Raw genomic sequence first — 60,948 nt, 5'->3', positions numbered from 1 at the left:
AAGGCTCGGTTAAAAGGTGAAAACTCGAAACTACCCCTATAGACCCCTTCCTTTGTTCAAGTCGTTGCACTTCCCCGCTTTCGAACCCACGCAAATCCGCCACACCTCCTCCACATCCCCTCCCCTCTTCTCACTCAACTGTCGTGCTCCCATATAGCTTCGAAATTCAACAAGTTCAAGCGCTCAATCGCCATCGCCGCCATCCAAATCCGGATTCCGCTACTCAATTGTTGTTAAATTTCTGAACGATCTACCAAATCAAACAAATTCCAGTCCAAGTTTGCAAAACAGAGCTTATAGATATTTGAGATTGCGAAGGAAGCTCCGCCGACACTTGCCGCCTAACAAACCAGATACAATTCATAAGGTATCGGTTTCTTTCTAAATATTGATTTTTTTTTTCAGTTAATATCGATTGTTTAATTTTGTTATTGCTGATTAGGGTTTTTCAGTTTTCATTTGTTCATGTAAAAATCGTATTCTGTTTATTTTTCGCAATTAAGTGAAATTGTCACAATTTGATGCTTTTTCCTTCGTTATGTTATCACTTTGCCAAACACACCGGATATTTTGAACTTAATACTTTACAATGTACTTGGGTTTTTGGAAAGTTATATCGCTTGTTTATGTGGTTTGATTTCTTTGATTTTCGATATTCCAGTGGTGGAGTTTCGCAGTTTAGTGTGTTGCAAATGGAAGTGGAGTACGATCGGGATGACTCTCCAATGAGGGAGCACCGGGATGAGGGAACAAATGATGATTTAGACGGGGCTGACAAATCAAGCAGGCACCGGAGCAAGGATAGGAAGAAGAGTAGCCGAGGGGAAGAGAAGGATGCCAGAAGTAAAGACCGAGAGCAGTCGAGGAGTGATGTTGTGAAGGAAAGAGAGAAAGAATCTAAAGATTTGGAAAAGGATCGAGTATATGGCAGGGAAAAGAGGAAGGATGATAGAGATGACCGGTATAAGGATAAGAGTAGAGATAATAAGGTGAAGGAGAAAGATTATGATCGAGAGAGTCATAGAGAAAAGGAGCATGATAGGGGGAAAGATAGAAAGGACAGAGGGAAGGAAAAAGAGCGGGAGAAGGAGAGAGAGGCAGAGAAGGATAGTGATCGAGGACGAGAGAAAGAGAGGGGGAATAGGGATAAGGACAGGGAAAGGGAAAAGGAAAGGGACCGGGCAAAAGAAAAGGAAAGAGAAAAAGAGAGAGAAAAACATAAAGATCGAGAGAAAGGGAGGGAAAGCTATAAAGATACCGATAGGGAGAGGGTGAAAGACAAGTACAGGGAAAAAGAGAGGGAGGTGGATCAAGATAAGGATAAATCAAGAGACAGAGGAAGCAGGAGAAGCGTTGAAAGAGATGATAAGTTGAAGCTAAATGGTGATGATAACAGGGATAAAGACATTCTTAAGCAAGGGAAGGTTTCCCATAATGCTGAGGATGAACGGCATGCTGATGGCTTATCAAGTGGAACACATCTATCATCATCGGAGCTTGAGGAACGCATCTTGAAGTAAGTACAGCTTCATTTATGTTCTCTTTATGCCTATTTGATTTATGTTATCAAACTATTTTATCTTTTTCCGCTTCATATCCCATTTTGCATTAAGCATTATTGCATCTCATTGTTCTTTATTGGGAACTGAAGAAGTTGGATTTTGGTGTATTCAAAGGAATCATATAAAGTCATCTTATGGGCAACCTGAACTTGTCTGTGATATACAATATGCAAAAGCATACTGGGTGTTTAAAAAAAAGAAAAGAAAAGAAGTTGAATCAACATCTCCCAAAGGATGACGTATAGATTATGAAGTATTAGAACATATTGTATTGGGATACATAAGTTGCAAAATAGAATGACGTATAGATTATGAAGTATTAGAACATATTGAAAACATGGTAAGAAGCATATAATGAGTGTTTATCCAAGTATTCAACAGGTTTCTTACAATTTATTGAAAAAAAATAAAATGCAAAATGAAAGTTATCTACTTTTTGTCTAAGTGAGAGTCGCGACTTAGGCGGGCTAGGCGTCCATTTTTAATTTTCAAACACCTAGTGGTTAATCGGGACGGTGGTCAGCCCCCTAGAGTGGGTATTGTTCTTTCAGAAATTTTCAACGTTCAATTACATGGGGTCTACTTAAATCTAATTTGAACACTCAAATATCATAACATTCTAGCAGATGGTGGCAATACAACTGTATTGAGTTGTATACATAGATGTACGTAAACACTTATTTTAAGGACATTGCCATGTGTAACATGTCTATATTTCTTTGCATTGTGCTACAAATTTGTTATATTGGGTTTGCTTTTTTCTCAGGACGAAGGAAGAGAGATTAAAGAAGAAAACAGAAGATGTTCCTGAGGTTTTAGCATGGGTTAGTAGGAGTCGTAAGATCGAGGAGAAAAGGAATGCAGAAAAGCAGAAAGCTTTCCAGCTTTCTAAGATTTTCGAGGAACAGGTCAGTTTGATAGTGTTCCTTTTGTATTGTGTTCACAGCTTCTTGATTTTATAACTGCCATTCATATAATTTTAATTTCTCAGGACAATATTGGTCAAGGAGAAAGTGAAGATGAGGAGACAGCCCAGGATCCCACTCGTAAGATTCCTTCTCACTGCAGATATTTTTTTTTAATATTTCGTAATAGAAGCTAAGGGTCCTAGGGACGTCAACAGGAATTTGAATTTAGTTATCGTTTCATTTTATATTTGAGAACATACCGTATGTGGCGCTATGGTTAAGGTAGAATGCATATTTTATGTTAGAACTTGTAGAGTTACGGAATTTATTTTACACCTGAGCACAAAATAAAAAGTACATCAACCTTGAGGACTTGTGTCTGTATGCCTCATTGCCTCTAGAGGCTTGATTCGGTATTCTGACAATATGCACCTGCTCTTGATATATGGTTTCTATATCTTTAACTGTGACCCAACAGTTGCAAGTTGTGGGGTCTAATATTGTTGATAGTACTTGTAGAATTGGGTTCACATTTTCAGTTGACGTGTCAATACTGTCTGAATGACTTAGTTACAATCTATGACGCTTTTTTTCTGGGTTTATTGGTTTTTTGATGTCACCTTACTCTGAATACCTGTTTACAGATGATCTAGCTGGTGTTAAAGTTCTTCATGGCCTTGACAAAGTAATGGAAGGCGGGGCAGTTGTTTTAACACTCAAAGATCAGAATATTCTAGCTGATGGTGACATTAATGAAGGTAAAGAAGTTTTGAGTTAGTTTGTTTTTCTCACGGCCCAGAGCCTCTCTTAGGCATGCCATGGATGTTTTAATTTTATACTGTTTAATAGAGGTTTTTGTTTCAATGTAACAGACATTGATATGCTTGAGAATGTGGAAATTGGAGAGCAGAAGCAGCGAGACGATGCTTACAAGGCAGCAAAGAAGAAAAGGGGGGTTTATGTCGATAAGTATGTTAACCATAATTATAAAGTGTAATAAAAATTTGATTTGCCAAAAGCAACTTAATTATTGGGTGACATTGTCTATTCTAACCATCTTCTATAATCTGGAATTTTTTCACATCTCATTGCCAACATTGGTTGGTATTAACTATATGCATGTGTTATGGTGCATCAGGTTTAATGACGACCCTGGCGCTGAGAAGAAAATGCTTCCACAGTATGATGATCCAACCCCAGATGAGGTGCACATATTATTATCTCCCCTACGTTTTACCTTACAACCCAGTGTTTTCCCTTGTTCATGTACATTTGTTTGAAACATTGAGCAGGGAACATGGTTTTAATATGTTAATTTATGTCTATTTTCAGGGGTTAACTTTAGATGAAAGAGGACGCTTTACTGGCGAAGCAGAAAAGAAACTTGAAGAGGTACTATTTTCTTTCTCATCATAATTTGTGAGCGGTAATAAAAAGGAGGATAGGACTTCAGGGTATTTGCTGCAGTGAATTGAAATGGTGTTCTAATAGGTGTTGCTTTCATTGCTTTCTGTCTTTCTTTTCTTTTTGTTCCTTATCTTTTGAGTTGTGATCATTTGAAGTTTGTAGTGCAATCTTAGTGCTTTTAGATAAAGGCAAAGAAATACAAAAGAAATTGAAAAGACTAACGGTGGCTTTACTTCTTTCTGCTAGCTACGTAAGAGGATACAGGGTGTTCCCACAAAGGACCGCTTTGAAGATCTCAACATGTCTGGGAAGATCTCATCTGATTTCTATACTCAAGATGAAATGCTTCAGTTTAAAAAACCTAAGAAAAAGAAATCCTTGCGGAAGAGGGAGAAGCTAGACTTAGATGCCCTTGAAGCAGAAGCAGTATCTGCAGGGTTGGGTGTTGAAGACCTTGGTTCTAGGAATGATGCAAAGAGGCAGGCCAATAAAGAGGAGCAAGAAAGATTGGATGCTGAAAGGAGAAATAGTGCATACCAGCTGGCTTATGCTAGAGCAGACGAGGCATCTAAATCATTGCGACTGGAACAAACTCTTTCTGTTAAACGAGAGGAAAATGAAAATCCTGTCTTTGCAGATGATGACGATGATCTGTATAAATCCTTAGAGAAAGCAAGGAAATTGGCTCTTAAAAAGAAAGAGGAGGAAAAAACTGTATCTGGTCCACAAGCGATTGCTCTCCTTGCCACCACCACTGGCAGTAGTCAGACTGCAGATGATCAAATCCCCTCAACTGGAGAGTCACAGGATAACAAGGTTGTCTTCACTGAGATGGAAGAGTTTGTCTGGGGCCTCCAGCTTGATGAAGGTATCTTCTATCTTTGTGTTTTTGCTTTTATTAATCAACCTTAGGGTATTGTTTAATTGATTTTCTATTGGCTGAGGGTGGGAGTGCCTCTCTTTCCCAGCTTAGACATCATGTTATAATGGTCATCATCTTATAGTTAGCTGGTGACCATCTTCCTATCCCACCAAATTCTGGTTCGTTAATTATCAATGTCCCATGGAGGGGTATAATATTGCTCCTGCTGCTTTTTACATGCCAATTAGATCTTTGTTTTTCTGCTTTAAATTTGTGTAATGGTGTGTTAAATTATGAGCCTTCTGCAAGCTTTACAATGTTATTCTCAAGGAGGTTTTGATTATAACCTTCTAAACTTGTGGAAAATTTTTAATGTTCTGCCGCTACATCACAGTTTCATCTATAATTAGAAAATGACTTTTATCCTTTTTTGTACTTTTTCAGAATCCCAAAAGCCTGAAAGTGAAGATGTTTTTATGCAAGAAGATGAACCCGAAGTTCCCCATGAAGAAAAAATGGATGAACCTGGTGGATGGACTGAAGTTAATGATATGGATGAAGACAAACAGCCTGATAATGAGGATAAGGAGGAGGTAGTTCCTGATGAAACAATTCATGAAGTTGCGGTCGGGAAGGGCTTATCAGGTGTACTGAAGCTGCTTAAAGATCGAGGAACCCTTAAAGAAGGTATTGACTGGGGTGGCAGAAACATGGACAAGAAAAAGAGCAAACTTTTTGGTATTGTAGATGATGATGAGGAGGAGCAGCCAAAGGAGACCCATACATCACGTCAAAAGAAGGATGAACCAAGGGATACTCGTTCATCCTCTTCCAGCCATCAAAAGGATACTCGTGCACCTAAAGTCTATCAGGAAAAGGATATTCGCATTGAGAGAACCGATGAATTTGGCAGAACTGTAAGTACTTCTGTTCAGTTCCTTTACAGTTAATTGTTTTTATGGTTTGGCATGGTTACACTGCGGTGAATCTGGTCATAGAGTTATATTAGCCTTGGTCATTGATAATCTTCTTATGCCTTTTACGCGGGCTCAATTTTAGGTTTGGATGTGTAGTTTTTAAAAGCTGTGTAGTAGGTTAGCGACATTCAATTTAAATATTCCTGTGCTTATAATACAAAGAAGTTTTGTGTTTGGAAAGCTGTGGTGCATGTATTATTTTGTATGTTTTTATCTTTGCTTCATCAGTGATCAAGTAGTTTTATTATTATGTGCTGCTAACATATTTCCTCATTTTCACCAGTTGACGCCCAAGGAAGCCTTTAGGATACTTTCTCACAAGTTCCATGGGAAGGGGCCTGGAAAGATGAAGCAAGAAAAGCGCATGAAGCAATACCAGGAAGAACTAAAGTTGAAGCAGATGAAGAGTTCAGATACACCATCACTGTCTGCGGAGAGGATGAGGGACACTCAAGCTCGCTTGCAGACACCATATCTTGTCCTCAGTGGCCATGTTAAACCAGGGTATGCTTTTCAATCATTTCATTCAACTCAGATTTTTGTTTTTGGTTTTGGATCAATTTTTGCTAGTTTCAGTAGGATTTGACCAAGGCAGCTTCAAACAAGAAAATCAGTATTGTGACTAGGCTTGGAGTTGGTATATGTGAGATATTCATACATAAAAACGGTGCTTTACAACTTTAAGAAATGATTCAATTAATTCTCTAAATTTTTGAACACTTTTCTGAATGTCTTAATTTAAAGAATTGAATAAGAAATATGAGCTGTGGTATATGCTTCCCTGCTTAATCCTTTCTGTATTCAACATTAGAATTCCCAATTGATTTATCCTTTTCCCCCTTTGTTCTTATGTTTCCAGGCAAACTAGCGATCCCAGAAGTGGTTTTGCAACGGTTGAGAGGGATCTCCCCGGGGGCTTGACACCCATGCTTGGTGACAGAAAGGTGAGTGAACTCGTACAGTTCTTTGCCCTCGTTTCTTGACCTTGATCTATATAAAATGCTTCTAGGTGATATATTACTTGCTGTATTGTCTTGCGTGCAGCAGTTACTGATAGTTTGTAGTAAATATCGATTCATTCATTTGTGACGTTCTGTTTTCTCCCCTTTTATCCATTCATTTCCATGGAAAGAATAATTCTCTAGTTTATTTTTTTTCAGGTTGAACATTTCCTAGGGATAAAGCGCAAAGCTGAGCCTGAAAGTTCAGACACACCAAAGAGGCCTAAAACTTGAAGTTCACTTTGGTTGGATTCTGGAGTTGACCTTCAACATTTTCAATTTCTTCCACTATTTGTTCGCTACTACTGACCGTACATGAAACTTATTTTTGACAGCCGTGGAGAGAATTTTCGAGGTAGGCTCTGAAGGTTTCGAACTTTCAACAGTATTAAAAGAGATGTTATTTTCTGTTCTGAGAATATACGCAAAACTATTTTTTCCTTGAACAGGGTGTTGTATTTGCCGTCCGAGGATTTCATTTGATCTGAAGGTGTGACTGCACCTTTGGAGTTTAGACGAGAATATAATCGTGGGTTGGAGGTTTTTCAACTGTGCATCAATGTATGCGATAAATTGTTCAATTGGACGCCTAGATTTAGTTATCTTAGACGATAAATTATCGTATTTTGCAGAAGATAAATTAAGACTCGAGTCCTCCACAATCCTTCAAGTACTTGATCTTGATTTTTTTGAGTGCGGCGTGAGCATCTCGCATGTTAATCCTCTCTTCCGGCAATGCTGCAGAACACGCTAGAGCTAATCTCATGACGGATGATACGCAATCTCTCCTGCTCCCAAAACCACCATCTTCCTCCGTCCCAAGTAAATCGGCATCCGTGATTTCAACGAATGCATCGTTTGAAAGTAATGAACCTGCATTCCATTGCTTTAAACTCATTTCCCCAACAAACATCTCATCCGTTGGCTTCCGTTTTGTGAACGTCTCCGTAAGTACAATGCCAAAACTATACACATCACCTCCTGTTGAAACAATTCCTTCCATCCCGAACTCTGCATAATTTAATTTACGTGAATTTGGCGATCAATAATACTATTTGTAAACAGTTGACACTCTCTAATATAAATGGATCTCACATATATTGGTATCGAATAACCGTGATGAAGGTATTCCAACGCCGATGCTGCGTCCATCATTGTGTTCAACCTGTGCAGAATACTCAACGGAGAGCCATCCAATTCTCAAGGCTCCCATTAGGCATGTATTGTATGAGGGCTTTGAAATCAACTTGACTGCAGCAACTGATGATTTTGACGAGATTTCGGTGAAGAATTTGGCTCAGCACTTCACATTCACTGTCGAAACTCCTAAAAGCCCCTTCAAGCTGTAAATTGAAAACCTTTACAGCAACATTTCTCCCATCAGAAATTGTACCTTCATATACTGAGCCAAAACCCCCCGTGCCAAGTAAGTTACTTTCGTTGAATCCGTTTGTCGCCCTCACAAGTTCTGCGCGTGAAAATCTTTGCCAAAGAAGTTGAGGTAGCAAGGAAGTCTCTGTTGCAACTTCCGCTTTCCTTTTTCTGCGTTGTATCAACATTGCTGATACGATCCCTGGAATAATCTATTTCAAGTTGGATGTACTAGCTTTCTTTGAGTTCCGGTTAAGCGTGTTGTTTTTGCATTGTGGAACATGGAGTCGGGCTTCACCACAGAGCGCACCATTTGAGACATATGACAGCACAGAGAAGTTTTCCGATATCCGTTCAGAAAATTGAATGACAAGTTTCGGTACAAGATATACTCAAGTCCCCAGACCCTAACGATAGACGTCTTAGAGCTCGGGCGAGTCTACTTAAGCAAGAAGGTATCGAACCAGGGAGTTGATTACCATCCAAGACTAATTCAGCTAGGTTTTCTAGTTGACAGAGATCAAATGGGATACCTCCTTCAAACTTGTTGCCACTCAAAAACAAACCTTGGAGACTCCCTAGTTTTCCCACAGAAGTTGGAATCAACCCACCCAATTTATTGTTTCTCAAATCTAGGACTAAGAAGCTGCTCAAGTAGCCGATATCATTGGGATTTGGGAATGTTACCCCTCACGTTGCAGTTGCTTAAAGCAAGATAATGAATCGATGCAGAGAAATTCCGAAAGGAAACAGGATGTGGCATTCAATGGATTACCGCCCTTTTTTTTTCCCTCTTTTTTTCCCTCCCCTTCCCTCCCCTTCCCTCCCCTCTTATTTAAACGGTTACGGTTAAGCCATGTCAACATCTTATATTAATTTTTTATAGAAAGAGAAAGACAAAATAGAGAATGTAAGAGGAGAGGATGGAAATCCGTAAGATTGAACAATCGAAGAAAACATTAAGAGCCAAAACTCAAAAAGGTATATAGAAATTATTTTCCCATTAAAGGACCATTCTTCAACCGAAAGAATTAAACCTAAACATAGCCCCATCCAAAATTTTAGCCTTATAAAAAATTTTTTTGAACAAACGATATTATCTACACTAAGGGGAGATGATGGACTTAGTCTCACAATGGGCTAACAATAATGTGCTTCAAATTCGCCTTTGGCGAGAATAAAACTAAAGACCTTTCATCTACAAGTAAAGAGGAATACCACTATACTATAGTACTAAGTGGCATAAAAAAATATTTTTAAATAAACAATGTTAGGCCATAGTCATCCATCTTCAACCGAAGGGGCTAAACATAGCTCCTCAATAATTTATTAGTTTTAAATTTATACTACAAATTTATTAGTTCATTTAATTAAACTACCGTTGCATGTTTTCAAGTCTAACTATTGAATTTGAATTAATTATTGCAATTGAGGAATTAGGCCCTAAAAAAATAAAAATAAAAACTAAAGGGGGAGCTACATTTGGTTAGCCTAAAGCCCCTTTAATGGCCTGATGGACTCTATAAAATTATAGCCTAACCATTAGTTGGAGACGAATTTTTGAACAAATCTACTCATTTTTTGGCTTTGGACCTTTAGCCATCTCCTTTGAAGATGACCTTGCTGGTCAAAGTGAAGTGGAGAGGTTGCAAAGGAAGCGTTGGCAGTGCCCCGACAATTTCATAGAGAAATTGCCTTCCTCAAATGGGAGAAATTTTTTCATGTGACTAGAACACACACCTCAGCATTACAGGTAGTGTTCCCCACTAATAACCTGTTGACACCTGTATTCTTATAACATAAATACAATTAATTAAAAAAATTAAATTAAATCCACTCCCTGTTTCCTAGTCTCTAAATCACCTCCCACAACCTTCACCGCCCATGCCTCCCCAAGTGGAAAACTCCTTGCCGGTGACCTGCATCATCCACCCCACCCCCACTCATCCCTCCCTTCCCCACACATTTCTCTCTCCCTTTCTTTTTCATCTCAATATTTTGTCCTCCTTGTGCTCTTTCTGAGATGGACACAATGGATGCCGAAAGACAGATCCTAAGTTGAAGGTCGGAGACGACAAATTTGGGTCGATGGAGGTGGGTGGTTTCTGATAGGGTGTGGGAGAACGAGAGAGAAGGGGGAGGGGGAAGAAAAAGAGGAAGAGAGAATATATGGAGTGTCGCCGATGGAATCACAGAGAGGCGATAGAGGTGGGTGGTTTCTGATAGAGTGGGTGGTCAGCGTGGAAAATGTAGTCGGAGATTTTTCTGACTTCTTTCTCTTTGAACTGTAAGGGTATATAGGAGTTTTGTTTATTAATACCTATCATAAATATCAAAACGTGGCAATCTTTAATGAAATAGGCACGTGTTAAAGTTGTATTGGTTGGGAACTGCAAGTAAGCTAATGTGCCGGTCATCTGGAAAAATTTCCCCTCAAATGGTGCCCCGTCAATTTCATATGAGAAATTTTGCCTTTCTCCAAATCAAACTAGGCAATTGCTTCGTTCGATTCGTGGTGCCGATCTTCGATGTGCTTTTTAGAGGTTGTTGAAGTCTTCTTTTTATTCATTTTGGGGCTCGATTTGGCTTGATTTCAGGCCACCATTTCGAGTTTGGTGGTCCTTCTGATGGCAGCAGCGGCAGAGGATGCAGGCTCTTAGGATATTTTTTTTTTCCTGTTTTCTGTTGGGCTTGGTTTTGTTGTACATTGAAGGTCCATACTTTGTTGTTGTGTTTGATTTGTATGTGAGCTTCTCTCTTGTAAATATATGTTGTTGGCAATAAAACAAGCAGCCCATTGCCCAAAAAAAAAATAATAATAATAATAAAATAATAAAACTAGGCAACTGATGGTGTTTGACGCGGCAAAATCTGGGCCGATTAGTCTCCAAAATGGAGATCGAACGGTGCGTAGGTTTTCTACTTTTAAAATTAAAATAAAATAAAAAACAAACGTTTAAAAATATATTTAGAAAAAAAAAAAATCAACAATTTTTTTAGGGTAAATTATTTAATTATGCATTAAAAAAATTAATGTGAATAGTAATAGTCTGGAAAACTCTTAAACGGGTGAAGTTGCACTTCAGAATTGTATAGAGAACCAGCCAAAACCCCGACAACATAAGTAAAACACTACCGGATTATGTTAGTTTTAACTTAAGAAGCGAGACAATTCGGTTCCACCGGTTAAAACTTGAAGCAGCCAGAAACCGAGGAATCAGCTCAGGGCTCGAAAGTCATGCTTTCGGCTTCCCGTCTCACGGACTCAAACAAGACAGAGGAGAGATACCTCTCCCCAAAGCTTGGAAATATCACCTACATTGCGTAGATGTGTATTAGCAGTTGAGCAGAACGCTGATACATGGTCTATGTAACTGAATGGGAGTGATCCAACTTACAACAATGAGCTTTCCAGCATTTTCTGGTCTCTTTGCAATTTTAATTGCAGCGGCGGCAGCAGCTCCAGATGATATTCCCACCTAGAACAGATAATCAGACACTTGTAATTCAATACAGAGGCTGCAATACGGTGATTCATTCTAGATATGGCACAAATTCGAATGTGATGGCTCAATATCAAGGATATTAACTCACTACTAGTTGTTTGTAGGTTAAGAACTTACAAGCAAACCCTCCTTATGTGCGAGAAGCTTCGCTGTTTCAATTGCTTCATCACTTGATATCTGCAACACATCACAGATTTAGTACACGGGCAGCAGTAATAGGCTAATAGCTGTTAGAAACAAACTAACAAGCTGTGTCTTTTCCTAAGTTCTTTGCAGAGAGTTAAAGGAATTCCAAATGAAAAATCAATGGCTGTGTTTACACCAGCTCACAGAAATTGTTGGCCATTCATACACTCGACCATTAAAACACTATGAAAGACAATATATCCGGCTTGACTGCTGTTTCCATAAATGATTGTATTGCTATAACGATTTATGAAAAATGTCATGCACTTGAGTGACTATGATCGATTAAGTAAAAAACCTTTGAGCCTTACTTGAACAACTTCATCGATGATATTGACTTCCAAAACACCCGGGATAAAACCAGCTCCTATTCCTTGGATCTTGTGGGGACCTTTACATTAGAAGGAGCACAATAATTAACTTCAATAACGTGCAAGCAAAAACTAGAATTGACAGTCATGTATAAAGTTATAAATATATAAGCTAAGTATGTATCAGATTGAGGGATAATTTACACCATGTATGGTAGAATTGGGGTTTAGGAAGAATTTTCACTCCAACAGACTTTTGAGTTAATAAATCAGAAGCCAACTAAAGTTGAAAGCCAGAAGCTACAGAAAATAAGAGTAACACATTCTCAGTCATAGAAGAAAGAGACTCATTCCACAGAAGTAGTAACTGAGTGTCCCTCAATGAAACTCCTCCCTATGCTACCAGTCACATCTGAGATCAGTACTCTCCAACTGTTTATTACAGCCCTATCTCCATCAGAAACCAAATTACATTCGCAAGGCCAAAAATCTCACAGAAATTACAAACAAAATTGTCTCTAAACTAGTGAAAAGGCCAGTAAATAGATTGCAGAGGCCAGATTATGCAAGGAATACAAATATTCTCAGAGCAGCAATGCAGTATAACTCACCAGGCTTTCCTCCAGTTAGGACTGGACTTTCAGCTGGTTCCACACCATACAGCTAACATTAAGAAAGAAAAAGCAACACAATAAGACAAAGTAAAAGAGCATAAAAAACACGAAGAAAGTACAGGCTATTGTTCAGATCTTCTTCAAAAGAAGCTCATAAACAAATTTACCAAAGAACTTTTTAGATTAACCTTTAAAATGTGCTAACCTTTATGTCAGGGTTCTTCTCCTTTAGAAACTTCCCTGCACCTGTTATAGTTCCACCTGTGCCTATCCCAGAAACAAAAGCATCTACTTTCCCTCCCGAACCTTCCCATATCTCTGGTCCAGTCGTTTCATAATGTATCTACAGTAACAAAAATCAAATAACTTTTTCCAAGCACAATATACCCTTTGTTTTTCTGCGAGTTGCGCCAGCTTCATAACCTGTAGAATTGATTGAGTAGATACCTTAGGGTTGGCAGGATTTTCAAACTGCTGAAGAATGTAGGCGTTAGGTGTCTTTGCCAATATCTCTTCAGCCTTCTGAACAGCCCCTTTCATGCCCTTTGCAGGATCTGTGAGAACCAACTCAGCTCCAAAGGCCCGGAGGATGATTCTTCTTTCAAGACTCATTGAAGCAGGCATTGTAATGATAAGCCTGTAATGCTTAGCTGCTGCCATGAAGGCTAATCCTATCCCAGTATTACCACTTGTTGGCTCGATGAGGACACTCTTCAGAAAACACCATCCAACCAAATGTCAGATTCAATGAAGATCAGAAGCTCACAATAACTGTGAAACCAATATTTTTAGTAGTTTTATGAAATGTAGACTATTATTACATGTTTGAAATTTTTGCTTAACACTTCTAATGCAAAAAATCCTCTCTAATTACACAGTCCACTCATGTTTTCAGCCAAAAACATCCCATGAGAAAAGCATGGTTGCATCTTTTTCATCATTTGAAATTGAAATAAAACGCCAGCTAGGGGAGAAATCAAGAATAGTATAGGGGGAAGGCGGTTGCATCCTCTCTTTCATGCACAAATTCTTCAAAATACAACAGTCCTAGCCAGCAAGTTTCCTTATCAAATAACTAACCTGTCCAGGTGTGATAAGGCCCTTCGCCTCAGCATCTGCAATCATGCTATAACCAATCCTGCATTGTTTTTCAATAATCAGTAAACAATAACAGAAATCAGAGCAAAAGCACAACACATTCAGGTATTGCTGCCGCGAAACCAGCAAGCATAACAAGAAAATGACCAAACTGAAAGCCTAAATACCTGTCTTTTACACTGGAGCAGGGCTCCATCATTTCCAATTTGGCAGCAATACGAGCAACACAACCTTCCATGACATGGTTCAGATACACCAACGGGGTTTTTCCAATTAACTATACACAACGAAACAGATATTTTCAGCATCATAAACATAAACAAACCATTCAAAACACAATAATCTAGTGCACATAAAACTCGGATATTCGACAGCTTACTTCAGTGACATCTTTGGCGATGCCGGCCTTCTCAACGGCCATTTTGCTTCTTTTGCAGATTACTGCAACCGAAAACACACCTGGTACCTAAAATTTATTCCTTAACCATAATTACAATAAATTTACCATAATTACAATACATTTTAATCTTCATGGAATAAAAATAATTAAATTAAAAAATTAATAAGGCAGAAAAGTCTAACACAATCATTTAGCAAAAATAAGGAAACGACCGACTGCTAAGTTATCAATTGGCAATAAAGTTTAAGAATTGAATACAAGATTAAAGAGTATTTTCTTGAATATGTTTCAATTAACTTTCATTAATGATTTCATAATCTGGTTATGACAAAGATTAGTGGGTTTATCGCTATTTTTCAAAACCCCAGAATTTTTAATGAGTTTAATTTGCAGAACGATAGGGTAACTCATCTGTGGATGTGATCAGCGAAGCAAAAACAGTTCTTAATCTGTGAATGTGATTAACACTTAATTAAGACATAAAGACCGAGAATTTCACCTTTTGAGACCGTAAGATGATCACCACCACACAGCTGATGAGCACGCCTTGTGAAGAAGAAGATCAAAAATCAACGAAGCTACCAGAAATCATATATATTTAGTTCATAAATATGACGTCAAAAATACGATTATGTTTCATTGGGTTTTATGGAAAAGAACATTTTCTTAAGTATCTTGTGATCGTGACTGTACATCGTACATCGTAAGATTTGAAATTATTTTAAATTTTAAAATTAAATATAAATAGTATCTAATTAAAACTGATCGCACGATGTACGATGAACAATCACGATCACGAGATCCCTAGAATCCAAAGAAAATGATTCTCACCAGAATCATTTTCCGGGTTTTATATTGAATGTAGCTTACTTTTATGTCTTCCTACTTTTAGGGTAAACCTGGCGTGCGAATAAATATGACGCCATGTATTGATTTGTGCAAAGTATTACAATGTATGGAGGGTTATATAAAGCCTTGTTTTGGTAGAATTTTATTATAATTAAATAGAAAATTACTTTCATATAATACATGATACTTGTGGAGATAACTTCGGATTAATTGCCTATTTTAACATTCCGCAAATTGTACGAGCCTAATTAAACAACCTTGAAACAAAAGAGCTTATAACGAGGCTAATGAAGAGTCTTGGTGTGAACAATAAAGGCAATTTAGCAAACACGATGACTACCAAGACAACTTTTTCATGAACAAAAAATGATAATCCAGTTCAATGTGAAATGTGCGAGCATTATGAACTTGGTTAGCACTCAATTTAATGCAGTAAATAGGAGTAGACAAGTGAACACCACGCTCACCAAGAAGAAAGAAAATCCAAGTGGTCTCAGTGCATGCACGAGCATGGGAGTGATACCCAAACTTTGCATAGGAGCGGGAAATTGTCGGCTGCTTTTTAAAGCATCAGGAGATGAGATTAGAACCAGATAATAGTAGTAAAGTACCGAGTATTCGGACAACCCGCACAATCAACATTAATGTCACAAAAAAAAAAAGACATAATCAGAGGGCAAAGTTAAACAAACAAATATCTAAGACAAAATAAAAGATAAAAAATAAAAAGTGAAAACTCCTCTATTCACCAAAAAAAAAAAAAAGAGTGGAAGTCGTCTCTCATATAAATTAGAAACCATTCGATAATTAGTTCCTTTTCAATTTTTTTTAAGCTAAAAACTTGTTTGTTAATTACTTTCAATTTTAAAAAAAAATGAAAAACTAAAAATTAAAAGCTAGTTTGCTTTGTTACAAATTTTGACTTTTGATTTTTTGTTTTAAAAAATTAAAAAATAGTTATTAAACAGTGCTAAATCAAAGCGATTTTCCTAAGCATTAGGTATTTAAGTAGTACTCCGCATGACATACTACAAGTAGATGAAATAATATATTTTTTTCAGATCACTCCACTTACTAATAACACATAGAATACACTTTTGAATACCGGTCACTTGCAAAAATTTGTCCCTAAACCACATTAGAACTTTGGTTTGGAAACCAAATAAAAACTTTGATTTGCTTGCAAACCCATATTAGCCCATGCCTCATAAATAAACCAAAAAACAGCCAAAACCTTATCTTTTTCCACACCATAAACAATACAACACTTCGCATTGCCACAGAAACTTCCCCTCATTTCCCACCTCAGAACCCAACACACCATGGCTACTCTCCACTTCACTCCTAAACCCTCCCCTTCTCTCACCCTCCCAAAACAAGTACACACAACCACCAATCTCTCCGCTTCATTCCAGCTCAATCTCCGGCCGCGCCACCGCTCACGGCGGTCCTACTCCTGCACCGTCCGATCCTATAAGGTGGTGGTGGAACACGAGGGTCAGTCTACCGAGCTGGAGGTGGAGCCTGATGAGACCATACTGGAAAAGGCATTGGACTCCGGCCTCTCTGTGCCGCATGACTGCAAGCTCGGCGTGTGCATGACTTGCCCTGCCAAGCTTCTCACCGGCACCGTCGATCAGAGTGAAGGAATGCTGAGTGATGATGTGGTGGAAGGCGGGTACACATTGTTGTGCGTGTCGTACCCGAAGTCGGATTGTCATATTAGCACAATCCCGGAGGATGAGCTGCTCTCACTGCAATTAGCAACTGCTAATGACTGAAATTTTCGGATTTTGGCAACTGGGGAGTTGACCCATGTTTGTATTGAGTTGTGGGTTGTTGAATACAAGTAATTTCTGCTTTGTTTTATCACTTAAATCGTTTGATATCTTATGCTACCAGTTGATGATTGTTCAAAGCTTATGAATGAGTACGCCGTTCATTTTTGGCAAGGCGATATTCTAAACTACTTTAACCTACCAGGAGGGACTCAAACACTAATGCAAAGGGTGGGCACCCTGCCGTGACCGATTGACTGGCCTAACTGATGGGAGCAAAAAAGCTAATCAACTTAGGCATATACATGAAGGGATCCTAGAAGTAATGGGATTTAACGTAATCACAGAATTCAGACCGCTGTTAGGGATCGAATCAGTTAGGTTAAACAGATGATAAATGCACTAATTTCTCCAGCTCCATTCAAAAAAATTTCAATATGGCATGGTGCATGTACAATGCAGAAAGAGAGAGAACTGATCATTATTTATACATTACAAAGAAGAAAAATTTACGCTAATAGTTCCACAAGAGTAAATTTGTTTAAACAATGCTAGGGGATTAAGGGACTGCAGTCCACTCGATGAATTCCTCTCGTGCCGTGGTTGGCTGTGCAAATAAAAGAGGGGTGAATACCTAGTACCTTAAATAGTTACACCATCATGGTGGTTGTTGCAAGTCCTCATCTCTCAGAAAGGGAGGGCAGGGCAGTCCCCTCTCCTAGCTCGAACGAAAGTAGTTTCCAACACGAGGAGTTTTTTGTTGTTGAAATTGTCTAAACCAGCTTCCTAAGTTGCATACGAGGAACTACGTTTCTTCCTGTTTATTTGCTTTAACTTCACCTTCACATTAATCCCACTATCAATGACAGACTGAAGCACAATTTGAAGCTTACCCTCCAATTTATCCCCCTTCCTAGGTGTGTAAATCACATCATGGATATCATCATCCAATGCCCTCTGCGCGAGAATTTCCCCCACAGCAGCACAAGCAGCTGCATTCCTAGTCGAACAAAGGTCAAACTTCATGTCCTTCGATATGGAATGTGCCACAACAACAACCTTACTGGTCACTCGGTGAATGATGCACGCACGAACAGAAGCCTTTGATATGAAAATGTCTAGGCAAAATGGCTCATGGAAAGGACCCGTTAGCTGATTATAGGTCGGACTCCTCAGTTTCTTCTTCCCAACAGAAATAGTGCCCAATTCATCAAGTGGAGAATCGTTCACAATTCTAGATTGTTTCTCGCTTCTGGAGGGCAAGTCAAGACTTAGGTAGTCTCTTTTGCTGTCCTTTAACTCATTATCCTTCCTTTTACTTTCCTTTGGATCATCCTTTTGCTTAGAAGACTTCTTCCTGCGATGGAAGTTAAAATTATACTCCTCAAACTCTTTGGAATCGCGGTCGAGTTTAAAGAACAGATGGCCACGAATTCTCATGTTGTCAATGTCATCACAGTCCGGGTCACCTTCAACAGGTACTGAGCAAGTATCAATTGGCTCATCAACCACTTCATCAGATAACGAACTTGAGTCCAATGCAGACCCCTGCATTCCTCCCCCTGCCAATGCCAAACCGGATGAAACTTGCCATGCCACATGATCAACAAGCTCAGTATCGTAACTGTCTGAATGAGGTTTAGAATCGTCGGAGGGGAACAAAGGAGAAAGATGAAAGCTACTAGAGTAATTGGCAACTTTCCCGGAATGATCTGCTATGGGAATGATGGTTGTGGTGGTTGGCTTGCAGCAAAAGTTACGAGCAGCCCTTGAAAGGAAATGCGGAGACAGTGCCGAAGCAAATGCGATTCCTCTCTTTGAGAACATTATAGTAAAGAGTAATACTGCTGTATCTCGATTTGAGCAAGAAAGTTCTCTAAGGAGCAAATCATCAAACAGTTGGTAGGCGATTACTGCTATACCTCGTTTGGCGCCCGCCCCACGCTAGTTTTCCCCACAGCTCGTCCTACCCAGCTGCCATGAAGCTCTCTCTCTCTCTCTCTCTCTCTCTGTGAAAGCTGGTCACTCTGTTGGTTGGTCAATACTAGGGGCTAGGACGCAGGTCTTATGGAGGGATACGCCATTAGATGTATCGTGTTCAAACCTAGACAAATGCAATTTACAAGGAAAGGCGGCATTGATCTTATCTGATCAAACCGGCCAATTTGAATTGTAGGGCCGGTTTTTGTTTGGTTTTAACGCTCTATTGAACTAAATTGTAATGAATTATTTGGTTACAATTTTGGCCTTTTGCAAACCCACTTAAATTAAATTGAACCGCCCACTCTTGTATTTTATATTAACCTTTTGTCACATGCGTACAATTATTTGATTATGATTTTTAGTTTTGCAAACTCACCTAAATTAAATTGAACTGGTCACTGTTATATTATATACTAACATGTTGTCACGCGCATGTTCGTGTTGCAATTGGCCTTTTAGCTTTTTTTTTGTTTTAAATTTTATAACTGAATTCTATTTTGTTTCAAAAAAGATTCAAAGAAAAAGGAGCCCACCATAACCACCCACCATGTGGTGGGTTTTGTTTTTGCTGTTTTTATTGTATAATTTTCATTCGGAATCCAAATGGTCTTGAATTATTATTCTCTCTTATTAATTAAATTGTCTTTCAAAAGCTTTAATAAGGGAGAGGCATAGACAGAGGGAGCAAGAGAGCGCCATACAGAACCATATAATCAAATCCGGGTCCTCGCCAGATCCTCTTTGTGAGGATCCGTGCGGTCTGAAAGCATTTTAAATATTTTTATTTAAAATTAAACATAAACAATACCTGATAAAAACTAACAACACAATGTAATATGAACAGACACGATTCACAAATCCTCATGATCCTCACCAGCAAGATCCACAGAGGATCCTGTCGGCATAAAATCCCCTGTTATGTGCGGTCACAACAGATATAGGCCCTCGAAAACTGAAGATTTGAGAGCGCCACAGAGAACCATAGACAGGGAGGAGAGACAGAACCATAGAGAATAACGTAGAGAAGCATTAAATAGTCTTTCTACAACTAAACTGAAGAAGAGTTGGTGGTGCCGTGGGTCGATGTTTTAAGTCATCCTAACAACTTTTTCACAATGACCTACTACTACTACAGCTTGATCAACATTAGAAATACAACTTCTCACCGTGACGAAGCAAGAAGCATGACGAAATATCATGATTAATACACACATCGCTACCATGAAAACGGTTAGTGATTACAAACAAGCCCATTATAAAAGCGGATGAGATCTCAGGTCATCGTATCAGTGCTTACCGTCTTCATATGAGGTTTGTCATGTCTATCGGTAGTAAGCCGGCTGATAAGCTGGTACCATACCATTGCCATAAGCCCCATATGCAGGATAGTTCATCGGAGGTCCAGGGTATGATCCAGCATGAGGAGGGGGTGCTGCTTCCGGTGAGTATGCATAAGGGGTTGGTGGGCTTCTGCTACCATACATGGTGGGTGGGGAATGGTACGGTGAGAACCCAGCAGGATACTGGCCATGGGAAGGAGACCTGACAAATGTAGGAGGTGTAGGGAAAGAAGACACATATGCATTCGTCAAGCGTCCAGCCTTGGCCGGAGGCATGGGACCGCCATTGTTAGCTCGTACTCGTTTGTTGGCTGGGACTACAACTGGCCTTCTCTTCTCTGGTTTCACCTTCTCTAGCTGTTCAAGGCGCTTCTTGAGGTCTTCTGGAGGAAATTCTGCCTCAAGGTTATAATCTTCAATGCACTTGATGACAGCCCGGAGCGCTGACAGCTCTTTGCGTCCAGCTAGGTTCTGCATACGAAGAGTTAAGTGATCAAAGAATGTGCAGTTTTTTCTGTAGGTTTAGTTTCTCCTACAAATGAGGGCAGCAAACTTAAGTTCATGCACTTTTAGGGGCATCTTTCTGAAGAAATCAGAACGCAAACAAGGATGTCTATGACTGCACAATGCCTCATCATGAAGACATCCATCGGAAATACCATTATGCCTCATTTGCAAAACTACCAACAATTTGAAGATAAGGCCACACCAAATACTCGAGCGAACTTACGTTCATTTCTATATGAACTGCCTGCAATTATTGGTGAGAAAACAAAAATTCTAATTGCATCTTGACTACTTAATTGATGCATAAACTGGAAATCATATTCCACCCATATAGAAGAGTTTATTGTCCCAAAAACTTGTCAAACTACATACATGTTCCCACAATAAGATGAAACTGGCATGAATAAACACTATGAGAGCAAAACTGATGCAATAAAATAGTAAGAACTGTGGGAAAAAAATATGATCATGTTCACATCTAATAATTAGTAAAGGGTAAGATGCTAATATCATGCATATCTTGTAGATGGCTGTCATTCTCTCCATTAGAGGAAAGTTTTTTGCGAGGGCGGGGTGGTTCCCTCTTCTACTTTATACACAAACAAAAAAGGCATAAGTTCCCTTCCCTTTTCTTTCTTCTCTCTCTCTCTCTCTCTTCCCAATCATTTGAGAAAGGGGGAGTGGGAAAAAGGAAATTTTAAGGAAATGATGGGGAGTTATGGGAACCAGAAGGTGACACACACACACACACACACATACATTTGGAGATGCATATTCAGGACTGAAAACCATGACATATGAGATCAAGAACAAGAATAGATGCAATGATTAAAATAATACCACAGCTCGCCCAGCGTTATTGGGATCTTCCAAAATAGAAGCCGCAGCTTTCTTAGCATCCTTCAGAAAAGCTTTCAGTAGAGGAACAGGAGGAAACTTGTGCACAAGTCCAACCTCATAGGTGAAATGCACCGCATCAAGCTGCTGTCCCCTGCTGATCAATTCTTCAATCATACCTGCACACATAGTAACAACCTCCAAACATTAAAAATTGGAGAATGGTGCCCTCTTTATTGTACATATAAAGAACCATATCAAAACATTCCCAACTAACACAGATGGATGGAAAAAGCAAATCTTTACGAAACTACTACAAGGTCCATGAGATACCATCGCAATGTTAAACATTGAAGTTCTACCATCCACAATTTCTTTACAATACATTGGGAATAGCTGAAGAGTAATGCCGATCATATGAATCACTATCAAACAATTCTACAATTTATCATTGGAAAGAGTAGACATTTCGACATAGAAGCCGCTGTCGGGGATATAACATGACCTATAAATTACACGTCTCACTCAAAATTTTCTAACCACACAGAAAAATCACCACTTCCTCATCCTACATATATAGAGCTTATAAAGTAACACATTTTCCATGAACTATAAGCAACACCAAGCAATGGCAAAAGAACTGCATCGAAAATATTACAATTACAAATAACAACAATAAAAGAAAGGAACAAGTTAGCATTAGGGAACGCACCCGGCATTTGCTTGGCGAGGCCAAGCGAAACTGCGAGCTTCGGCATCTGCTTGCGCCAGGCTGAGTTAACCACAAGCTTCCTGTACAACTCAACATCCTCCTCCTTCACAATCCCGAAAGTCACCAAATGCTGCAGGAACGTGTGCACATCAGGAGTCTTCACGTTCTCTATGCCGCCTCTCTCCTCCAAGCTGGCCTTCCAGGTCTCGGATATCTCGGTGGCGCGTTGCTTCACGCTCCGCGTCACCAGAAGCCTCTTTCTCCCGATCTTCGGGTCCATCATCACCGGAATCAGTGACTCCAGCAACAGAACGCAGGCCCAGCCCAAATCGTTTCCCCTATCACTCCTCTCTACTCTCTTGTCCACCGGAAACACCTCCGATATCGCCTCCAGCACGAAATTCGCCGGATCGACACAATCACCCAAAGCCAGAGGCATCTGCGACCTCAGAGCCTCCAATTCCTTCTTCCTCGCCGTCACGAACCTCCAGAACCCTCCAGAATCCATCTTCAAGCACAACGACTTGAGATTCATCAGCAACCCCTCGCCGTCGTCCACCTCCCCGTACTCGTCATCGCTGCGGGCTCTCTTCAACACCTTGAGCGCCGCCTCCTTGCTCTTCTCGACCTTGCCAAGCGCGACTTCGAAGATGTCCCTGATCGAGCCCTCGCGCTGCTCGAGCTCGTCGAGCGAGGCCTTGGTCTCGTGCTCCAGGGTCTGGATTTTGAGCTTGATGGCCTCGGATTTCTTCAGGAGGTTCTGCTCTAGGGACGAGAAGTGGTCGGAGAGCTCCTTCCAGAGGAGAGTGCAGCTGGTCATGAGAGAGGTCTGCCGCTGGAACTCGTCGAAGCTCGGCGGAGTCAACTCAGTCACCTCGCCGGGATCGGGGATCGACCCCATTATCGTCGTACGGTGCAATCAGCGGCCAAAGGGGAACAAGATATGGTAGAGAGAGAAAGGAGAAACCCTAGAATTCGGAGGTAGAGAGAGAGAGAAAAAGCAAAAGCTTGAGCAGTGAGCTTAAGCTAAAGCAAAGACAGCCGGTGGACAGGAGAAAGAAGATGACATTGCGCTGACGTGGGTGGAGGAAGGGTTGACACGTGTGGAGGCGTCTCGAAAGGGTGGCTAGAATGCGCTGGTGGCGGGAGGGTAGGGTGCGCAGGATAAGGGAAATGGTAATGTGAGAGTAGGAGAGGAGGATGACGTAGGATAAGGGGGTGTTTGGAAAAGGGTATAGTGCTTTCCCGGAAATCGAAGCTGGATGGAGGGAGAAAAAGCCGGGAGAGGCGGTGTGGGGGTGGGTGGGGCAGGCCCACTGAGAGCACCACATAGGAATAGGAATGGGATTGGATGGTCAGATAAAGTGCCGGATTACGTAGTCATGTATGTACGTGAACAAACAATGACCGCGTGCGCATTGTGATGAGTCAGCCGTCAGTCACACATTCATTATCTACGCGTCAAATTTTTTCGTGTGCTTCGAGTATTCGGTTCTTTGCATTTAAACGAAAATCCAATGCTTAAAACGTATTTAGAGTCTTCCGTACTTCCATCTTCACCTGTAAACAAAAGGAAGTTCGAATTTAGAGTTAGTCTTTGTATTTCCAACAAAACGTGCTCTGCGGCCTCTTCTAATTCCTCCATAAAACTTGTCGTTAATTTGATTATATGAAATGACATAAGACGTGTAACTTGATTCGTAAAATTCAAACCATAGTTTAGCTTTGATGCATAAACTAGTTTTGATTTTTTCTGATTTCATGAACGTATATTCAAAATTAGATATGAAAGACCCATGAGTGTGCCACATTGTTGTACTAACAAAAAAAAATTTATGGAAGTAAACAGTAGAAACTAAAGTGAATGTTCAATAACAAGTTCTAAAATATTTTTTTTCTATCAATATACTTTAAGTTGAACAATGAAAATTCTAGAGTACCTCAATTTACGATATACTTTATCAACTTCAACAAATAAATGTGCGATGAAGGATTAAAAATATATTAAAACACTCAATCAAAGTCACTTCAAACGCAATGTATACGTTAACGTAGAGTAGAATTAGTTGAACCAAACCATCCAAACTGGTCATGCACATACATACAAAATAGAAAATAGGAAATTTTGCATTATTCGTCCCTTGCTGTGTCGGGCATTTCATTTTCGTCCTTATAATGCAATTTTTATCTTTTCCAAATTCGTCTTTATGCTCAGCACCGTTGGTAGATAGGGTTCACAGCTATTAAGATTGACATATGAACCTTGGAAAGGTTGCCATAGCAGGCGATGGTGGGAAAGAACCCCAAACAAACATCTACATAAAGTTACAAATGTTTTATCCTGCGCACCGGGTCGTGTGCATGGGTTACACATAACTCGGTTCAATCTAATAACGTTATAACGATATTCCAACAATTCAACAACTGTGATGACGCTGACACGGACTGTAAATGATCTAATTTTATTGTTGTTGTTATAGTGATATTATGGGGTCAAATACTTATTGTTATGACATCAAATTATTGTTGTTGACAAGGTTGTTATGGGATCATTAAATTAAGCGCATGTAGCCTTGTGACATCTTTTATTACTAACGTTGCATCAAACATTACAATAGCGTATGCTTGTGTTATTTAAGTTGATTTGGCCTAATATCATTACATAATGTTACTACTTTACGAGTTTATATTTTAGAAGGTCCTTTATAAGTAGTCCTTGAAAAATTTCTATAATATCAAAACAGTCGCTAAAATTAACTAATAGTATCAAGATAGTCTCTAAAAATAAAAATTATTTAATATAGCACTTGGACATGAGTGCCGCAAATTAACGTGATGCGTTTGTTAAAATTCCGTCAAAATTTTTGTTTGTAAGTTTAACGTGCCACACATTCTCATTAAGCAGTGTAACGTAGTGAAAAATAAAAGAATTAATATGAAAATAATAACAAAAAAGAACTATAAAATAAAAAAGAAAAAAAAAAAAAAGACCATCATTGATTCGACTGCAGAACCATCATACCATCGTTTTTGTCAATCCTTCCCCCTCCCCTCCTCACCATGACCGCACCAACCAACCCCGACTCGCCTCCCTTCAACCCAACAGCCAACTCAGCCCAATCTCCGGTTGACAGTGACACCAAGCCAGTCCCCCATCGCAAGCCCTGATCCCAACTTTGAGACAGCGAGGCAATCTATGAACGAAAAAGTTTTGAGACAAGCTTGGATCACGTCTTCGGCTCGATCATTGCAGCAATGGCCTTTGGTGGACGATGATCTCCCTTTGCCTCGGCTCTCTCTCCTTGGTACCAATTGAGTCTTCCACATCGTGAAAGTAAATGCGGCTTTTAATATTTTTATTTTTTTAATCATTTTGAATTAATGATTTTAAAAACTAAATCGTTAGCCAAAAAAAAAAAAAAAAAAAACCAGACTCAACCATCAACCGTTAGATTATGTGATTTCTAAAAGATGGCTAAAAATTAACTCTCAGTGTTATTTCTTTAGTTTTTTTTATAATAATTTTCAATAATTTATTCATGGCAATACTTACGTATTTATGAGTTTAATATGTGTCACATCAACACATTAATAAATTTTTTGTAAAATTATAATAGAATGGCCACCGCATTAATTTGCGATTTTCATATTCAAAATCTACATTGACCGATTCTCATTTTTAAGAACCATCTTAATAATATGAGATAATTTCAAGATAAAAACCCTATTTTAGAATAAATAAAGTGTGAATAGAGTGCGTGTCAATTAGTTGCATAACTAACACAAAGACAAAGGCTTCAATGAATCGGGCTTTTGCGGGTGGGTGGGGCAGAGGAACTTCAACCCTTTTTGTGTCACGTGATTAATTGATTATTGGGTGCATTAAGCACGTGACACTGAAGCCCATGGCAAATGTTGAGCAATTATCCAACCAACATCTTGCCATTAAACACTTACCATTCACCAAAAAAACGTTACTAAGCAATTATTGGCTGTCATACAAGTTGTTCATCTCAGAAACCGTACAAATACAAGCGCTCGTAATAAATCCTTTTGCTACACTGAATTATCTTGTTTTATATCACCAAGAGCTGTAGCAGGAAAAAACTCCGTCCAAGAATGATCGTCAGGCATCCGAAGGGGCTTCACGCCTCGGCCTTGCGACATTAGAGAATGCTGCTCGAATATTACGTAGAGCTTCCATCACCTACGATGCCATGAGACGGGATGGCTGAACCCAAACAAAGAAACGAAAAGGCCTTGAGGTTGATGATCATATGGTGTTAAAAAGTAATAAATGGCATATATTAAAACGTACATCGATACCTTGAATGTTACCACGAATCTACTTGGATGACTTGTATTCCCTAAGGCTTTCGATCACGGCCTTCTTTCTTGTGTCGAAATCAACTTTGTCAAGATCATAAGCTGTTCCGAGATAGCCATATAGGATCCTCTTCTTCTCCCGCGTCTTTTCATCAAACCTGACAAGGTTTGGATTGTTATCATCACCCCTACTGCCCAGTGTTGGCGGCTGTACACGAGCCCAGCCCCTGCGCCCATGATTTTCCATCTCAAAGAACTCTGCCATTCGAATGGCATCCTTAAGGCCTGCTTCGTCACCGGAAAACTTAACCAGAGTCATACCCAAATGACCATCTCTACCGTATAAGGATTTCGACTTCCCACTTCCAAATCCAAGATCTGTTTACCAGAAATTCCATGAGAAAACATGCAACTTGTCAAAAGGACCTAATCAATCCACATGAAATGTCATGACAATGGCTGCCAACAGCCATAAAAGTGCTTAAAGTACCCCCTATGTCCCTATCGTTAAGAACCATTAAGAAAACGGCTTTGTTGATGACCACCAGACCAATGTCAAAATGTTCCAACATGGTCCAATGTTAACATACCATATATACTTGTGACTTGATGAACCCGAGTTGCCAAACATATATCAGACTAACAACAATGACAGACTGCAAATATCGATTGTAACATACATAAGCATAAAAGATCCAGTCAACGAATGATAAACTATCAAAAACCCAACAAAATAGAAAGTATTATATGTTAACGGCAACACCACCTTTTCACCCAGCCTTTCCTGGACTTGGTTCCAAACCCAGATGTATCACCTCAAATTCTCCTAATATAATGTAGTATGCAACAACGTAACTTCTTCATATCCACTGAAAAGTAAACTATAAATACAAACTTGTGTGCATGTATCACAAGGAACTAACTCTCCGCCCAGGCTAAGGTCACCATCCTAATCCTACACAACTGGCATCATGTTGCATTTGACTAAAAAGGCTAGGACAAACTGAAATCTTATGTTATGCTGCAGAAGTTAAGAGAGTTGGTAAGGAACTGCCTAACTAGCAACCAAGCCTATTAAACAAGCAAAAGCCATTTATCAAAAGGTTAAAATCTAACATTAGAGTTATCCTCTCGAGTTTATCTAGGTTCTATGTATGAAAGATCTGCAAGAACATTGCTCGTTCTGCCAGACAGTGCCCCTTGTTGGTTGTCTCAGTTCAGTAAGAGATCTATCCAATTTGCCACTTTTGGCTGAACTGGGTTGATGTTCAAGTGCATGGACTTGGGAGGATCCGAAGTTTATTACGTAGGATAAAAAATTTGGCAAAAAGATGGGCGAAAGGCTGTGATAAGAGGTCCAAACCCACTTAAAACCTCTGGTTTTCAATTTGGTTGCAGGTGTAGGTGAGGGACGAAAAGTTCTGACAATAGACACAAGCATTCTTCCCCTTCAAGATCACCCAACATGAGACAACACCCAAACCATCATATAGGAAACTAACATATCCTTTCATTTCATGACAAAAAAAAAAAAGTTTCAATGGAAAAATTAAGACAAAATGACAGAGATTGGAATTCAGATGCAACCAAGACATTAGCAAGCTACAACTAGCTACCATAGCCTTTAGAATTCTTTGTTCTTGATGGTCTTTGATATTGAAGCCCAAGATCCTGGTAATCCTCACAAAAAAATCTTTGTTCTTGATGATCTTTGATAGTGAAGCCCAAGATCCTGGTAATCCTAACCCAGATTACCTCATTCTTAACCAGCACTAAGAGCGGTTGTACAGGTAAGAAAAAAAGCCAAGCCGATGTGTCAGGATTATTTCATTCACCACACAATTTAAAATGAATAAATCAAATCAAATAAGAAGGGTTGTAAAGAAAATGCAACTATAAAAAGTAAGTACAACATTCTAGCTCAACTGAGATAAATTAATAAATTTGGTCTAAACTGGATCACAGAGGTAGTTATTGCATGTCCCAAGTCACTAGGATCACAGAATTAGGAACTGGTCTGTCTAAAGTAATAGCGAGAAAATGGTTAACAATGCCAAACTGGTCCAAGAAAATGGCAAGGGTGGTGGCAGACTGAAAAAGGGTGAATAGGACTTAAAACTTAGAACTCAACAATAAAAAATACAAGATGACGACTATCATAAAGAAGAGTACAAACCATAGGCGGAACCATTAAAAGTGAAGAATGAGATTCAACTAATCAAAATTCCTCCCTGGCGATTAGAGGGCAATGCAATAATAACAAAGTGCATGAATTAGGAACCCTGCATTAGGCTCAGTTTGTTGCATGCTCATCTCAACCATACTTTAATTGCCACATAGAGAACACAAGTATCGCACATAAAAGAAGATTATATGGAACAACTAATCTCCACACGTCATATAATCCCTGCAAACTACAGTTGCAAATGCATTCTATATTTTCCATTAAGCTCAACCTAAGGCCATTCCAGTATGATCAAGAAGTCCAGATAAAATATATAAAACAAAAAATACCTATTATGAAGGGAAGCACTAATACCTCACATGGACCAGCTAGACCTTCCCTTTCCATACTCAATCAAATAAACTGTAAAGGGTGACAGGAAACTAAAGGTACTAGCACGCATGGCTTTTCTTTTCACCTCACCTCCCAGTAAGCCCTATGAATATCCTTGCAAGATACTATGGCTTATTCCATGCCACATTTTTTAACCTTAATTCCCCAGGGGGTGGATAACCTAGGACTAATATTCTATGGAATAGGCATGCTGCATGCTGTATCTACGAAAGGTTGACTCCATCCAATATAGATGTCAATCTATTAAAATGGTCTCTGAATATACTATATGCATTTACAGATTAAAAGGAAGGGCTCACAGCTAAAATAGGACGCGTAAAGAGCACTTGACCTGGGACCAACCTCTCCAAAGAACATTCTGATAGAAAAAAGCATAAAGAATGACACATATGAACTATGAAGAAGTATACCTCTAATATTACTATCCATTGCTTTATTGCCCAAACCCTCCATGCGGCCATCTTTACTCTTTCCTGTAACAGTATTATGAATTATCACCACAGGTGGCCACATAATCAGATCATCCACATTTGCTGCTGCTGCTTCAGCAGAAAGAAACTGATACGCCTTTAAGTTATCGGGAGGCTTCAAGTAGTCCCAACCCATTAGAACACACAAAGCCTTGTGGAACCCCAGGTGATCCACGCGCAAGTCAGCACTATCAGAGTTGTAACTGTGCATGATGAGACTATGCATATCTGGAAAATCTTTAGAGGACCTGAAATAATGCATATCAAGGGAATTGAACAATGTATTTCAGGTTTACCTCTTAGATAGCATTAATGCCCTACAACTTCAAACTCCAAAGGGCAATGAAGAAGATGCATTTACCAAGGCTATTCGTGTGAGCTGATATCATTATATCATCAAGTGTAAAGATGCATTTTCTTAGTTTCATAAAATGATATTACTTAGATATTTTCATTTAATGAAAGACCCTGACACAAGGTAAATAATTTATAATGAAAAAGGATAATTTTGTAAGATTGGGGTATACACACAAATAACTGTGTAAGCACAACGCTGATAGGTAACAATATGATCGGACAAAGAACTGTAGCACTATCCATCATAAAATAACACATAAGAAGCCAAAAATTGCATCATCGTAGCTAATGCAAACTTAGTTCTATAACACGGCTAGTGGCACTTAATTTCCACAACTAATGCAGAAATTTCAAGGGGAAAAGAAAACAACAAATATAAGAATCAACATCAAAAAAGCATCCTGAAATTCTCATGTAATCTTTACGTAAGCAAAGTTGGCCTCTAAACCTTTGCACAAAACTTGGGTTACAGTAAACTCCATCAAACAGACTAGGTCAACTGAGTCACATACACCAGTAACGGGTATTTGATTAAGTCAATACAAAGTAAAATTCTAAGTCTTTGCATTCATATTTTTCCAACCTACAATATTTTGTCTGTTTGTCTCATACACAAAGAAAATCCTAGTGTTCTAGTAAATGAATCATGTGGAATGATCCATGTGAATGTGATGGCATGTGGTCTAGGTTTCAAAATTAGACGGAACAAAAAAGATAGTGGTAGTAGTACTTGAACAGAATCAATCAGAAGAGGTTCTTGTAAAGTTCACACAAGAAACATAAATACAAAGCTAACAGCAAGAAAACCCAATTTATTAAAGGGGAACAAAAACATGTGTTAAGAAGAAAATAGTAAAAAAGATGCCACCCAACAAATTCCTTTCGACTCACATACAAGACAGAACTTGGATGTCAATAAGGGCTTCAATCAGTCTGAACCAGTCAGTAGCAAAATGTAGAGAGGTATCTGATTCTCTACAGTGGGGAAACAGAAAGGAGATCTATGCATAGGGAATCCTTATCAATAAATTAGCTCAAAACGCATAAGGGAAGTTATGGTGTGCACTGTGTAACCAATCCCAGCCCACTATATCCACTAACCGACAAAAAAAACAGAAGCAGAGCAAACCAGAATAGAAAATGGAACCAAGTGACATCTAGTAAACCACATGTTGCAAACAAGTATTAAATAGAATTATAATTCATCCTCACATTTGCTTTGCTCCCATCAATCACAATACCAGATCATTGAAAAGCAACAAGTTCTTCTCAAAAAGAGAAAGCAAAGATAGACGCTTGGGAACAAAAAATCTACCGGGTACTTAGAGGCCTGATGATGTAGGAAACTAAATAATAAACAATGTAACTCATTGCTCCTCAGTAATGATGCAGAATATTCTTAATTCCATAACAAACAGGAAAGTAAATGCTAATATTGTAGATATTATTGTGCATCATGTGAGACCAGAGAAAAAAAGATAGTAATGGATATTTACATATGGATTCATCCTGGTATGGCAAGCATACCAATTTTACACCAATGCTGTGTGAATACAGTTCAAAATATCAGCTCTTATAAACCATCGAAATCCTACTAAACAACAAGCACATATGCATGTGCTTCCTTGTATAAATATTCTCACAAGGAACAAAATGGGTTCCAACAATTCGAAAATACCAAAACAAAGATTCAATCGAACAAATTCAGCCTCTAGACTTGAACAGCTCATAAAGAAAGAGCTAGTGCCCATTTTGCCACAAGTTAGACAGCACTGGTAACAATCTAAAAGAACTGTACAGACGCAACGCACTCTCTTATGAGAACAGAGCATGGATCAAATCGAATGCCCACACCCTATCAATTGCACTGAATAATCCTGGATCTACGCTGGGATGGACTGAGACTTGCCCAAGTCAAATATATTTCTTAAGGGCCAGCTCAGCCCATCTGAGTCTTAGCCTGACCTGACAACAGTCAGTAACACCAAAAGAAAACCTCATCTCAATCAGCTTTAGGCTAAACCAACCACGTCGTTTGAGCTACCATCCAACTAGTAGTCCTAGAACCTACAAATCATCACAGCCATATATGTCCAAACCTTTAGGAATAATGAGAAACCACCTTCACTATAAAGTATAAACAAATACATATGGGCATATACATACAGTGATAGTAAGGTCGTACGTAAATAACAACTCTTTCATACACAATAAGTAAGGGATCGATGATTCTCCAAACGCTGTCGGGGTAGATTTCCAAAGGAAATCTAAAAATAAAAAAAGCAAACCATGAAAAGAAAACAAACTTTAGGAGCCACTCATTCTCCCCTCTCTGTTGGCACTTTCCAGGAGGTAATAAACTATTTAATCTGTAACAGAAAATATACAGCACCTCTTCCACATCAATAAAAGGACCCACTGATATTCCAAACTTCGTTGGAGCATAGATCCCTAAAGAAATCTAGGAAAAGCCTAAAGCAATGAGACTCTTCCTAATCCTAAACATACATTTAGAATTCCCACAGCACAGTAATGACATATGTATAATGTTCCTACGAATCATTCATGATTCTTTCACATATGCAAGCAACTTCTTGGTATTCTCACAAACCTACTTATCATTTTAAGGGATATCGAACAAAAATTTTTACTTTGCGTTGAATGGCTAGCATCAGGTCACCATCAAATGCCACCACAACAACATACTTACCAACTCTATATGAATTTATATGAAAAGAAGCATCATATGTGTATGTACACAAATCTTAACTAATAATTATCAATAAAGATAACTGATGAACTAAAATTTCAAAACAGAAACACATCAAAGCTTCTAACTAGTCGACATTACATCCATTGAGTTCTTTGACATAGCCTTGCAGCCTTCAAAGTCAACTAAGCACACTTTGCTATAATGTTTACTTGATAGTTGATACATAGAATTGCAGCCCACAAAGATTAGATTCTACAATTAACTTTCAGTTCCATGCAGGGGCAAAAAACAAAGACAAATGAAAGAGCCTCCTTGGAGATATTCTATAAACAGAAGCTACCATGCAACAAGCTGTTACTTAGCGTGCAAAACACAAGCTTTCAGAAACCTACAATGAACTCTCGTACAAAACAAGTGCAACCCTTGTGAAAGGGAAAACGCAAGCTTTCATGCAACAAGCTGTTACTTAGAGAAAGGGAAAACGATTCTCTCTTCCAAGGAGATAACCAGTCTTCATTATCCACCAAATGTGAAATGACTTTTCCTTGAAGCCTAATGCAGCACATACCATAAAGCACAGATCCTCGTGTAAGCATGTCTTAAACATTAGGTGGGAGGTACTACATCCTAGAGGAAGATAAAATACACGCAAAAGAAGAGTAAAACATTTATGAGGACCAACATGGCTACCCTTCAAGTTCACCAAATAGCTGATACCAAATATATATATATATATATATATATATATATATATATTTTTAGTACATCGATATTTTTACACTAGGGGGAGGGGGAGTTCGACTAAGCCACACAATGGGCAACCTAATTTGGTATCGAATTCATCATCCACGAGATTCGAACCTAAGACCTCTCACTTCCGAGTGAAGAGGAATACCACCAGACCGTAGTACTGAGTGGCGCTAATACCAAATATATAGTGCCAACAACAACAACAAAGACAATATAATCAGCAAACCCTACTTGCATTTGAGAACTAACTCTATACATATAGATAACTTACATCTCTTAAGACAAATTCTCACTCCTAAGTAGAGGGTTAGACAATAGTCACAATATTTACAAACTATGCCATTAGTCCATTACTTTATCAGCCATCCTATCTTTTAAAACATGAAAGCTCCTTCTTCCCACCATACTCCTTCAAAATGAAAGCATTGTAAGCACCGGATCTAACTTACGAACCGAGAAATTCCTAAAGCTCCAAAAAGGCATAAATCTGGTGGTTGGATAGTGATGGCTTATTATGGTAAAGGGGAAGAACGTAAATGGAAAGGTTGAAAAGCTAGAATAGTTCGGGTCCTAAGTATAAACCAACGACGCCCAAATCAATGAAAAAAATACCAATACTAAGTACGAACATAATCGAAGGACAGAAATATAGATAAAGCAATTAATTTGCACAAGACCTGGCACAAGCAATGCAGTGCAGACGGCCATGCTTCCCATCCTCCAAGTAAGTCTTCCTCTGCTGCGTATTCTCATGAATCAGCTTCACAAAGTTAAGAAACGCCTTCTTCAACGCAATTTGATCAACTTGAAGATGCTTCAGACCCACATTCTCGCCTCCGCCTCCGCCGCCTTGCCTAAACCCCACACTCTCATGACCTCCACCGCCACCACCACCAACCCTCATGTACTTGTTAGCTCTCCCCTCACTGCCGCCCACTTCCCGCCGAAACGGACTACTCGATCCCGGCAAAAACTCTCCCCGACCTCCTCCTCCGGGACCCCCCGGAAAACCATTTGGATTCCCATACTGCATAAATTGCTGCCGACGCATCGCCAATTCTTCTGCTTTATCCCTGTGCTCCTCTTCTTCGGCGTACTTCCTCTTAGCGGGCCCTTCTGCAGGCCCACGCCCGTCGAGCCCTAGCGAATTCCAGTAATCCGGCCCACCTGGTCCACCGGGACCGAATGGCATGAACCGGCCAGGCGGGTTCATGGGCGGAGGGAACTCTTGATAATCTGGCGGCAGAGCGAAGTAAGATCGAACACTACCGTCGGCAAGAACAAAAGTCCGGCGCTCGAGCATGTGGAAATCGTACACCGGCGGAGGTGGTGGGCCGAAAGAAGCCGGGTCGGAGAAGGGGAAGGAAGCAGCTCTAGGAGAGGGGCCTGGCTGGTTTTTGGGATGGGCGGGGCTGGGTTTCGGGGATGGTCCGGGTTTAGTCTTGGAGGATTTGGGGTCGGGTGGGTTTTTGTTTTTGTTGGTGGTGGTGGTGGTGGTGGTGCCGGTGGCGGTGGCGGTGGCGTTGGGGTAGGATTCCCAGCGAGATTTGCGGCTGGAGGCGGAGGAAGAAGAAGATGGCTTGTGGAGTGGTGGGCCCTTGGGAGGGGGACCTCCGGCCATCCTGGAGGTAGGGATTTGTCTGAAAGCGGGAGAGAAAGTGGAACGAGGAGGAATATGCTTGCTGGTAGTTTTATATGTTTTTGTTTCTACAGGAAGGCCATTGTAGCAAAAGGAATTTTCACTCTTTTTTTTTTTTTTTTTCTTCTTTTAATTTCAAATCAATAAAATTACGAACTCTGGCCTTTTTAGTGAGCGATGGCTGTTAAGACCAATTCTAATAGTGGGCTAAAAGTCAAATTATCTTTTAAAATTTCCCCCCAAACGCACTCCAATCTAAGGGGAAATTTTGAGTTAAATGCTAAATGTTAAACCAATGCCAAATTCCTCCCGAAATTTAGCCTAGAAATCGAGGTGGACTCTACCCAATATTTATCGGAATTAAATTTTTTTTTTAGATTAAAATGTTCATAAAATTAATTTACGATAGTCTACATATTTATTTTTTTTTTTAAATTTAAATTAACAAAAAAAAATAGCCTAAATTCATTCTTTAATAATCCCGGGCTAAAATTTTAGGGTAGAATGGTTGAAGTAGAAAAACTGTTTTTAGGCTAAAAGATTTGACTTTTAGCCCAACCATTGGAGATGGTCTAAAAGGGGAAAAAAAAAATTCAATTCAAATCGAGCTTGCACCAATATTTTATTTTATCGTTAGAGGATTCAAAGTTCCGAATGAGGATACTCTCCGAATCAATTTTGTGGGGATTTTGGGAATCTTCAATTCGTATTCGTTCATCATATATCGTGGAATTAATTTTCATCAGGTAATGTTTATGTTTAATTTTAAATAAAAGTATTTAAAATGATTTCTGACCGTACGATGTACGATGAACGAACGCGATTTGAAGATCCCCAAGATCCTCACAAAAAGGTTCCGAAGAGGATCCTCGTTCCAAAGTTCCAACAGCTACTACGAAAAAAAAAAATTTATTGTTTTAGTACATCGATATTTTTACACTAAGGAAATGGGGAGTTCGGCTAAGCCACACAATGGGCAACCGAATTTGGTATTGAATTCGCCATTTACGAGATATGACGAGATTTGAACCTAAAACCTCTCACTTCCAAATGAAGCTGATACCGCTTGTTGATTCAAGTTCCACACTCGGAAGCGTCGATTTCTTTTATTTGATTTGTTGATGGAGGTGCTAATTGCACTCCAAAGAAATGTCATCATGTACTCGTGTGTTGTGTTACATATAAAGCAAAAACCAAAACGTGCATGATGACCTTTTTTAGATAAAAAAATAGGCCTAAAGTTGAATGCCGAGTACCATTATAGTTGTAAGGAAATTTCTTCCAGTTTGAGTCTCACATATGATGGAATAATAATCTACATTTTTCGTTGGAAAGAAAGAAGACGCATCGAACTTCAAATCCCACTTCAAAAGTCAAATCTTTATTTTTTATTTTTTTTGTGATAAAAACATTAAACCTTTGCATCATGATATGAATTCAAATCCAGTATATGACTAATCTAACATCAAATCTTACAAAATCTATCGTTTGGAGAAGAAAAAAAATACTCCAACCCCCAATTACTGAGCTGATTCAGACTTGAGATCCAAGTCTAAAGCTGCGTTCGGAACAAGGTCCGAATATCGAACCGGGTCTAGGTCTCAGTATCCGTACAATTCAAGATCTGGAACCAGGATGCCGGAGGAACTTCAAAACCCAAACGAATGAGGAATTCGAACATACAATTGAGATTTTAGAATATCAACAAATATCTGGAATTGAACTCCATCGCATACCATACCATCCTCAAACACAAAGATCAAGCAGTCTATAGGAATACAATTAAACGACAGCTAGACATACTGCTATTAATCCATCAAAACTGAAGTAGATTGAGGCTAAACACTAGAAGGTATTCTAAAAAGTAACACAAAATTCGCAACAGTAAAGTTCTTCAACGCTTCTTGGAGACACCAACAGTCTTTCCCCTGCGGCCGGTGGTCTTGGTGTGCTGTCCACGCACACGAAGGCCCCAGTAGTGTCGAAGACCACGGTGATTCCTGCATATCAAGAAAGATATATCAGTCATACTCCTAAGAAGAGTCTTCAAAATTATAGACGTTCATAACAACAGATAATATGCATACACAGAGACACCAAGAAAAACTCAAGTATAATCAGATAGACAAACACTGTCATATCATATGGATATACAAGATACTGTTCAATGTGTTGACAGGTAAATATGGGAATCAGGAACATCAACTGGGCTTATTGGTAAAGAATCAAGAGAAAAGCTTCACGAGCCAGATGATGAACTACTAGAGAAACAGATTGGGTAGAGGGTGTGAATGGCTGTAAGCCACTGACAAACAAAGTGTCCACAATTTGAGTCGATCACAATGCAGCCATAATGTACAATTTGACCTCTACCCAACTAACTAATCACAGTGCAAAAATCAATGCTTATACTTTGTAATCCCAACACGTTTCTTGCTCCGAAAGATTATGCATGAGTCTTCCCAAATGCTAGAAATAAGTTGAAGCTATTACTATGATCTAGGACAAATGGATAACACTATGTAGAACAAATGTAAACTACTGAGCTATATTTCCAACCAATCGTATGGCATATTAAAATCTTTAGCATCATAGACATACATTACTTAAAACAATTAAAATGACCAACGGTGCAATCAGTTAACAGAAATGCATAACAATAGAACTGGCATAGTACAACTATCAAAACAATGATATACCAATTACCGAACAATAATAATATCAGAAAAACATAACAACGATATGACCAGTGCTGAACAAAAAGAAGAAAATTGACTAGAAAACCAGACCTGATCTTCTTCAAACGCTCAAGGTCATCCCTGAGCTTCATGTCCAGAGCATTGGAGACCACCTGGGAGTATTTACCATCCTTGTAGTCTTTCTTTCTGTTCAAGAACCAGTCAGGAATCTTGAACTGGCGGGGGTTTGCCACGATTGTCATCAGGTTGTCGAGCTCGGCAGCAGATAGTTCACCAGCCCTGCAATGTGGCACAACCAGACCCATGCAAACTAAATCATGATAGTGTGCACGCAACAGTAAACTAGCTTGTCAGGTTACAAGCCACATGATTATGCAATAAGATGAACATGAAAGACAGAAGGGGGACTGCAATTCGTGCCCACATCACTGGTAACTGGTGCACGGGTCGTTTACTGGGATACCAAACTAAACATTGCATTTGCAAATAAATCACCTCATATTTTGCAATTCCAAACAAACATTCGACCCGATTTATAAGAGATGGAGATAAAATCATTCATTCCAGCTACAAAGTTAAGTTAAATCAAGTGCGATTACTTACTTTAATAATTCCTATAAACCCGAATTTGAAAAATAAAATAAAACCCATCTCAATTCTGAACCCGCTAATAAAATAGAGCTGGAAAATGAAAATGTTAATCGAAACAAATAGATCTATAACTATTTTTCAGAAAATAAATAATAAAAACAATTAAACAACGAACCTTTTGTTCATGTCGACATCGGCCTTCTTGCAGACGATGTTGGCGAAACGTCTGCCGATACCCTTAATGGAGGTAAGGGCGAACATGATCTTCTGCTTGCCATCCACGTTGGTATTCAGCACACGCAGAATATGCTGGAACTCCTCATTTGCGACGAGAGACTGCAAAACAAGGAAAACCGAATTAAGATTTGGGGTGAAAGATTGAAGACAAAGGGAATCGTCGAAGCGAGTGGATCGGATCGGAGTTGACTCACCATGGCTGCGGCCTTAGAGTGTGGCGGTTCTTTGCTCTTTGTGACTCTGCGTGCGAGTGTGTGAGTGTGGGCGCGCCGGGTGAGAGGGGGCTAGTGAGGAAGAAGATGGTCTTAAAAGGATCAAATTTAAGCGAGTTCGTAATGCTTAAAACCCTAGATGGTGATTAGACGCTGCGGCGCACCCCTTCGTGCACTCCTTAGTGATGATTTTGTAGCCGTCGATTTATTATACTTTGCTCATATACACATTTGGGACCTTCAACAACAATTTTAATATTTTTACAATCTCACCCCATAGGTTTTTGGAAAAACTAATAAAAAATTCTCAAAAACTTCAATTTAATCTTTAGGACAAAAGATTTCAAAATACTAATCTTACCTTTTAAGACATTTAGATCGTTTGGTCCTTGTAAAAAACAGAAGACAAAAGTTACCAGTCACAAAAGTCGTTCAAAAAGACAAACATGTAGTAAGTTCACGTGGTTCTCATCAAAACAAATGCAAAAGAAGATAAAGCAAAGACAACCACAAAAGAAGGAAACCATTTGTGGTTGTCTTTAAAACATTTGTGCGTGTTTTTACTTTGTCTTCTTTCACATTTGTTTTGATGAGGACCACGTGAACTTGTTGCATGTTAGCCTTTTTAGACCACTTTTATGTCTGGTAACTTTTTTCTTCTGCTTTTTTTAAGGACCAAGCTTTCTAAATGTTTTAAAGGGCAAGATCGGTATTTTTGAAAACTTTTGTCCTAAAGATTAAATGGAAGTTTTTGATAACTTTTCATTAGTTTTCACTAGAAAAAATAAATATACACAAATTAGACTGAAGTTGTGACAATAAGTCAAAAAATGATTATATACTGGAAGAAAAATTTGTGTTGAGGTGTTGTGACTACATCATCTAAAAAGCCAATCTAACACAAAGGATGAAATTCTTGTATATTTTATTCCAACAATCACACAATCTCATTCATCGTCAAAGCTGAGGATATCTTCCAGTGAAAAATAGGCCAAAGATTTATTACATAGTTTTCATGTCATTGTAATTGACACTAAAAATTGGATACCAAAGAAGAATTAAAAAAACCAGAGACTTAATGAAAAGGTCTAACTACTATTCGATCCTAATCATAAGGACATTTTTGGTATGAAAGGTCTATAATAGGCCAAGCTATTTTCTTTATTTACTCTTATGTCATATTTAATTATCATGGCGGGTCTCACAATGATGTTTAGATTTTTCTAATGTTTGAAATATTGTACGTAGTTTTGCATGGTGCTACTGTTACTTGTTGTATTATTATGCTACTTCATCTTTTGCTAATCTGCTGACAACTCTTCTATGCTTCCGTCACGTTGACAATGTTGTGCAGTTCCTCTTCTACCGAATTGTTTCAGTATTGTTCATCTCCTTCTTCTAGTTTTACCTCTATTACTCTATCTTCTTTTATCTTGTAATAAGTATTTGAAGTTTCTCCTCTAATTTTGAGGCTTTCATTAGGGATGTTGACAGACTTTTATCTTGTTGTAAATGTACATTTCTTTTTTTGATACTAATATCATATCATACTTCAAATCTTCAAACTCATTCAAAGCTAACATTTGAGTTTCTCTATATTTCAAAATATTTTTGTATGAAGGAGTCCATATGTGTGGTGGTATAGATGACAATCTAAAGGACTCTTCATTAATCATGGTTATATGCCTAATTTTCTCCTTGTGCAAATGCATATACCAACCTAGAATACTACTAATAAAACTTATACAAATTTCTTTCCAATCTTCTAAATAACCTTCCACTACTTTCTTAAACTTTTTAGGAAGTGATCCTAATCAACATAGCCAAACTCTAATAGTAAGGTTGGGTAGCTTCTACTATATTATGCCGTTTCTTATGCTCATAACTAAAATGTCATGATCTAAAATCTTTCATATTAATCCTAGCCAACTATATGCTAATTTCTAGTTTACAACTACAACTCTATAAACTATCACAAAGACATAATGGATATACCTTTGTAATAATTTACATCTCTGGTTTGGATCAAAGGTAGACTGATACCAAACATATTGTAATTGTAGCTCCTTCATTGACTGTGATGGTCTGCTCAGGATCTCATATTGCATATCCATTGTCATTATTCTTAATTTTGCTTTTGAAATTTATTCTAATAACATATCATCTTTTATTAATAGTCCTAAGAATTTCATTACACTTTCTGTTTTCTTTGTATGTATGATGATGCTCCATTTCAATATCTTCTTCCAAAAGCCCATCTAACATCTCTCTCTTCTATGGGCTTAATGGCCTCTTGTTCTTTGCATTTAATAACCTATTTTTCTTTATTCTTCTAAAGAGCTCAATTTTCTATTATCAAAATGATTTATCTTAGATCTTTTAATATGATTATTTGTATTCAAAGTTGAATTTTCTAATTTTTGTAACAAAATGGTGGTATGATGAAGATGTGTTATGTAAAATTTGATTTATTTCTACTTTTCGTTCTTCAACTTGATTTAATTTTTCAGCTAAATTTAAAACTAATTGGATGATTAAATTATTTTGTCTAATTGAGATATTACTACTAGTTACTTGTGTTGAAAAGTCTACTAAACCAATTGATTTTTTATCTAACGTTCTAATTTCTTTCAAAACTTGAATACATTTTCTATTGGTTCTAGAATCGGTCATTAATCTAATAATCTATCTATTTCATTAGGTAACTTACTTATTTGTTCAGTTAACTCTTTTTGTACTAGTTGATTTTTTCTTCTAATTTTAATTGGTCAGCTATTTCTAGTGATCTAAGTTCTATTTGCTTAGGCTTACTACCTATAAGGTTAATAAGTCTTTTTATCTCTCTTTTGCTAGGAAACTTTTAAATATTTTTATTATTATCTTCTAATCGGGATGTAATATAATCTAAATTCTGTCTAATAGTCTTTATGGATTTTTTCTAAAAATAGTTTAGCAACAAGTGTAATAAATAATTATGCATGTTATTTTCTAATTTTATATTTACTGCATGTCTAATAATAAGATCTACAATATTATTTGCTTGTGAATTTTCTTTATTCTGTAAAACATGATTATGCTTTCTTAATTGATAATGACAAATTAAGCTATTTTGGTCTAAGGTGATTTTTCCTCTTTTATTATTCACTAATATTATTGCTAATTGATTTTTTTTTAAGCTCTATTTCTTCTCTCAAAGTTTCTAAGATTGATTAGTTCCTCTTTTTGCTGCTAATATGTTATGTTGCATTTATGTATTTTTATACTTACTAATAAATGAATGATATTTAAGATAATCAAGATAAAACTTCTGGTTTTTAATAGTCTTGTTAATTCTCTTGTAAATACATGCTAATCTTCTCTTTAAGCTAGTTATAGTAGGATGTTTAAGACAATAAATTTCTACTGATTGTGGTTGACAGGGTTTACAAGGACAATAATATACAGTGTTTGTACAATACTAAACAAATGTGTGATTTCAGTTGTGTTGACTTCTATCTCAACCCACAAAGCATCTGAAGCTTTCCTTTCCTCTGTGTAAATTTTCTTCTTTGTAATCATCTTCTTTATATCAATAAAAGAATAAGTGTACATATTGAAAGTTTATCATACAAATAACTAGACATTAACCACGGTACATCTGAGTTCTTCGTACCTCTGAGTTCAGCCTTTGTGACCTTATACCTGCATTCTGAGTGCCTGTCATTTTGAAACATGTTGAGTTTCATGTGCAAGGTTTTATGTCTAGTTGTTATAATAGTTATCCGACTATTTAACTGAGGCCTCTGTTTCGAATTTGGTATCAGAGACGAGTTTAGCATTTTAATAGTATACTTATAATAGTAAAGTACCTTCATGATGGAAGTCATCAAAACAACTGATATCCCACACTCTTTTAATTTGTATGAACACTATATATTATTGTCCTTGTAGACCATGTCAACCATAACCACTAAGAATTTATTGTCCTAGACATCCAACTATAACTAGCATAAAAAGAAGATTAGCAAATATAAAAACACATTTTATTTATTAGTAAATATAAAAACACAAAAGTGCAGCATAATGTATTAGAAGCAAAAAAAAAAAGCAGTATATCATACTTTAGAAACTTCAAGAGAAGAAAGAGTTTTTAAAAAATAAATAGGAGTGTGTACAAGGCTAAAAATAATGTGTGAAAGTCAATCTTACTTCTTATATATGCGCCAAAATTTATTCTAAACACACACACACACATATATATACACACTTGCGTAGACAATACTAATATTATATAGGTTAATATCACATGTTGCCTATTCAATTGTCTCATAAAAAAATTTGTCACTTCATTGGACTAAGCAAACGAAGTAGACAAAATTAGATATTACTAGTGTTTTTCTATTACAAACTATATTTTACTATGGACTAAAAATAAAAACCCTAATTAACTAATGTAATCCACCACTTTAAGTTTTTCTTTCTTTAACATTTATTTTCATGTTTTATCTTTGTCTTCTGTCTTCACATACAATATATTAGGCCTAATTGGATTATTAGTCCCTGGTGATAGGGTGGTTGGAAGATATTCACTGTAGTAAAAAAAAACTAGGATTTAAGCCTCTGGGGTGAAGTTTGTTAGGATTTAGAACTTGCATACTCCTGATGAAGTAGGCAACATTGCCTTGTCAGAGAAAATAGATAAAATTTATCTACTCAATAGAAAGTTCTTCAACGGTGAGTAGTATTGAATGATGCAAAAAATGAATGACTAAAATTAAAAATAAGAAACCTAATAGTTGTTCAAATTAAATTTGACAACTTAAATACTCACATTATTAAATACTATGTAACATTGAAGTGGACCGGACCGTTAGACCAAGTTTTACCTAAATTGCCAATATTATCGGACCGACTACTCAATGTTGGTATCCATACGGGAGGAAGATTCTCTCCCCTCCTAATCTCTCTCATCTTCTCTCCCCTCCTATTTGAACGGTTACGATTAAGCCACGTCAACATCTTATATTAATTTTTTATAGAATTAATAAAACAAAAAGCAAATTGTGTGAAAGGAGGGAAGGAAATGAGATGGAAACATGAGACAGTAGCAACACCTGCACCCTGTGTTAGAACTGTTGGTTTTTGCCTTTGTTTTTTGCTGCATTCCCCAATATTTTGAACCATCTGTAGCAAGAATCAAAATCACAAACCTTTACACTGAAGGAAAAAAAAAAAAAAAAAAATTCTTGAGAAATCTCTCAAAGCAGCAGTGCTCAAACTTTCCTCAAAATTCCATTCCAAGTAGCTACAAATCCATCAGAAACCTTCATTAGGATTCAGGTGCGCTTCTTTTTTTTCTTGTTTCGGTTATTTATTAAGTTATTTTCTAGATTTATTTGCGTAAGAGTGTGTCATTTTTCTTGTTCAATCTCTTAAAAGCTCTCTAATTTTAGTAGATTTTGCTCTCAAGATCCCTCATTTTCTTTTTTTTCTTTTTTTGCATACACTTGGTATCTGGTCACAAAGCTCTCACATTTCAGCCCAAATTTTATGGCATTTTTGCTGACAAAATTCTTCTTTTCTCTTTGTTTTTGCCTAATGCTCTCCCCTTTTCTTTGTTTTTGCGCACAAATTACGGGTTCCACTTCGGTGCTACGTAGTATTAATATCTACGAGTAATGTAAAATGCTACATTGCATGGAAGAATTTTCCCGCAAATTACACTCATTTTTTAAATTTGCTCACAAACTTATTGTTTTTATTTTCTTACAAGTTCTCACTTTTTCTTTGTTTTTGCTTACAAATTACACTCATTTTCTTTGTTTTTGTTCACATATTCTCTTATTTGCTTTGTTTTTGCTCACAACTTCTCTTATTTTCTTAGTTTCTGGTGACAAGCTCTCTCCTTTTACAAGTTTTATGGAATTTTTATTGACAAGATTCTTCTTTTCTCTTTGGTTTGCTCAAAGCCCTATCCTTTTCGACAATGGCGATGGCATTTCGGGCATTTCGACTCGTTGCCTCCTCTTGCAGTAAAAAGCTTCGTAATTTCATAGTCACTATAGCATTAGCTTCTATTGCTGCAGTCAGCCAACCCTAGAATAGAACATATCATAGCCAATTTCAAAGAAGGTGGAGGAGCTCATCCTCTTCCTCTGCAGCCAACACTACCGCAAAAGGTGGCAACTTCTCTCTCAGCGATTCGGAGGAGTTGGGACGATATGAAACACGCGCCCTAGGACTTCAACCAAGTTTTTCAGAACATGTTGATCGATGGAAAAAAAAAATGGAGAACACTGCCAAGATGATTTACGGATTGATCAAATACGGCAACTATAACATGGCCAAGAAAATTCAAGTCCAAATAGAAGACACCGTCATTGCAGTCATTGATCACTATGCCAATGCTGGAAGAACTAATGACTTAAGTGAATGTCATATATTCCTTCCGAGCATCTTGCTCAAGAGAGTAGAATCCAGTAAGCATTCTCATACCTTGAAGCTTCCATGACTCTCTAATCTTTCTCTTTGCACATTTTCAATTTCATATACACAATTCCATTGAATCAATTCAACCCATAAATCAAACACTATCATGGCCTCAGAGCCACGTTCGATCTCAATCTAGGTGTGAATCTGTGACGTGTTTGGCAGTACAGAAACTCGGAAGAGAATCGGGTCTTGTTGCAACTGAAGAAAACTCTGAAAGTTTCTGGGTTACTCGATAGCAAGTCTATTATGGCTAGATCAAGTGGTGTTAATCTTTGAGCACTGGTTTTCAATGGAGAAAACCTCGATTTCTAGCAGATAAAGATGAAGACCATATTCAGATCTCACGATCTCTGGGATATGGTTGAGAAGGGATATAGTTCCCTAGCGAAGAGAGAAGAAGAACTCACTGTAAACGAGCTTAAGCTTCTAAAGGAGAACATGGTCAAGGATGCTAAAGCTCTCGACATCATTCAAGAGGCTGTGTCGGATGAAATTTTCTCAAGGATCACCATACTAGAGACGGAAAAAGAAGCTTGGGATGTACTAAAGCAAGAGTTTGTTGGTGACAAGCAGGTAAGATATGTGAAACTTCAAAGTTTAATGCGTGGTTTTGAATAAACTCGAATGGGTGAGCATGAGACATTCTATGCGTATCTTGTGCGATTACTTGATCTTATTACACAAATTAAGAGTTATAGTGAAGATATTGGAAATCAAAGAATTGTGCAAAAGTTATTGATTAGTCTTCCTAAATCCTATGATTGTATTGTTGTTGTGATTGAAAATACTAGGGATTTGGAGACTGTTGATGTGCATGATGTTGTTGGTACTCTAAATATGAACAATTATAATGCCAATCAAAATTTCAAACCAACAAAAAATTGGTAGATAGAAGGTAAAAAGTGGGATAACAAAACTGTGCATCAATAAGGGAAATTTGTTGGAACTTCTTATGGAGCCGAGAACCCTTGCAAATATTGTGACAAATTGCACTTTGGAGAATGTTGGTTCAAGGGGAAGAAAATGTGTCATAATTGTGATAAGCCAGGCCATGTTGCCAAAGATTACAGGTCTAAGAAAGCTACTTAGCAAGTGAATTATGTTGGTCAAGTGGAGAACACTCCAACAATATTTTATGTCTGTATGTCAGCTGCAATGAAGAAGGGTGAAGACATTTGGTATGTTGATAGTGGCTGCAGCAATCACATGACAGGGAAAGAAAGCCTCTTGGTGAATATTGATAGGAGTGTCACTGCCAAAGTTGAGATGGGCACAGTGCAATTGGTCAATGTAGTTGGAAAAAAGTGACTTGCTAGTTGAAACTAAGCAAGGCCAAAGGTACATAAAGGAGCTAATGTTGGTGTTTGGTTTAAAAGAAAATTTGTTGAGTATAGGACAGATGATGGAGCATGGGTACTACCTTGTATTTGGGGGTATTGAAGTTATAATTTATGATGATTTCACATGTTCCAACTTAGTTGTTAACATCCCTATGAAAGGAAATAGAAGCCTTCCTCTAAAGTTGCAACCAGGAATTTAAATAGTCATGAGAGCTAGTATTGGACAAGCTACTGAGATATGGTACAGAAGACTAGGGCATTTGAACATGAGTGCTTTAATGCAGCTACAAAAGCATGAAATGGTGACTGGATTACCTAAGTTGAAAGTAAATAGCACAATGTGTGGGATGTTCACTTGGCAAGCATTGCAGAGATGTTTTTCCTAAGGAAATTGAAGAGCTGCTCTACCATTGAAGTTGGTTTATACTAATATCTATGGACCTATGCAAACGCCTACCAAAGCTGGAAATAAGTACTTCATTACTTTCATAAGTCTGAGGCATTTGGTGTGTTTAAGAGATTCAAAGCAACTGTTGAGCTACAAAGTGGGTACAAACTGAAGAAATTAAGAAGTGATAGAGGAGGAGAGTACACTTCTCTTGAATTCTCTTAGTTTTGTGAAGATCTTGGCTTGAAAAGACAACTCACAGTGGCCTATTCTCCTCAACAGAATGGTGTTGCAGAGATGAGAAATAGGACCATTGTAGAAATGGCTAAATGCATGATGTTGGAGAAGGGTATTCCATTTGAGTTTTGGGCAAAAACAGCTAACACTACAGTCTATATTCTTAATAGATGCTTTACCGAAGTCCTGATAAGAAGATTCCATTTGAAGCCTATAGTGGAAGGAAGCCTAAAGTGAAACACTTAAGGGTGTTTGGATCTTTATGTTATGCATAAGTTCCATCACGAATGAGAAAGAAATTGGATGCAACAAGTATCAAATGTTTATTTCTTGGTTATGGAACTTGTGAAAAAGGTTACATATTGTATAATCCTGAAACCAAGAAAATAGTTATATCTAGAGATGTGATTTTCGATGAGAATGCTAGTTGGGATTGTAAATCTTGTGCTGAGAAGAATGTGACTATTGCAGTTGTTAATGGAATACATGGAGATGAAGGGAGCAATGTTGAGATTGAAGAGAATGATGGAGATGTGGAGTGCATAGAGTCATTGCAGGAGCAATATCATCAAGTTATTACTTCTCCTCCAAGTCAAGGAAAACAAGTGAGGCACAGTGGTCCACAAGAGTATGATCATACTCCTCTTAGGTTTAGAAGCCAGAATGAAGTATATGAAAGGTGCAAATTCTGTGTAATGGAACCTGAGTGTTTTGAAGAGGCATCAAAGGATGAAGCTTGGAGAAAGGTTATATACACAAAAATTGAAATGATAGAAAATAATGATACCTGGGAGTTAGTCAATATGCCATTTGATAAACTGGTAATTGGTGTCAAATGGGTCTATAAGACAAAACTTAACCTTGATGGCTAAGTGTAAAAGAACAAGGCAATGTTAGTGGCAAAGGGTTATTCACAAAAGTCTGGGGTTGATTTCAATGAGACATTTGCACCAGTGGCAATGCTTGATACTGTAAAACCTTTCCCCAAATTTATTATGAATTTTACATTTCCCCTAAAGGTTTACAACTTTTTACATTTTGGTCCCCCTATCCTTAACCAATCCGGATCCCTTTTAGATTTTCTCTCATCTTTTTAGCTGCCACGCAGCAGTTCCCTAACCCTTTCCCTTTTCTTTCTTTCTATTTCCCTGAGACTTCACTCTCTATCAGCACTCTCACGCTTCTTTATCTCATAGAACCTCTCTCTCTCTTTCTCTCTCTCATTTTCCTCTTTCTCGATTGACACCCACATCACCCACGCACACCCGAGACCCCCACACTCACCGACAACAGTACCACCACTATCACCGGCGTCTACTCTTTCTCCATCCATCTTTGAGGAACTCTGGATCACTCAGAGGGCACCCAAAACCCAGACCCCAGCGAGCTCAGTGAGTGTCGAGCAAAACCTGTCCACCTTCCATCGTTCCATATCGAGTCTCAGGTAAGATCGAACCTTAGGGAAATAGATCGTCGTCGACTCCCTGTCGAACCAGGCCGTTGGGCTGGCTCACCCAGAACCCAGTCAAACCAGGCCCCTTTGGGCTGTGTATAGGACTCGGGCCTTAGGCCCGTTAAACCCAACCCAAAAACTTTGTTCTATTTTAATTATTTTAATTATTTAGTTTCTAAAACCTAAATGCTTTTGGGCCATTTCCTTTAGGACCTTAGGCCTATACACCCTTTTAACCCTAAACCCTGGGCCGAGCTTCCAAGCCCAGGCCCGTGTGTTAGAACCTAAAGGAACCGACCTTAGGGCCGAATGAAACTTAGGCTGCCCACAGCCTGTTCATCCTAAACCCTAAACCCTTCGGGCTTTAAGCCCAAAACCCTAAAGCCAAAAACCATTAGGCCTTAGAACCCAAGCCCAAACCTTTTAGGCCTTGACCCAACCCAGTGGACTAGTCCGACTCGTGGACCCAGACTCGGTTGACCAGACCTGGACCGTTGACCTTGACCCGACCCGGTCTAACATTTGACCCAGTTAACGGTCAACGTTGACTTTGCCTTTAACCGATCAATGATCAACGTTGACTTTTGTTGACTTTTCGGGTTTTCGTTCGGGACCCCTCCTAGGCTAATTTCGATGTCCTGGACTCGTTTTTGACATCCATTTCCCAAATTTAATCGTTTGAATAGAATTTTAATGATTGGACCATTTATGTGCTTAGGTGCATTTATTATGTCGTTTATGTCTTCGCTAGTTTGCGTGGCTTTTCAATGGTGAAGTATCTGTAAGTAGACCCTTTCTAAAATGCATGTTTTAATAGTAGAATTACATACATGAAAAACATGATTTAATGATTACGTTTTATGAGATATTATGCTTACTTAGAATATTTTGGAATATCATATTTTTTATCGAACCCATGTTCTTTGTAGGATATCTGATGGGTGACGATATACTATTTAGAACATGTTTTTACACACTTATTTATAGTATCGATGATGGATGACTTTATACTATGAAGATGTTTTTGAGATATATGTACTTATATTTGGAAAGACTATATTCAATGTTTTGTGCGTAGCTAGTGGTCACTGTTCTGCCTGTTTGGCAATGATATTTATATTGGTTTCATGCTGGGCGTAGGTTGGGCATGTTTGGCAATGATATTTATTTTGGCTTCGTACCGGGCGTAGGTTGGACCTGTTTGGCAAATGAAGGAAGTGTTCTAAATGGCATGTTTGGCAAGTGAAAGGTTCTGATTGAATAGATACTAATACTGATACTGATACTGATACCACTAGTTAGCACACTATATATAATGTATGTTTTGAAGGTTTTATGGCATGCTAGGGTTTTCAGAAAACCTACCACATATTATGCTATTGATTTTCATAAAATTTTAGGGGTTAGTATGTTGATAACTGTTTTATTATTATTATATATATCAACTTGGTCCACTCATATTTGTTTTGCACCCCCTCAAGACTTAGAATCGAGGCGTACAATCCCGGCGTCAAGGCACTTCCGCATCGGCATCTTCGAGTCCTCTCGGTGTAGGACCCATTCTTTTTTTTCATTCAATTTTATATTATCTTCTCTTAGTGTTTTAGATTAGATGTGTGCTCTAAACACGTTTCTAATTTTCATATTAATTATATTTAATTTATAAGTCTTATCTATTTCTTGTTCTCATGCATTCTAAATGGCTTTTGTCACATTCGGGTGTCGGTCAGCACGTACCTACCCTAGTGTTCGGAGAATATTGGGATCGAGGCGTGTCAGATACCATTAGGACTTTAATTGCATTGGCAACTCAAAAGGAATGGAGATTGTTCCAATTGGATGTCAAATATGCCTTTCTAAATGGTACACTGCATGAGGAAGTATATGTTGATCAACCACAGCGATTTGAAGTGAAAGGACAAGAAGACAAGCTTTACAGACTGAAAAAGGCTTTATATGGTCTAAAACAAGCTCCCAGAGCTTGGTATGATGAGATAGATACTTACTTCAACAAGTCTGGATTTAAGAGAAGCCAAAGTGAAGCTACTTTATATACCAAATTCAGTGATGTAGGTATGCTTGTTGTGTCTCTGTATGTGATGATACTATCTATACAGGGGAGTTCTGATGAAATGATTCAAGAATTTAAGATGGACATGATGAAGCAATATGAGATGTCAGACTTGGGATTGCTACATCATTTTCTTAGTTTGGGCATAATTTAAACTGAGAAGGGCATATTCATTCATAAGAAGAAATATGCCAAGTCTTTACATGAGAAGTTTGGTTTAAAAGACTGTAAAGCAGTGAAAGCACCACTTGCAATCAATGAAAAACTGTTTAAGGTTGATGGAAGTGAGGAAGCAGATGAAGGCTTGTATAGGAAGATGGTTGGTAGTTTGTTATACCTAACAGCTACTAGACCAGATTTGATGTATGCATCCTGTTTGTTGGCAAGATTTATGCATAAGCCTACCATAAAGCACATGGGGACAGCTAAAAGGGTCCTGAGATATGTACAAGAGGCACTGGATTTTGGAATTGAGTATGTGAAAGGTAAAGAAGCTGTGTTACTAGGCTATTATGATAGTGATTGGGCAGGGAGTGAAGATGATATGAAGAGTACCTCAGGTTATACATTTAGTTTTGGCTCAGGGATATTCTCTTGGGCTTCTGTCAAGCACAGTGTGGCTTTATCCACTGCAGAAGCTGAATATGTAAGTGCTGCAGAAGCTACAACATAAGCAATGTGGCTAAGGTTTGTGCTATCTGATTTTAGAGAGGAACAAGTGGAGGCTACACCCTTGCTATGTGACAATACCTCTACCATAGCCATGTCCAAGAATCCAATGTTTCACCAGAAAACTAGACATATCAACAGAAGGTATCACTTCATAAGAGATGCAATTCAAGATGGCACAATTGAATTGAAGTATTGCAAAACAGAAGAGCAATTGGCAGAAATCTTTACTAAAGCTTTACCTAAGGATCGATCTAAGTACTAAAGAGCTGCACTTGAAGTGAAATCAGCAAAACATTTAGAAGGGAGTGTTGATGTATAAATGTATTTGCTGTGATGGTTAAGTTTATATGTAGATTGTAGGATTTAATGTGAGCCATCAGATCATATTCCATATGGCATCTCAGATTAGATTGTAGTGAGTCATAGCTCATGACAAGTGTTAGCATCTTACATGATGACTTAAGAATGGATGGTTGTGATTGTTTTTGTAATGATGAGAGAGAGTGAGTTTGTTACTCCTCCAACGGTCATATAATCCTTCCGAGCATCTTGCTCGAGAGAGTAGAATCCAATGAGCATTCTCAGACCTTGAAGCTTCCATGACTCTCTAATCTTTCTCTCTCTGCACATTTTCAATTTCATATGCACTGTTCCATTGAATCAATTCAACCCAGAAATCAAACACTATCACTATGAAGCTCGTGTGATTTTTTTTTATTTTTTATTTTTTGGGAAAAAGCTCGTGTGAATATTTTGAGTTAGGTTTTGCAATAGGCTCAATATATAGGCAGAGAATGTTTATGCAGCAAGGCTCCTTCAACTCTGTAGCACTCCGCTTTCTAAGAAAAACTCCAATGCAGAAGTCAATGTCTGTAAATCATCAATATCATCCATTTTTCACATATATTAGCCCTGAAAGAATCTACAAACACAAGAAAAGGATCAAATAAGCCGTGTTTTTTTGCAGTTTTGGTTGATATTCGCTGCTTCAAAACAAAAAGAAACTTTGCAGGATGATACATTTTGTATACGTGCCACTGATGATTCATGATAACAAACACCAGCATGTTTCGTTCTGATTTTGTTTAATTTTGGAGTTTGTTCAAATTTGGTGCCAGTAGATGTTATGTCGGGTGGCCAAAGGTTGATTGAAAAAGAATTGACACCAGCATGTTTCGTTCTGATTTTGTTTAATTTTGGAGTTTGTTCAAATTTGGTGCCGGTAGATGTTATGTCGGGTGGCGAAAGGTTGATTGAAAAAGAATTGAAGTAACCTTGCAAACCAGGATATAACTGATTATATTGATGGGAAGCACTTGTTACAGTCGCTGTAAGCATCTCTTGCATGAACTACAAGAAGTGCAAGATACCTCAGCATGGACATGCTACGCTGCCAGCCCTGGCTTAATGGAATAGTAGCCCTTGTCCGCATCGGCGTTGGCTCGATCGTTTTTTCTTGTTCTTGGTAGGTTTGAATTAAAATTGGTTTGTTCTTGGTAAATTGTTGGTAACTGCTCTTTCCTTCAATGAAGACCATAGATAGACTGGTCTTTCTAATGTTTATGCTTACTCTTCCTCTCATTTTCTTTTGTTTTTTGTTCTATTCCTAATTTGGATGGAGAATTTGAGTTCCTAAATTCATAGCGTGTTACAAGCAAATCACGTGACTTAAGTTTATGGAAAATTGGTTGGATAGAATAGCTTCGAATCTTATAATAGGAGGTAATTGTCAGTTTTAAACGAGTATATTTTTTCGAAAATCATAATTTATACACTTATTTTCGCTTAAATAACAATTTGATGACTAAATCGGCAATTCTTTAATGTTGAAAGAAATTTGTTGATGAAGTGGTTAAAGCTTAATATTGCATACCCCTACATTTGAGGCTAGTGTTCAAACAAATATTCATGCCTGTGCACGTTGCGGAGGGTCAAGAAATTTGTCACGTAAATAAAAAAAATATACTAAAAGTTTTAATACCATATATTTGTGCAACAAAATAAAAAAAATAAAAAAAGAACGAATTCTTGTTTATTCTCTCCTCATAATGAAATTAAAGCAATATTAGAAAAGAAATGCATTTATTTTCAACAATACAACTAAGTGTGCTTACATAAATAAACTTGCCTCACTAATAAAACTGTTAGCCTTGAAGAAAAACCAGATACGTTTAAATGAGCTACAACTAATTGTGACATGCCTAGTACGGTTGCCTGTAGGCTGAAGTCGGAATACTGATCGTTAACATCGGCTATATCCATGGAAAACAAATCATCCATCATTTCCTTATTTGTTATGCTTCTCATTTCCCTTTACATTTTCATAGAAAACAAATGGATGGTTATTCCATAAACTCTTTTAACAAATCAAAAGCCTTGGTTTTGTTCCTACATTGAATCAACAACACGGAAAAGTTTATTGCGATTATAATGTTACATATACAACAATGATCTGCCATGTAGACAGAGACCAACAACGCGGCATCCATCCCCTCACCGTGTGCTTCAAGGAACTGAAGAAATATGAAGCATCAAGCGCACGACAAGACGCCTTTCGAACTGCGCATAATTGACTCCATAAAGTGAAGATTGAGTTTCACATACCAAAAGAGTAAACACAACATTGACCAAAATGGTTGATTAACCAAAGGGCTGTTAAAAAAATTCATGGAATAAACCATCCATTCAAAGACTATGATTCATTTTCAATTGAGATAAGTTCATTTCAAACCTTGGCACGGTCCCCAGGCGACGTGGGTCAGATTCTGTTGCTTGTCTGAGAGCCCTTGCAAATGCTTTGAAGGTTGCCTCAATGATATGGTGAGAATTTCTTCCAGCAAGCTGTGCCCAAAAAAGAAGAGAACTGTCAGAAACAAGAAACTGGAGCTATTTGAAAACCATTACACCCTGCTAGTTCATGAATCAATAAAATCATAAATGGTGTGGTTACTGACATGTATAGAATTAGAATTATAAAAATTCAATAAATTAACATTAAATAACATGTCCGTTTCATACTGCAGTCTACGCAAAAATGAATTGAAATTCATGCACAACGAGAGATGGCAATCAGTCATTGAAGTTTACTTCTAGTCTGTGAACACACAATATTTTGATGATTCAAGACTTTTAGGAAGCTCTGTATGTTACCTGCCGGATGTGGAGTGTCATACCAGAAGTATTCACCAAAGACTGGAAAAAATGTTCCACCAGCTATGAAAAGGACAGTTCAAACAACAATTAGTAAATTGGAACACCTAGTATCTTCCAAAAGTAAATAGAAAGAAAAGTTCTCATGTAGCTCCCTACAGTAACATATATTAAACCAATATCTCCAGCAATACTTTACAGATGGATAACATATGCAGCAGGAATTTGAAGCCCAGGTTTTCGAGTAAAATACCTGAGTGTCATACGTGCCGACCCTCTCTGTTGGTATTTGGAGATCATAACTCAGATGTGGTCGTCCAGATAAATCCTGAATACAACCTCCAGTTAAGCAAATACTTCTTACTTTTTGGAGTAAACAAGGACAGCTGAACCTTAAGTAAATAATACAGTATACGACCACTGGACAACTATCCCTCTTAAATAAATAGCACTCCGATACTAGTGCTAACTGGTGCAAAAGTCACCTCTTTTATTTGAAATTAAATTATCATGATCAAACACAACCCTTAGGATAAGCTTTACTCAGTTTCGTCATATAATAAATCTTACCTGGATATAACCAAAATCTCTAGAGGGATCATTTATGGGCTATGAAGCCATGAGTTTATGATTTTGTAATGCATAAGTTACTTTGAAATTAATTTGTCCTCAAGCATTCAAATGAATCCAAAAGTTCATCTTAAGATTTTAACACATTGCAATTGGAAAATATTACTAAATAATCTTAAAGAAATGATGGCACAGAACATACCAGTGAGACATGTATGAGTGCTTCATCAAGTGGCGCCGAGAAGTCACCAAACCTGTAGATTCCTTTTCTATCGCCAAGTGCTTGAAGCAAAGCCTGCACACCAAGCAAAATTAGCTTAATCAGCTGCCTACTCTGAGACAGAGAGGAATCCAAAAAGTGAAGCTGGAAGACAATAGAATCCAAAGGAAACATCAAGATGCCTGCTTTCTACCATACCGTTCCTATAGCAAGAGCAACATCTTCATTTGTGTGATGATCATCAATGTGAATGTCACCAGTAGCCTTTACATGCACATCCAGCAACCCATGCGAAGCGAGTTGCTGAAATAAACAAATAAACGCAACAATTGGGCAATGCACCGTACACAAAATCACAAGAAACAAAAACATTAAGCACCCAACTTTCTTCTGTAAACAGACAGGAAATATAGTCTACTTAAGACTAATACTGGGTTTCGGATATCTGAAAATACTTTTTCTACTAACAAAATAAAATCCATAACACTATCAATATCAATGCCTTTTACCAAAGATTGAATTTTGAGCTACAATTTCAAAGAGCTAAGAGAAAAAGATTACTGACATCCAACATATGATCAAGAAACGGAATCCCAGTACTGGAATCAGCGATTCCAGTGCCGTCCAGGTTGATCTTGACCGAAACATTGGTCTCCTTAGTCACCCTCTTGACCTCCCCAATTCGAGCCCCTGCAAAAATTGCACCAACAATTAGGAACTCCATTTAATTTTAAAACCCAGTTCAGCGATTGGAATTAGTATTAGGGTTAAGCTTTACCTGAGCTAATTGGGATAGGGGAATCGGTCATAGTGGAGCCGTTGTTTTCGGCCAGGGAGGCGCGCGGCGGAGCTGTTCTCTGAGAGTCCGTGGCTTTGAGCTTCAAGAGCTGGTTTGATTTTAGTGAAGAAAGTAATGGGCGGCGAGACGGCGGAGTGGGTGTGAGATTCGGACGAGAAACCGAGAAGCTCACCAGCGGTTTTAGCAGCGGAGGTGAAGGGGTTGGAATGGGTGGCGCCGAGAGTGATAGCTCCATTTTGTGAAACCGAGATCACTCTTTTTTGTTGGGAGACTTTTTGAAGTGTAAATAAACGTATTGAAGCAGAAAAAAAAAAAATATATATATATATATATATATATTTCTATTAATTAATGAAATTTCCTTGTCGACCAAAAGAATGTGAAAATACTACTTAATCTTCTATAACCAAAAAAAAAAAAAAAATACCTTCCACTCCCCCACGTTCTCTCTCTCTCTCCTTCTCATTTTCTAAAAAAAATGTGTTCATACACACAAAGTGTAGGCAAATGCTAGTATATATAAGATAAAGAAAATAGACGCGGTTTAATGGTAATTTCATGCCTATGTGATTCTGTCTTCATGACCAATAGTGATTTTAGACTTTAAGAACTTGTTTGAAAGTACCTAGCTAAAAGTATTTATGGTGAAAGACTGAAAGTACTTTTGGAACTTATTCTTAGTTGCCAAAAAATCTTGGAAAAACATTTGACATAACTGGTGCTTCTTTCAGAAAGCACTTCAAGTGCTTTTGGAATCTAAAGTCATTTTCTCTAAAAACGTTTTCAGACATTTTAAAAGCACTTCCAAACGAGTCTATAATCTTAACAAAAAAAAATATTTGCTAATACTCATTAAAAGTGCTTTCGGATTCTCCAAAAGCACTTTTTAGGTCATTAAAACACACTTGAATTCAGTAAAAAACTAGTTCGTTTGGATTGATTTTATAAGGAAGACATGTTCATAACTGTTATTTTAATTTTTCTATTTTATCGAACATAATCATAATACAATCCATATATGATGTATGTATTACACTTCATGTTCAAAGTTCAAACCATATCACAGGACATAATGTTTTTCCACCTCGAAATCATGACTCCAACTCCCACAACTCTGAACCGTCGCCTAGTCAAAACTTAACACTTTGTTTCACATCTCTGAGCCTTCTGTTAATTAAACCGCGTTTCACATCTCCGAGCCTTCTGTTAATTAAACCGCACCGCTCCTCTTCTTCAACCTCGGCCCTTTGATATCTCCGCGAACGCCTAAGCTGGCGGTGAAGGACCCGATAGAGGTAAGCGACTACGCCGGTGTATAAGTCCTTTGCCTCCCTCTGCATTCCTAACTCTACTCAAATCTGAATAGGGAAATAGTGTTTCATTCAATTGCTTGCTTGTAAGCATTTTATATGAGCTCAACTCAAGGCAGAGGGACATTCATGCACGCACGTCCCTTCCCTTGTATAAATAATGGACAACGAGCCGGCTGCTTGCCTGTTGGTTTGCAACAGACTTTCTAATTATATATATCTACACAGCCGGATGAGCGAACCACACATCAAGCAACTGATCACAAGTGGGGTCCCGCAGTGCATCAACAGCTGATAGCCGCCCTTGAGAGCGCGGCGGCCGTTGCTAGCGCAACTCCGAATTAAATTGCAAAAGATGACAGAAGTAACAAAGAGAGCTCATATAATATTCCACAACATGCCTAACAAAGCAGGTAGTTTGAGGTACAATGTAGACCCAGTTTGACAACAAACATTAAAACCGCCTTGACTAATACAAGGGAAACTACATAAACAAAACTTGAACAGTTTAAAGAAATAGAAATAACCATATTCACAGAAAAGATCGTATCATCCTAAGAGCAATGAAATTTTTTCGTCCAATAACTCTACATATCCGATGAGTTCATCAGACATTTCATGGAAATGCACGGGAACAACTCCTTTCGATAGCAGATCACCTTTCTCCTCTTCAATCAAATTTTGAAAGAGAAGCTCATCTCAGCTAAGAAGCTGACAATACAGAAACTCGGTGCTTCCAAACAACTGGCAATCATAACAGCGGCTGAGGTGTGTTGTCAATGCTGCACCGGTACTAGGAACAAAGGTTAAACTGACATGACAGAATCTGCTGAGTAATCTTCTGAAACCACCTACGCCACATCATGAGCTGACATCGGAGAAAGCCCAAACCTCTCACATCAAGCAGATCCAGATGTACACACAATGAAGCAGCATCAGTATATTACAGGACATTTAAGGTGGCGTTTGACAGCAGCACCTTCAATTGACTTAATTGTACATGATACCATCCTAGATGCAACAACGCACATCTTGAAACTTCCAAGGATAAAAAATAATCTTGAAGTCCACTTAAAAGTTGAACTAGAACCTTAAAACCATACTAAAACAAGGCAAAGGGCTATCAAATTCCTTGTAGTTGTAATCAATTCTGCTTATTCACACAATCCAAGTCAGGGCATCGCCTTTACCTCCAATGCCCTGCAAAATTGTGAACATATGAGAGATTCCCGCATTGAGAGATATTTGTGGATAGGCATACAGGACTCAGCAAAGATTCTTAGATATATCAAACAGAACCAGATTCAGCGTTCCCCGAATCAGCCTTGGAACCATCACTAGATGCTTGAGGAATGCTCTTTTCACACCACCTTGCATCAGATGCGACTTCTGAAGCCACATACGATTTGTTTTTTGCCTCACAATCGAGTTGAATATTCAAAGCACAATTATTGGGCAAGGAACTCTCATTAGTACCACAGAAACTGGAATCTTGATTTCCATTAACTTCCTCAGCAGGGTTCTCGGCGAAAGTTTCTCCAGAAGAAGGAATAGGCTGAAGACAGGAAGCATCAACATTCTCTTCATGGGAATCATCCAGCACTGGTTCGTCTTCTATTGCTGGAGCCTCACCAGGACCCTGAGAGGTAGACTGCATTTTATCTTCGACAGGAGAATCCAGCGCCGGCTCATCTTCTACTGCCGGAGCCTCACCAGGGCCGCGAGAGGTAGACTGAGTTTTATCTTCAACAGGAGAATCCAGCACTGGCTTATCTCCTGTTGCTGTCTCATGGGTTGTATCAATAGGGCATTCCTTGTCCAAAGTAGATCCAGGTAATTCGGCCCCAAAAAGAGAGTCAGAAGATACACTCCTCTCAGTGGAATCTAAATTTTTAAGTTCATCAGAACCATCTAAAGAACCACTCATCACAGGAGTATCATTTAAGGAGACACCGAGACATCGAGAACCAGAAACCATAGCAGTACCTTCATCAAATGTTTCATTTATGTGAGGCAAACTGGTTTCATCAGATCCACGAGGATCAATACTAGCAGGTGAACCACTATCTGATTTGCTTCCACTCCCATGCTTTATTAAATCTTTGCCCTTGCATTCTAATTGCTTTAAGCCTGTTGCAAGGGAAAATACAGGGAAAAGGAAAATTGATGTCAGAGAGCAGGCTAATGTTGTGATTAAGGAAGAGCAAAATACAAGTTGAAAAGAAAACCTGGGTCTGCTGTCACGTTCCCCTCATTGCCTTGATCCACTAGCAACTTCTGTAGCATGTCTATACCAGGGAATACTAGCATATTCATTGACCTCATTTCTTGCTTGAATGATTCCTCAACAGGAATAAAACCAAAAACTTCTGTCCATGTATGCATGAGTTCAGCAATTGCAGGGATAACCAATTTCTCAACCTTGAGAGAGCACAGAGCCTTCAAAATAGAGAGAACAAGACCAATCAAAAGCCATTTACAAAACACAGCAGGTAAGACCACAACCGAGAGCCGGAATCATTTTGAATATTATTTTTGGGAAAGTAAAATTACAGAAAGAGCATGGCTCACATAGCTTACCGATTCAATGGCACAAAAAAGCCGACGGCACATCCCTTGTCGCCTATATATGTGGCGAGTTCCTATGTATGGCATCTCTGCTAACTTTGTACCATGAAACCTAACCAGAAGCAGATTAGATATTTTATAAGAATTTGTTTTCATGATAAACCGAAAAGCTAACCATAGATTCCATAACCAATTTGGGGTCATATAACCCATGGCCCATGACTCTTTGGAGAAACTGAAAGAAAAGATGAACTGGGCCAATCCAATAATCAATAGAAGTAAAAAAGCAAACACGCAGCCTGAAAAAATGAATATTTTACAACTAAGATATAAAAAGCTATCAAATATGAGAATATACCTGATTGATGCAGCAGAAATTATTTCATCGCCTCTCTCTAAAATAGCAGTGTAGAAGCCACTGTAGTTCAGCCGATTGAAGTTTGATCTAAGAAGAAAATGGGCCAAAACAATTCATTAGCCAAATATCCAACAGCTTATCGTATACGCAAAAAAAATCATCTAAACAGCGTACTTGTACCGAGTTTGCAATTTTTAATTAATCTTGGAAAGCCAGCACTTTACTATTTGTAAATGTAACACAACACAAGATACAGAGACATTTATCTTGTATTTCAAAAACTAAAGACCCCCACCTTCAACCTGGTGTGTCAAGGTCCAGGAAAGATAACCAGGTTTACGAAAATTACATAGTTGAAAAGCAAACTTTATCAACTGTCAACTAAATCAACAACAATGGAGATCAGCACTTACCCACAATTATAAAGAACATTATGAATTAAATTGATGCCGCTCCTCCTGTCAACAATAGGCAAAAAGCATTCATCCATAACAGTCAAAGCAACAGCAAGCTTAGAATTGCATTCGATCCTCTGCGGGAACCCTTCATCTTCATCAGTT

General features: G+C 38.2%; 9 protein-coding genes across 14 annotated transcripts in view; 2 read left to right on the top strand and 7 right to left on the bottom strand.

Moving 5' to 3' along the window:
- The first annotated feature begins 204 nt into the window (after positions 1 to 204).
- On the top strand, positions 205 to 7,298 carry LOC125471423 (SART-1 family protein DOT2-like). 3 transcript variants are annotated; one of them, XM_048571755.1, is made up of 15 exons: positions 205 to 367; positions 662 to 1,516; positions 2,329 to 2,470; positions 2,554 to 2,608; positions 3,115 to 3,228; positions 3,343 to 3,439; positions 3,609 to 3,675; positions 3,803 to 3,862; positions 4,124 to 4,745; positions 5,184 to 5,656; positions 6,000 to 6,220; positions 6,576 to 6,660; positions 6,877 to 6,962; positions 7,051 to 7,072; positions 7,167 to 7,298. In XM_048571755.1, exons 2-13 carry the CDS (start codon positions 693 to 695, stop codon positions 6,949 to 6,951), a joined length of 2,835 nt encoding a protein of 944 aa, XP_048427712.1. In that variant the 5' UTR covers positions 205 to 367; positions 662 to 692; the 3' UTR covers positions 6,952 to 6,962; positions 7,051 to 7,072; positions 7,167 to 7,298. The 3 variants fall into 3 exon arrangements, with proteins under 3 accessions (XP_048427712.1, XP_048427711.1, XP_048427710.1); XM_048571754.1 differs by having other exon boundaries at positions 7,051 to 7,298; XM_048571753.1 differs by having other exon boundaries at positions 6,877 to 7,298.
- Positions 7,299 to 11,118: 3,820 nt separating this feature from the next.
- Positions 11,119 to 14,767, bottom strand: LOC125471683 (cysteine synthase-like). 3 transcript variants are annotated; one of them, XM_048572387.1, is made up of 11 exons: positions 14,703 to 14,767; positions 14,183 to 14,269; positions 13,971 to 14,080; positions 13,786 to 13,843; positions 13,153 to 13,416; positions 12,911 to 13,048; positions 12,703 to 12,754; positions 12,092 to 12,171; positions 11,712 to 11,771; positions 11,487 to 11,567; positions 11,119 to 11,403 (listed from the first exon to the last, which is right to left on the bottom strand). In XM_048572387.1, exons 2-11 carry the CDS (start codon positions 14,222 to 14,224, stop codon positions 11,311 to 11,313), a joined length of 978 nt encoding a protein of 325 aa, XP_048428344.1. In that variant the 5' UTR covers positions 14,225 to 14,269; positions 14,703 to 14,767; the 3' UTR covers positions 11,119 to 11,310. The 3 variants fall into 3 exon arrangements, with proteins under 3 accessions (XP_048428344.1, XP_048428343.1, XP_048428345.1); XM_048572386.1 differs by having other exon boundaries at positions 14,183 to 14,282; positions 14,703 to 14,755; XM_048572388.1 differs by having other exon boundaries at positions 14,183 to 14,262; positions 14,703 to 14,755.
- A 1,536-nt stretch (positions 14,768 to 16,303) lies between these two features.
- LOC125471255 (ferredoxin C 1, chloroplastic-like) lies at positions 16,304 to 16,924 on the top strand. The gene has a single exon (XM_048571483.1). The coding sequence runs from the start codon at positions 16,375 to 16,377 to the stop codon at positions 16,831 to 16,833; it is 459 nt and encodes a 152-aa protein (XP_048427440.1). The 5' UTR covers positions 16,304 to 16,374; the 3' UTR covers positions 16,834 to 16,924.
- Positions 16,925 to 17,295: 371 nt separating this feature from the next.
- LOC103959258 lies at positions 17,296 to 18,966 on the bottom strand. The gene has a single exon (XM_009371611.3). It carries the CDS (start codon positions 18,655 to 18,657, stop codon positions 17,617 to 17,619), a length of 1,041 nt encoding a protein of 346 aa, XP_009369886.3. The 5' UTR covers positions 18,658 to 18,966; the 3' UTR covers positions 17,296 to 17,616.
- Positions 18,967 to 19,820: 854 nt separating this feature from the next.
- LOC125471437 (FRIGIDA-like protein 4a) lies at positions 19,821 to 23,230 on the bottom strand. The gene is made up of 3 exons (XM_048571785.1): positions 22,210 to 23,230; positions 21,501 to 21,676; positions 19,821 to 20,624 (listed from the first exon to the last, which is right to left on the bottom strand). Exons 1-3 carry the CDS (start codon positions 23,108 to 23,110, stop codon positions 20,136 to 20,138), a joined length of 1,566 nt encoding a protein of 521 aa, XP_048427742.1. The 5' UTR covers positions 23,111 to 23,230; the 3' UTR covers positions 19,821 to 20,135.
- A 2,902-nt stretch (positions 23,231 to 26,132) lies between these two features.
- LOC103935989 lies at positions 26,133 to 35,149 on the bottom strand. 2 transcript variants are annotated; one of them, XM_048571547.1, is made up of 4 exons: positions 34,081 to 35,149; positions 29,524 to 29,831; positions 26,528 to 26,913; positions 26,133 to 26,440 (listed from the first exon to the last, which is right to left on the bottom strand). In XM_048571547.1, exons 1-3 carry the CDS (start codon positions 35,022 to 35,024, stop codon positions 26,555 to 26,557), a joined length of 1,611 nt encoding a protein of 536 aa, XP_048427504.1. In that variant the 5' UTR covers positions 35,025 to 35,149; the 3' UTR covers positions 26,133 to 26,440; positions 26,528 to 26,554. The 2 variants fall into 2 exon arrangements, with proteins under 2 accessions (XP_048427504.1, XP_009344098.2); XM_009345823.3 differs by having other exon boundaries at positions 26,536 to 26,913; positions 34,081 to 35,146.
- Positions 35,150 to 36,707: 1,558 nt separating this feature from the next.
- Positions 36,708 to 38,925, bottom strand: LOC103935990 (40S ribosomal protein S18). The gene is made up of 4 exons (XM_048571546.1): positions 38,764 to 38,925; positions 38,508 to 38,668; positions 37,832 to 38,020; positions 36,708 to 37,042 (listed from the first exon to the last, which is right to left on the bottom strand). Exons 1-4 carry the CDS (start codon positions 38,764 to 38,766, stop codon positions 36,937 to 36,939), a joined length of 459 nt encoding a protein of 152 aa, XP_048427503.1. The 5' UTR covers positions 38,767 to 38,925; the 3' UTR covers positions 36,708 to 36,936.
- A 14,751-nt stretch (positions 38,926 to 53,676) lies between these two features.
- On the bottom strand, positions 53,677 to 56,421 carry LOC103935987 (imidazoleglycerol-phosphate dehydratase 1, chloroplastic). Its single transcript, XM_009345822.3, has 8 exons — positions 56,132 to 56,421; positions 55,919 to 56,043; positions 55,552 to 55,656; positions 55,336 to 55,428; positions 54,817 to 54,891; positions 54,564 to 54,626; positions 54,145 to 54,254; positions 53,677 to 53,972 (listed from the first exon to the last, which is right to left on the bottom strand). The coding sequence occupies exons 1-8, from the start codon at positions 56,385 to 56,387 to the stop codon at positions 53,945 to 53,947; spliced, it is 855 nt and encodes a 284-aa protein (XP_009344097.2). The 5' UTR covers positions 56,388 to 56,421; the 3' UTR covers positions 53,677 to 53,944.
- A 1,406-nt stretch (positions 56,422 to 57,827) lies between these two features.
- Positions 57,828 to 60,948, bottom strand: part of LOC103935986 — an 8,435-nt gene continuing 5,314 nt past the window's right edge. The window contains exons 4-8 of the mRNA XM_009345821.3: positions 60,802 to 60,948; positions 60,389 to 60,475; positions 60,043 to 60,142; positions 59,691 to 59,901; positions 57,828 to 59,592 (exon numbers count right to left, since the gene is read on the bottom strand). The exon at positions 60,802 to 60,948 is cut by the window's right edge and continues 77 nt beyond it. Of these exons, the coding sequence (XP_009344096.2) occupies positions 58,751 to 59,592; positions 59,691 to 59,901; positions 60,043 to 60,142; positions 60,389 to 60,475; positions 60,802 to 60,948 (1,387 nt within the window). The 3' untranslated portion in view covers positions 57,828 to 58,750. The remainder of the gene's footprint in view (positions 59,593 to 59,690; positions 59,902 to 60,042; positions 60,143 to 60,388; positions 60,476 to 60,801) is intronic.

Source organism: the organism of the source record quoted next, unplaced genomic scaffold, assembly GCF_019419815.1.
Source record: "Pyrus x bretschneideri cultivar Hongxiangsu unplaced genomic scaffold, Pyrus_bretschneideri_v1 Contig6, whole genome shotgun sequence".
In the NCBI taxonomy this organism is placed as follows: domain Eukaryota; kingdom Viridiplantae; phylum Streptophyta; class Magnoliopsida; order Rosales; family Rosaceae; genus Pyrus; species Pyrus x bretschneideri.
Note: the sequence above shows the minus strand (reverse complement) of the source record. Positions and strands in the feature narration are given on the sequence as shown.

What these genes read in the sequence shown, in the direction of transcription:
- LOC103959258 (XM_009371611.3), bottom strand. Translation starts at nt 18,657, where the DNA reads ATGTTCTCAAAGAGAGGAATCGCATTTGCTTCGGCACTGTCTCCGCAT.
- LOC103935987 (XM_009345822.3), bottom strand. Translation starts at nt 56,387, where the DNA reads ATGGAGCTATCACTCTCGGCGCCACCCATTCCAACCCCTTCACCTCCG. An exon ending in CACTCATACATGTCTCACTG is followed by an intron (nt 54,892 to 55,335) that starts GTATGTTCTGTG and finishes GGTTGTATTCAG; the next exon opens with GATTTATCTGGACGACCACA. An exon ending in TGACACTCCACATCCGGCAG is followed by an intron (nt 54,255 to 54,563) that starts GTAACATACAGA and finishes TTTTGGGCACAG; the next exon opens with CTTGCTGGAAGAAATTCTCA.
- LOC125471437 (XM_048571785.1), bottom strand. Translation starts at nt 23,110, where the DNA reads ATGGGGTCGATCCCCGATCCCGGCGAGGTGACTGAGTTGACTCCGCCG. An exon ending in CCTCGCCAAGCAAATGCCGG is followed by an intron (nt 21,677 to 22,209) that starts GTGCGTTCCCTA and finishes CTATGTGTGCAG; the next exon opens with GTATGATTGAAGAATTGATC. An exon ending in ATAACGCTGGGCGAGCTGTG is followed by an intron (nt 20,625 to 21,500) that starts GTATTATTTTAA and finishes CTTCGTATGCAG; the next exon opens with AACCTAGCTGGACGCAAAGA.
- LOC103935990 (XM_048571546.1), bottom strand. An exon ending in GATGTCGACATGAACAAAAG is followed by an intron (nt 38,021 to 38,507) that starts GTTCGTTGTTTA and finishes GCCACATTGCAG; the next exon opens with GGCTGGTGAACTATCTGCTG. An exon ending in GAGCGTTTGAAGAAGATCAG is followed by an intron (nt 37,043 to 37,831) that starts GTCTGGTTTTCT and finishes CTTGATATGCAG; the next exon opens with GAATCACCGTGGTCTTCGAC.
- LOC125471255 (XM_048571483.1), top strand. Translation starts at nt 16,375, where the DNA reads ATGGCTACTCTCCACTTCACTCCTAAACCCTCCCCTTCTCTCACCCTC.
- LOC125471423 (XM_048571755.1), top strand. Translation starts at nt 693, where the DNA reads ATGGAAGTGGAGTACGATCGGGATGACTCTCCAATGAGGGAGCACCGG. An exon ending in ATGATCCAACCCCAGATGAG is followed by an intron (nt 3,676 to 3,802) that starts GTGCACATATTA and finishes GTCTATTTTCAG; the next exon opens with GGGTTAACTTTAGATGAAAG. An exon ending in GGGCCTCCAGCTTGATGAAG is followed by an intron (nt 4,746 to 5,183) that starts GTATCTTCTATC and finishes GTACTTTTTCAG; the next exon opens with AATCCCAAAAGCCTGAAAGT.
- LOC103935989 (XM_048571547.1), bottom strand. Translation starts at nt 35,024, where the DNA reads ATGGCCGGAGGTCCCCCTCCCAAGGGCCCACCACTCCACAAGCCATCT. An exon ending in CACTGCATTGCTTGTGCCAG is followed by an intron (nt 29,832 to 34,080) that starts GTCTTGTGCAAA and finishes GCATTATTTCAG; the next exon opens with GTCCTCTAAAGATTTTCCAG. An exon ending in AATGGATAGTAATATTAGAG is followed by an intron (nt 26,914 to 29,523) that starts GTATACTTCTTC and finishes TCTGGTAAACAG; the next exon opens with ATCTTGGATTTGGAAGTGGG.
- LOC125471683 (XM_048572387.1), bottom strand. Translation starts at nt 14,224, where the DNA reads ATGGCCGTTGAGAAGGCCGGCATCGCCAAAGATGTCACTGAA. An exon ending in TCGCCAAAGATGTCACTGAA is followed by an intron (nt 14,081 to 14,182) that starts GTAAGCTGTCGA and finishes CGTTGTGTATAG; the next exon opens with TTAATTGGAAAAACCCCGTT. An exon ending in AAAATCCTGCCAACCCTAAG is followed by an intron (nt 13,049 to 13,152) that starts GTATCTACTCAA and finishes TTGTTACTGTAG; the next exon opens with ATACATTATGAAACGACTGG.